The sequence below is a fragment of the Chenopodium quinoa genome, unplaced genomic scaffold (assembly GCF_001683475.1).
Source record: "Chenopodium quinoa cultivar QQ74 unplaced genomic scaffold, ASM168347v1, whole genome shotgun sequence".
Classification (NCBI taxonomy): domain Eukaryota; kingdom Viridiplantae; phylum Streptophyta; class Magnoliopsida; order Caryophyllales; family Amaranthaceae; genus Chenopodium; species Chenopodium quinoa.
Window position 1 is genome coordinate 13,472,880 of NW_018742204.1, and position 72,089 is coordinate 13,544,968.

The 72,089-nt window shown below is 37.0% G+C and overlaps 4 protein-coding genes and 1 pseudogene across 7 annotated transcripts; 4 read left to right on the forward strand and 1 right to left on the reverse strand.

Moving 5' to 3' along the window:
- The first annotated feature begins 21,642 nt into the window (after nt 1-21,642).
- Nucleotides 21,643-25,102, forward strand: LOC110729971 (universal stress protein PHOS32-like). Its single transcript, XM_021909788.1, has 6 exons — nt 21,643-21,793; nt 23,322-23,413; nt 23,840-23,958; nt 24,736-24,808; nt 24,906-24,965; nt 25,073-25,102. Exons 1-6 carry the CDS (start codon nt 21,643-21,645, stop codon nt 25,100-25,102), a joined length of 525 nt encoding a protein of 174 aa, XP_021765480.1.
- Nucleotides 24,830-29,329, forward strand: LOC110719029 (annotated as a pseudogene).
- A 7,374-nt stretch (nt 29,330-36,703) lies between these two features.
- LOC110719037 lies at nt 36,704-38,365 on the forward strand. The gene is made up of 6 exons (XM_021897953.1): nt 36,704-37,061; nt 37,149-37,308; nt 37,411-37,539; nt 37,615-37,758; nt 37,873-38,073; nt 38,173-38,365. The coding sequence occupies exons 1-6, from the start codon at nt 37,015-37,017 to the stop codon at nt 38,284-38,286; spliced, it is 795 nt and encodes a 264-aa protein (XP_021753645.1). The 5' UTR covers nt 36,704-37,014; the 3' UTR covers nt 38,287-38,365.
- Nucleotides 38,366-38,493: 128 nt separating this feature from the next.
- Nucleotides 38,494-42,890, reverse strand: LOC110719046 (protein FAR1-RELATED SEQUENCE 7-like). Of its 4 annotated transcripts, XM_021897963.1 has the most exons (7): nt 42,442-42,890; nt 40,810-41,917; nt 39,563-40,565; nt 39,395-39,484; nt 39,236-39,319; nt 39,087-39,152; nt 38,494-38,999 (listed from the first exon to the last, which is right to left on the reverse strand). In XM_021897963.1, the coding sequence occupies exons 1-7, from the start codon at nt 42,674-42,676 to the stop codon at nt 38,517-38,519; spliced, it is 3,069 nt and encodes a 1,022-aa protein (XP_021753655.1). In that variant the 5' UTR covers nt 42,677-42,890; the 3' UTR covers nt 38,494-38,516. The 4 variants fall into 4 exon arrangements, with proteins under 4 accessions (XP_021753655.1, XP_021753662.1, XP_021753658.1 ...); XM_021897970.1 differs by lacking the exon at nt 39,395-39,484; XM_021897966.1 differs by lacking the exon at nt 39,087-39,152.
- Nucleotides 42,891-46,395: 3,505 nt separating this feature from the next.
- Nucleotides 46,396-47,127, forward strand: LOC110730065 (uncharacterized mitochondrial protein AtMg00810-like). Its single transcript, XM_021909869.1, has 2 exons — nt 46,396-46,819; nt 46,931-47,127. Exons 1-2 carry the CDS (start codon nt 46,396-46,398, stop codon nt 47,125-47,127), a joined length of 621 nt encoding a protein of 206 aa, XP_021765561.1.
- Nucleotides 47,128-72,089: the final 24,962 nt, after the last annotated feature.

The following is a 72,089-nucleotide window of genomic DNA, read 5'->3' on the forward strand; positions in this document are numbered from 1 at the left end:
CAAACCTATCTGGAAACTCTTACCGATTAATTAGACAAGGTATAATATACATATCTACCTAGAGAGGAAAACCAATTTGTTGATGCCTTGGCAAGATTAGCCTCAATGGTTAGGATTCCCACGGAAATCGAGCAAATGCCTCTAACTATAGAAAAAAGGCACAAACCAGCATACGTCCAGGCTATAGAAGACGATGAAGTAGTCCAAGACGAAGAACAAGAAGAAGAAGAAGAAGAACCGTGGTACACGGACATACTCAATTATGTCACCAATGGAGAATACCCTCCTCATGCTGACTAAAGAGCAAAACGAGCATTAAGGCTTTTGGCGTCCCAATATGTACTCATAGACAACGAGTTACATAAAAGGGTACCTAAGGGTCGAGCTCTCTTAAGTGTAGGAAAAAAGGATTCGCAAAGAGAAATGAGGATAGTCCACGAAGGAATCTGTGGCACTCATATAAATGGAAAAATGTTAGTCCAAAAGATAATGCGAGAAGGATATTTTTGGACTATAATAGGGATTGCCATCAATACGTAAAAAGATGCCCTAAGTGCCAAATTTATGCCAATTTACAACATGTCCCTCCATCCTTGCTCTACACCTACACATCGCAATGGCCATTCTCTACATGGGGAATTGACATCATTGGAAAAATCACTCCCCGAGGAACAAGAGGCCACGAATATATTCTAGTAGCAATTGATTACTTCACAAAGTGGGTCGAAGCGCAATCGTACGCTAAACTCACTGCAAAACATGTAGCACTCTTTATCGAGAGAAATATTATTTGTCGATACGGAGTCCCACATGAAATGATAAGTGACAATGCAACTCACTTTCAAGCCGAATGTGAAGACTTGCTACAAAAATACGGAATTCAACATCATCATTCTTCCCCTTACAGACCTCAAGCAAACGAAGCAGTCGAAGCAGCTAATAAAAATTTAAAGACTATCATCGAGAAAATGATGGAAAATTATAAGGATTGGCCTGACAAACTTCACTTCGCATTGTGGGGTTACCGCACATCAATCCGTACATCAACAGGAAATACGCCATTTTCCTTGGTATATGGAATGGATGCCGTACAACCTGTCAAACTAGATATACCATCTCTACACATTGCGTTAGAGAGTAAACTCTATGAAGTTGAATGGACTAGGGCAAGATATGAAGAATTGATTCTACTCGGCGAGAAACGACTAGAAGCTCTTCATCACACTCAGTGTTACCAGGTTCGTATGGCTAGGCATTTTAATAAGAAGGTCAAGACAAGAAGTATCAAAGTAGGAGACTTGGTGTTAAAAGCACTAAGGAAAAATGTCTTAGATCCAAGGGGTAAATTTAGACCTAATTGGTCTGGACCCTACATTGTCAAAACAATCCTGTCAGGAGGTGCAGCAAAACTAACTGATATGGACGGCAATGAATTCTCAAACATGACAAATCTTGACAAACTTAAGAAATACTACCCATAATTACTTGAGTAGGATACTCAAGAGAGCTACGTTCGGCCTGATTCCTTAAGAAAGGATACGTAGGCAACCCTTTACGGGTGCGACCACTTTATTTTTCGACATCTCCGCGTTCCAGAATTAATTAAAAATTCAACAAAATATCGGCGAATTATCGGCGTTGCAGAGAAGAGCTTGGCGCCAGCCAATAATCATCAGCGCCAGACGATGAAATTGGCGCCCGGCACCAGAATTCAATGACAGGCGCCAATTGCAAATAACTGGAGCCAATTTGAAAATAAATTCTGGGCAAATCTCGGTGTTTTTCGAAAAATTTTCGACTTCCATACTCGAAGGATTTCTGGAAAAATCATTTTTTCGGTTTTCATTGCTTTAATAAAATAAATTTAAAGTAAATAATTTAATTAAAAGCTGAAATTTCATTAATAAAATAAAATTACATTATTGACGGAATTTAAATAAAGCTGAAATAAATTAACTTTAAATAAAAATAATAATCTAAGTCTAATAAATTGAAAGTTAAGCAATGCTCCTAATCTTTCTTTTCCTTTTTAGCCCTTTTCCAATTCTTGTCTGCTTCCTCCTCCTCATCCATAACTTTAGCTAGTAGGCACCCTTTAAAGGACCTACATTTAATCTTAGAGTAGATAGTCTCCCCTTCAGCTAATACTCCATGTCTCTTCTCCACCCAAGCTTTTTTATCTGTAGTGTTAGCTTTCCTTTTTCCTTTATCTTTAGTAGCACTTTTGCAGGTGTTTTGAATTCAACTCTTGCACCTAAGCGTTCCTTGGCAGGAATTACCCTGTCACCTAGACGACTCTTCACATCAGTTTTACCCTGATCTTCTTTTGAATCCTTTGAAGGTTTCTTCAGCAACCACTTCTTCACATCATTGGGCAAAGAAGGAGGAACCTTTTGGGTAACCTCTTCCCATAAAGGTTTAGCACTCCAGTAAGCATCAAATCTGTCCACTTCTTGAGAAACAGGGTACTCATAGGGAGGACGAAGATCCCCGGAAGGAATATTCTGAAGCAAGCCGTATTGTCTTTTTACCCTGCAGGGGTAATAATAAGTCACACGAGACAAGCTTGGAAGACGGCATAAAGGTTGCTTGTTAACACCAACCATCCTTTCTATTTTCCATCATGGGACGACCCACTTGATAGAAAAATCACGAGATTCGAAGACTTTTCTCCACCCATGGCGCCCAATCTTAGGGAAGCGTTTCTTCCTCCTCACGAAGCAATTAGGAGTATACTTCTCAATATCGTCCGGAGGGCTAATTAATCCTAGCCTTTCCATTAGCCACATCTGTAAAAAAAATTGCAATGCATGTAAATTATTATTACAATACAAAAATATATTTTTTGATTTATGTAATTAAAAATATTATTTTTCTACCTGTAATAAAATTGGAGAACCGCGAAAAGGTGCTTTTGGGTCCCTTTTCAATTCATCAAGACTAATCATAGTCTCTCCAACTATCAATGGCATTGGATTCCTCCCTGATTCAATTTGTTCTAGTATGGTGGTTATAATTGATTGACCTTCATTATTTTTACCACTACTAAGAAAAAATTGATTAAGCATGCAAAATAGGAAAGCCCTTCTTCTATATATATGAAAAGATTCAGAAAGAGGCTTATCAAAATAATGGCGTGCAAATTCTTTTAAATTAACTATGTTGCCATCTACTATTTTTGATAAATCCCTTTCTTTTAAATTAAAGAAGCGCTCAAAATCCTTATAATAATATGCATCTACTCTAGGGATTACTATGAGGTCTATTGCAGGGAAGCCTAAAATAGCACCAAATTCCTCTGGCAAAGGGCTAATCTCATCATACCTATTCTGAAGCAATGAGTATCAACATTCCAAAATTCTAGAGCGGTATGTATGAAATCTAAGTCAAGATCTACCCCTTTGATGCCATAAAATCCCCCAAGTGAAATAAATCTAGTTCTTTTCTCTCCCTAGCATTAAGAGATCGACACCATTCATGAGTATATTGGGTGAAGGTTTTGGTGACTAAAGACATGATTATTATTTTTTCTAAAGCAAAGAATTATTTTATTCGCTGGAATTATGAGAAGAATCGGCTGGGAAGAGGGCTATTTATACACAAATTGCGAGAAGTTTTAATCAGAATGAAATACGGTATCAGCGTCAATTGGCGCCACACGCCGAGTGTAGCGCCTGGCACCACGCGCCATATTGTGGCGCCAGCTGGCGCCAAGTTGCCACAACAGACGCGCGTGCTTAACTTGCGTTTTTAGTCCTATACTCGAGTCCACTAATGACTTTATGGCTGTGTTTATATTTTCTAAACATTTTTTTTATCCTATTTCTTAATTAATTAAAAAAGCTATTTTATTAATTATATTATTCTTTTTTTGGATTTTATCTAGATTAATTCCAAGTTTTTTCTTATATATACCCGACATTTTATTTGATTTTTTCCTTTTTTATTTTTTTCTTTTGGGGGAGAGAGTCGGATACCCTCCATCAATAATAAAAATGACGGAATTTTTGCGCAAAATTGTCACACTTCTCTTGCACACACAAACACACACATAATAATAGCAAACAAGATAAACTCATAATAGCATAAATATACAAAATGTGTCTAAAAATAATGAGTCTAAGGCAAAGTTCTATGAAAAGTCAAAATAAAATATACATAGGAACAAACTACGGCGCCGGAGGACGTATACCCATAATATCATAAAATTGCGTCGTACGAGGAGTCACCTCTCCAGCTCCAGCTCCAGTCTCCGCAGGAGGAGGAAAACACAATGTAGGACCACTCCACTCAGGATCAACCTGAGGCCGAGGCTACGGAGGCTGCTGCGATGGCGAGCCTACCTCGTACATCCCACCACCTCTGAAAGCCAAGGTAGCCTCTCCTACTGGTGCAACATGAGCACCCTCAGAAGAAGATCCCGATCCCTCAGCAACATCAACACGAGCAGCCTCAGAGCGACCACCTCTACATCCTGACGTAGTACGACGACGTCTCGAGCTAGATCTCGTCGGATCCCTCCGCCCCTCATGTCTCGTGCGGGTGTGAGAAGCAATAGGTTGGCCCTGTAAAAAGAATTAAATCATAAACAAGGCAAAATCGAAGCGGTAATGCAAAAAATATATAAAGAAAGACTACCTCTCGGATGACGTCGTCCTGACGGCAGGTGGCTTCATTCCTCATCCGGACGAGCTGGCTCCGGAAGGCATCTATACATCGTGCCATCGCCGAAACCACCTCGCGCGAAAACTGTCAGAGAAATAAGTCAGTAAACATGCATGATATATGGACAAATATTGCAAATAAACCAAGCTTACTCGAGTCTGGTGGCGAGGAATCGACCGCTCCACGAAGCGCTCGCCCTCGGGAGCCGGAGGAATCATCTCCTCGATCGGCCCATATGTCCCCTGGTAATGAATGGACATACGGGGTGGCACAAACTCAGCAACACTGTCCTGAAAAAGCAAAAGTCAGTAAGACATTACTTGGGGGCTACTTCATGGAAAGTAAAAGATGAAAAATCTTACCCTCACATCCTCAGCCGGTACGAGGGCTGGAGCTAACAACGGCAATAGCTCCTCAGCATAGCACTGCCCAGGGATCGCGTAGGACCGCCAAGGGGTACCAGCTCCCTCGGACATGCTCAACAACCGCGCGTCGTCGAACATATGACGCGGTGGAGCAGCAAGAACGACGAAGACATCAGAGGAATGCTGTCTAGCAACCCTCTCTCCTATGTACACGATCGCTCCATAAGTCCCCAAGAAATAGCGACGCTCATCAAAATACTGAGCGAATAACCCAGGGACTGTCCAACCGCCCCACGGCAGGTATTCTACCTCAGGCCCCTACAAAGAATATCAATCAGGCGAGAGTATACCTAAAGCATCGCGAAAAAGCAAATAAATAATAAAATTCGTACCGCAATGATCCAAATCCGGACATGTGTAGTAGACGTATCCACATGGCACCGCCCCAAGAGGCGCTCACTGGAAATCCGCGCCGCGATGGACTCGCCGGCGCAGCAGAAGGAAAGTGCTCGTAGAACCAGATCTACAAGGAATAAAAGTGTGAGTAAATATGCTAACTAATATGTAGTGCTAAACTTTATAGGGAATAATGTTTAACTCTACGACCTTCCAAAAGGCAGACAAAGCAACATTCGTCCCAAAGGACCGGTGTCGACACGAGTCCCTCAGTGCACGAACAAAGTCAGCGTAGGCCCAGCTGGCCCAGTCATAAGTCCCAATCCGGTGAAGATCGCGGACAACAGGAATATAGTAAAGCAATGCCCTACTACCTTTGTCAGGGGAGAATGTCCCTGACAACAACATCAGTGCAAAGATGCGCACCCGCTGCTCTCGGGTAGTCGCATCGTCATCAAAAGCCGCTGCCAGCGTCGAGCGGCGAATTCCCCTAGCACTAAACTGAGTCGTCTCGACCTCAGCTCGGGCCCGAACAGCGATCGACCCCAACAGCTCCTCGACCTCCGCAGAAAAGACGTCGATTCCACTATTGAACGGCAGTGGCACAGAGGTGAACTCCAGTCCTGTAATGAGACTGAAGTCTGTAGGAGTGACCATCTTCTCGCCCCAGGGGAAATAGAAAGTGTTGGTGGTGTCCCAAAAGAACTCCACCAAAGCGCGCACTACATGGTGACCATCACTGGAGGCAACCATAGCCTCGGAGGTCTCGAACAGGGTAGCCAGTCCACAAGACTCCCATAAGAGTCTCGTATCTCGATCCCAGGCGATGTACATCTTGTACCAATCGCCCAAACCATCACAGCCGGAACTGTGATAGCGCGTCTTCCCGACCGTGATGCCCCCTCTCACCCTCTCAGAAATGTGGTGGACGAGGGCGAAGAACAGGGTCCACTCATCCCACTCCGGAAGTCGACCAAGCGAAGTGGAAGGTGTGACGTCGTCCTCTACGGGCTCACGCTCCCGTCGGGTATTTTGGGGCCGTGAACCCGAGCCTCGCTGTCTAGCCATGCTACATTGTGCAAAATCATCATAAATTAAGGTTCTATAGTATCTAAGGTTTGCCTAGCAGCATGATACTATGTTCGCAAAAAACAGAGTACGTAGTACTAAAACAGAGCAGAAATTCAAATTGAGCATATACGGCATTTTTCAAGCAATCACACAATTTCTTGCAACACTATAGTAATTATTGTGACAAATTGGACAAGAATTGCTAGTAAAAACATCAAGAATAAGTCACATTGTTCTTCACGACCTCAAGAGGTCCAACAATGTCAAATTGCTCATTTCTTCACCAAATTGAGTCAAACAAGTCTCAAATTACTCCCAAGGCAATATATAAACATAATCAAGCAATTTCATGGCATAAAACTTGACAAACAAAGCAAATTGAGCATTATAAATTTCGAATTTACATGAAATTCGTGAATAAACATGCTAAAAATTCATGAAAACCGATGTGAGTTTGAAGAAAACTTACATAGATCGAGAAAATAGATGAAAAGAGCTTTAATTTGCAACAAATTTGAGCGAATTCGGTTGAGAAACGAGCAAGAACCGAGCAATTGAAGTTTTCGGATTTTTTCGAGCAATTTCGCGACGAGCAGCCAGCAAAATGAAGAGGAAAGGGGTATTTAAGGAAATTCCCGTGTTGGCGCCAAGCCCAATGCATTGGCGGCAAAAGTTAGTCTTGGCGCCAATCTCAGCGCCTGGCGCTAAGGCTAATTGTGTGGCGCTGATAGCTTTTTAGTGGTGCAGAGCACCCAGCCACTTGGTGAGGTCGTTCTACCTTTCTGCAACATATTTTTGGGTTCCTTGGTACGCCAGTTAGCCCCTCTAAGCAATTTGACGTGATTTAGTAATTGGCTTGATTACATAAAGTGATCGACCTGATAAAAGATCGTCTCACTTAGCTTAAAGCGCCTAAGCATTGGCTCATTAACGAAAAGCACCGGCATATAGGTTCAAAAGAAAAGGGTACCAACATAATGGTTCATTCACAAAAGGCACCGATATACAGGTTCAAAGCAGCAGAAGCGCCGACGTACAGGCATAGCGGAAGCAATGTTCAGGCGAACTTTTAAAGATCGACAGGCGTGGGTCTTCGGTAATTTCCTTTGGAAAATTATCGCATCAAATGAGGATGACTTCAAGTAAGGATATCTTCGACGAAATTCCCTAGCTTGCGGAGAGTTGTCACAAACAACTGGAGGTAATTTCAGGCGAAGTTGTCTTCGATCATGTTCCCTTAGGCATGGAAGATGGTCATAATGCAGATGGAGATTGTTTCAAGAGAAATAATCTTCGATAGTATTCCCTTGGACGTAAAATATTATCAATGCGGATGAGGATTTGTTTCAAGAGAAGCAATCTTCGATGGTATTCCCTTGGACGTGGAATATTATCAATGCGGAGGAGGATCGTTTCAGGCGAAGCAATCTTCTATATTGGAAGCAGTTACGGGCGTAGCGGCTTTCAAGCGGGATGACATTCTCTAGCTTGTAGGAGGTCATCAAAACAACAGTAAAGCGGCAACAATCGGTTACTTTACTTAGAACATGGATTACAGAATGGTGTATAATAATGAACTTTACTTTTTGTAGGACTTTACCTTATAAACTCATTTCCTACTCCTAATGATAAGTTATTTGCAAACTACATTAAGTTTTCTTGGTTCCAACAATATATTTTCAGATGAGTTAGTTTAGGGTATCAGCTTAGCAAATGTCATTTACTAGAAACTCAAACATAGTGTTTAAATATCAAAATTGTCAAAAAAAGAGTTATTTTAACACATCACTTAATAATGTGGGAGTGTATACTGTATACTACTAAAGGATCCTCGTTGCAATCAGCAAAGAAGTGTAAAAAATACCAAGTATTACAGATGTACGAGCATTAGCTAGGGTTTAAATGCCCAATATTTAAAACAGTTGTTGCTTAGACTAGTGTGGAAAACACCATAATGGTGACTCTAACAAGGTTGAAAGCATACATTTAAAAAGATGTGGCTCCTAGAGAATTTGTACTAAAAAATATAGAGAATGTTGAATCGTGAAAATCCTTGATCGTACCTCAAGATAGTTAGAGAACGTACACCTTTTGAAGTCTTCATGGTTTGAAATGAGTAATATCCACTATCTAGCAAAGTGCATCCAAGAGTTTCACATGGTAAATGAGTAATATCCAGTCATCCACTAACGTTCTCCATATCATTTTTTAATACTTCACTTTTTTTTAGCAAGACACTTTATCTTTTCCCATAAATAATCCACAAATGTTTTTTTTTTTCCACTGATTTATTATTTTTTTAACCCACTTTATTAATAATTTAATGCGCAAATGCGCAATAATCCACAAATGTTTTTTTTTCTCTGATTTATTATTTTTGGGAAATTCTACATGGTAGCCTCCAGGATTCAATTTTTCTACGTGAAGGACAAACTTTTATAAAATTCTATCAAGTGGTACCTTGGTTTTGCAAAATTAGGCATAGTGACCTTTTTTATGTTTTGTGGCTAACCTTTTTGATAAAATGGTTAATCTTTGATTTTTTTATTAAATTTTTTTTTTTATAAAAATAAAAAAAAACCTAACTACCCCAGCCACCACCAACTCGCCGAAACCCTATTCCCACAACCCTGCCGCGCCGCCCTAGACATCTCCCTCCCCATTGTGTCGGCCGACCACTCCTTTTCCCTTCCCCGATTCAACCAAACTCCGCTTCCCCCTAATCGGAAAAAACGCCCTCCTCTTCCTCCACTATGATCTGCGCGACAACCCCAAACCTAAAACCTCTAACCCTAACCCGAAACCCCATAGCCCAAACCACTATTAGGATTTGGGTTTCGGGTTAGGGAGGAGGTTTTAGGGTTGGGGTTGTCGCGCGACTCTTAGTGGAAGAAGGGGAGGTGGTTCGTTCCGATTAGGGGGAAGCGGAGTTTGGTTGAATCGGGGAAGATAAAAGGAGTGGCCGGCCGGTACAAGGGGGAGGGAGATGTCTAAGGTGGCGCGACTGGGTTGTGGGCCTAGGGTTCCGGGGAGTCGTCATTCCGGTGAGGAATGTTGGTGGGAGATTTTTCGCAATTCTGGTGAGGGATGAGGTAAGGAAAAAATTTTCGCGGTTCCGGTTAAGGGAGGTTGTGTGGTTGGTCAAGGAAGGGAAATGGATTTTCTAGGCAGGGTGGTGTGGGAAATCTCAGCAGCGGCTGTGGGAGAATTCTAGGCAGCGGAGGCTGGGCTTTAGGGTTAGGGTTCCGGCATGGTGGTACGGTGGTGGCAGTGGGGTGGGCAGGTGTAGACACCCATTTGTGTCTCCCCAAAACCAAACCCAGTGATGAGTTCCTTTCACGTCGAATCGTAATCGAATGAAGCGAAAGTGTGGAAAGTCTAGTGTTGCGGAAAGTTTTATTCTTTTCTCTTCTCTCTGTTTTTGAAAACTTATTTTAAGAAAATAGCCAATCCAGTTTTGTTGGTCCATGATACGGGTCCAATAATAGTGTAGTTGGATGGGGCTTGCCAGGAGATTTCCAACGATATATTATAAGCCCAATTCCGATGAATATTGAGGAAGTTATGGTCAATTTACTAAACTGGGCCCGGTTTGAGCTTTATATACGGCCCGATGATCTAGGGGAGGGCCTAATATGATTTATCATTCCTAATGCAATTAGGAATGGTTTTAGTCTTCTAGATTCTTCTAGAAAGTTCTTTTCATTCCTAATTCAATTAGCATAGATAAATTGACTTTTGTTGACTTTTCAGAGTTTTAATTAAAATCAAATAGCATTTTCGAGGAAATTATATGATTTTATCCTCCAGTACGGCAAACTTATCTAATTTTCGAAAACGCTTTAAAACCAGGCTTGGCGCCTGACCCCAGGCTTTGGCGCCTAGAACCAGGCCTGGCGCCTAGCGCTAGCTATTGGCGCCTGGCGCTAGCCATTGGCGCCTGGCACCAGTGTTGGTGCCTTGCGCCAGTTAGCCAGGGTTTGCGCCAACTCTGTTTTTTTGTGCGTCAGACTCTGTTTTGTTAATTTTATCTTTTGGATGATTTTCTCTATAAATAACGTATTAAAAACTCTGTTTTCATTGACCAATTCACCAATTCTCACGAATAATCATCAACAATCAGTTTTCATTCGCAATCTTTAATTCTTTCTTAATTCATTCATCTCTTTCTTTTCTAAACCTTGTTTTCACATACAAAATTCCGCATTCACAAGATCTAGAAACACCTAGCCATATTCGAAGTTGCTTTCGCCCTAGACGTGAAAGGTTTAATTTATGAGGGTTTGGTCCCAAATCTCTCTTTCAATTATTTAATTTAGTTGTTTGTTTATTACTTTCCTTGAAGTTACTAACGTGTGTATTTTGTTATTAGAAAGAGGTACGAGGCATCAAAGTAAGTGTTTTAATGTTTATTGATGTTATGATGTAGAAATCATGTTTATATTGTTATTATGATATTCCTAGTATCATGTCTAGGGTAATTTTAATATTAATTATGATTCTTGCGATGCTTCCTATGTTCTTCCTAATATTTATGATTGTTAGTATCATGTTAGGGTTAAAGATTTGATTTTTATTGCTTAGTGACATTCTAGGGTTTGTTATTAATCTTGTTAGTATCATGCCTAGTATCTTGCTATTTTTGTTATGCTTTAATGTTGATATGATTATTTTAATTATGATTTATTTTAATTATGATTTATGATTTTATGATTATGATTGTTATAATTTATGATGATTATGATTATTGTTATTGTTATGATTATTATAATTATTCATGATATTGTTTATTATATATTGTTGCTTGATATTTTATATTTATTGCTTGATCACCTTTATGCATGTTTAAAGGGTAATTTGTACTTGTAATCACGCTTAATAAGATAATTAATAATCTTGTTAGGGTTAATTTGATTATAATTTCAAGTGATCGCCAATAATAGTTTATTTGTGCATTAAATTCAACCAACATAGATTAAACAGGTTTAGGGTAAATCTATTGATTGCATGTTAATCAAAAAGTGCACATGAATACGATCAGAATAAAGTAGAGGCCTATTATTAGGGCAGGTTCAATCTCTTTTAGGTTGGATTTGTACCTTCATCCCCGAACCCTTATTTTGTTCTAGACCTTATGGAGTTGACGATCTCTTGGATCGTTAAGGGGTGTAACCTTCACCTCGTGAACGGTTTACAAGTTCCTAAAAAACTTGTTGGCGACTCTTTTGCTCTATCTTCTTCCCTTTTGGACGCCACCGTACTTTAGTGTATGATCGCAGTGGGGTTCAAGTTAGTGGGATTAAAGCTTGAAAATATTCCCTACAACGGGGTTTTTTTAAAAAAAACATTTACGCAAATTTTTTTTTAATTTATTATGGTTACCAAAAACTAAAAAAGTTAACTATACACCTAAAAAGTTAGCTATAAACCTTAAAAAAGGCACTATGATTAGTTTTTCAAAACTTGGGTGTCACTAAAGAGAGTTGGAAAAAAGTTTGCCTTCCATGTAAAAAACTTGAAACCTAGAGGCCACCATGTAGAATTTTCCATTGTTTTTTAACCCACTTTAATAATAATTTAACGCAAAAATGTTATTGCCAAAGGCATGACAATATTGTGATGATGAGCCGTGCTTTCTCAAAAAAAAATGTCGTGATGAAATAAGCCCTATAACGTCAAAAAAATGCATGAATATATTACTAATTCTACTCACTAAATAATAAGGAAATAAAATTTTTGAACAAAATTTATAAAGAAAATTATAAAATATTTTTGTAATTAAAATATAAGTTATGCGGTCATATATAATAACCATATTGTAATGTGGTGAAAGGAGAATGTAAGGCTTGTAAGTTGTAAGCTCTTAATTAATATATATAGATTAAAGAACTTAAGGAAGATAGATTTCAATAGAATTCTTGGAAGAGTTCTCCAAAGCCAAAGTAAAACCTTGCAATTAATAAATAAAAAGGGAAATTCTCAATGGTAAATCTTAACTTGTTACTTTTCTTAATGGTAAAACTTACTTTTTTTAAATGTCTTTGGCAAACCGCAATTTATTATGTTAAGCTTATGGTAGCATTAATGACCTAATTAGGCAATTTAAACGCTAACCCTAGTTAATTATACACTTAATGACTAATTTAACCTTAATTCTCATTTCCCTCCAACTGTTAAATCCCATTTCCCTCTTAAATTGTTTCCCCCAATTTTCCCCTTTTATGAACCCTAATTTTTTCAATCTCAAATTCTATGTCAAATTTGCGCAATTCCCCAATTGAATGAGCATGTCAAATTCGCGTTCATCTTCATACTCTTTGAAGCCGGTAACCATGGAAGATAGGATAGGTTGGGCAAAGCTTGTTCGATGTCAGTGTGTTCCCCCCAAAATCGCTGCTGTGAAGATTTTAGAGACTGTGAAGAATCCTCAAAGATTATTCTTCAAGTGTAGGAGTAACTATTTCTTTGCTTGGGTGAAGGAAGAGGACATAATTAGACCTAGAGCTGTTGAATTTGGGGCTGAAGAAGGTGGTACTTTTGCTGTTATTGGGAGGCTTGATGAATTGGTTAATTTCATCAAAGCGATTGTGACAGTAGCTCTGATTATGTATTTTATTCTGTTTTATGTTGTTGCAATGTAATGTAGTTTGAAGGAATAGGGTATTATGGTGTTGTTTGATGATGGAATTCCAATGTAATGTACCCCTTTATTAATGGATAAAATGCAAATTTAATCCAATTTACATTTGATTTGTGTCAAGAAAAAAGGAATGCATAACAAGAAAGCACATATATTCCATATACTTCAAAGTCCATAATTTTCTAATATAAAACAAATTTGTCCAAAATAACCATTGCATTCAGATCAACACTTATACATGTCCAAAAAAAAAAAAAAAAAAAACAAGTCACTGTCATCTAATACATGTGCAATAAAAAAAAACCAAGCTACTATCAAATAGTGTCAAATTAAACAGATTGTAATGCTAACAAACCTGTTTTTGCCTTCTTAGTCCTTGGGGACACCCTTATGGGTTGTGAGGAAGTTACTGTTGGCTTGCTGAAACCCCTTTTGTTTTCCTTATTGATTGCTTCTTGGCTTGAGATTGTGATACACTACTTGATGCAGTCTTCTCTTTCCCATTTAAGCCACCTTGGCATGTTTGGGAGTTTTGACCAAACTGTTTGCATTTACCACATCTGAGAGTCCTGGATCTCTTGCCTTGCTTGCTCACCTTCTTCTCTTCTTCTGTTTCTAGCAGGCCTTCCAATCCCTATTTTCATAGCTGGTGGGGCTATTTTTGAATACTAATTGTCAAACCATTGTTCCACATTAGGTGCAGCCTTGATACAGTTGCCAGAAATGAGCTTATACCTCCTAACTCAGTACCACTCACTTATGTTCTTTCTGGGGTCATCATTAGCATGTAGTACGACCCTCATAGCATTTTTGCAGGGTAGGCCAGGCAATTGACATGCATTACAAGCTTAAGTCAATTCCTTAAGGCTAACAAGAAGAACTAACTTGCCATCTAAAACCTCGTACTCACCAACAAGAAGAACTAACTTGCATCCTTTTCATGATGTTAGGACAGATATCATCCACCTATCCCTCACAAACTTCCCTTCTTGTAGCCATCTTGACCATTGTCAACCTCCTAATCCCATCAATGTTAACATTATTAGCATGTATTCTCTTAGAAGTTCATTATTAAAAAAAAGCACATGTATGAACTGTAACAATTACCTTCAAGGAGAGTCAATACTGATCTGTACCTAACAACCCCTAAAGTGGAATTGAAGCTTTCCACAAATTTAGGCTTGTTTGTATCACACTTAATAGCTGGGTTGAAAGCATATGTTTTGACCAAGTTGAATGTGCTCCAACTTTTGACAGCCACACTAATGCTTTCCAATTGGCTTTTTGCATAGAATCCATTGTTTTTTTGAAGTTGAATGGGTTGTATGCCCTAGCTGCTTTCCAAAACATTTGGAACATCAAAAGACCAGGAAACTGCATCTTGAAATTCTTCATCAAATGCTTACAACAATACCTTCTTCCCACTTTTGGCCATAACTCAATCAAGGCAATATCAATACCCTTAACAATCACATAAACAAGTATTAGAAATGTAAAATAAGAATGAAATAATAAAAAAATTAAGACATTTAATTCAATCAAAAAGTCATACCTTTTTCCTATCAGACATTATGCACCATCATCACCCCTGCCAGAGTCTTTTAGAGCATTCTTCAAATGCCAAATGAAAAATATTTCCAGCTATTACCGTCTTCTGCTCCTACTATTGCCCATGAAAATTATTTTCATTTAAAGCAACTGCTGAGAGTAACACTCCCCCGTAATTACCCTTAAGATGAGTCCCATCTACACCAATGAGGCTTCTACATCCTGCTGTTAACCCATCTAAGCAAGCTTTGAAGCATATGAAAATGCTGCTGAACTATATTGGCCTCTCAAGACTTGGTTTTATCCAGGCAAAGTTAGAAAAAGAGCTTGTGTTTAATTCTTTAAGTACATCACAATACATAGGCAATTCCTTGTATGACACATCATGGCCACCATGAATTTCAATCAATGCTTGTGTTCTGACCTTGTACAAGGTGCTCTGAGCCATATGAATTCCATATATCTGAAATAACAGATCATTAAGGGACTTGGCAGGGATATCATTATTTGCCTTGATGTCATATAATGACACACTCTTAGCCCACCTAACATTCATCATGTTATTCCTTGAGTCAAGCCCTTGGCATGCATGTATGTTCTAGGTTGTGAATGGTTTTAATAGCCCATGTTGTACCATTTGCAAGAACTGATGCATGTAACTTTTAGCCACAATGAACAACTGAGCATATAGCACCATACCTTAATTTTCTAGCATAATCCACAATAACTGCAAACCCACACTTGATGCAATAATATCTTACAACATCCCTGAGATGTTGCTTGTCAGTAAACAATTGCCACTCCTTAAGCACAATTTTCCCAAAACCCTTATCTTTTTACACTTCATCATTGTTATATAACTTGGTTAGGTAATTATCTTATCCATTATCACACTCAAACTCAGGATCCTCAAATGGATCATAACTATCTACAATCATAGGCGTAACATCCTCTTTCTCAAATATCTCTTCTTCTTCAACACTCTCATCATCTGTCTCATCTTCCATGTACTCATCTGATCCCATATTTGGATTGTATATGTCATCTACCTCATCACCCTGGTCATTTTCATCATTAAACAACACCAAACTACCATTCTCAATGTCCTCTCCTAAAATAATATACACTTCTCTAGCAAAGTTATCCCCACCAACACCCACATTGTTAACATCACTCTCCCCTCCACTAGTACTAGTGCTAATGACAATAATGCCTCTCCGTCTAGAAATGATCCTAGGAAATCTAGTTCTGTTATCCCCACCAACACCCACATTGTTAACATGATTGTCCCCTCCACTACTACTAGTGCTAATCACAATGCCTCTCCTTTTTGTTGTGGTCCTTGGCATTCTTCTTTGAAAAAATGTTGAAACTCTAGAAGAGGTATAAGACTCATTTCTCCCTCCCACTCCAGTACCAAACTCTCCAATATTTTTCAAGGGTGGTATTAGTGTTTGAGTTGATTGTTGGGGTTATGAGTCTTGGATAATTACTTCTGTTGGAGCTTGGTACTCAGGGACTTGGGTATTAGATCAGCTTGGTCAGTTTGGTGAGGTTACCATGGGGTAGGGGAGATGTTAAACCAATTCTCTAGTGCATTCCCCCTTCTTCTCCCTATCCCTCTCCCTCTCCCAGTTTATGTCCCTCCACCTCTCCCTCTACCTCTACCTCTACCTCTACCTCTACCTCTACCTCTCCCAGTTTCAATCTATATCTCTCTCTCAATCACATTTTTTGTCCCTATCCTCCCTTAAGCCCAGCTTCTGTCGCTATCCCTCTCTCAATCCCAATTTCTGTTTCAGTTTCAAACCTTCTCTCAATAACAGTTTTTATTTCAATCCCTCTCTCAATCCTAAAATCTGTCCCATTTTCTTCCTCTTTATTAGCACCTCTTCCTTTACCAGACCCTCTCCCTCTCCCCCTTCCTCTACTAGACCCTCTCCCTTTACCCCTTCTTGTCCCTCTACCCCTTTCTTTCCCTCTTAATCTATCTATCTTCATCTCTTCCTCTAGTCTTTGTTCAGTTTCAGGCCAAGTTTCATCTGGATAATAACTTAGAACCTCAGGTTCAACTACAAGTTTTATACCTAACCCTGAACATGCTTATCAAATTCAGCCTTAGACACCACTTCAGCTTCAATCAAGTTAGGGACTTTCTTCTTCCTAGGGGTAATTTTTTTCCTAGCACTAGCTTGGTTAGCTTCAACAATTGGATGCTTTCCCTTAACAAGTAATCTAACTGTTGTAACAACCTCAGTGTCCTTAAGACCATCCCCAATCCATATATAAATCTTTTTCTTATCAGGTAAGTTCACAAACATTTTCATCAAATCACTATCACTCTCAAGACTCACATGTTTCATTTTATACACATAATTAAATGTGAGATTTTCGGGTGTTTCAACATTGCTTTCATGTGCTTTTTCCCAATACTCCACAGTAAGGTCTATCAAATTTACCTTATCTGTATCATCAAACAAGACAGGCACATCTTTACCCCTATATTGAAACTGTAGCACTATATTTTCATCCATTTTGCAAAAACCACACAAATAAACAACAAATAATAACTAGCTACTTGGGTAAGAAGAATTATACCCTGACCACAACAAACAAACAAAGCCAACAACTTTTACAACAAAATCATGCAATTCTAAGACATACACCAGTAACAATATGAACTCCAACAATTAAGGTTGTCAACATGAAACAATTCACAATTAAACATTCAAACATTGCATATTAAACCCAAAGATAGAGCACAACACAATGTAAAGCAAAATTCAAAACATACCTGACTTCAATTGGCACTATTAGTGGTGTTAAGCTTCAAAAGATCAAACTTTGCTCACAAACAAACAATGATCGACGAAATTTCACCCAAAAACTAATCGGTCAATTCCTCGCAAATTATCTCCCAGAATTTCGAGATCAATTCCCCGAAATTAAAAATACCCTCGTTTATACGCTTTAAGACAGAAGAATTTCTACAATAAAAATACCCAAAGCCAAAAAATTCTAGCCTTAATTTTTTCGCAATGATTTCAAGTTGCAGAATTCCTCACTCTCTCTCTTTTCATGTTAGAACTGAAGAAATGGAAGAAGATGGAACGACTTAACACCTAGACTTCAGTTTTGATTAGACATAAGTGGTTGGAGGGGATATAAATGGGGGTAATTTCGGCATTTCAGGTTTTTTAAAACATTCTTAACCATGGTTAGAGCGAGGATTAAGTGTTTACCATTAGCTTAACATAATAAATTGAGGTTTATCAAAGACATTTAAAAAATTAAGTGTTTACCATTAAGAAAAGTAATAAGTTAAGGTTTACCATTGAGAATTTCCCTTAAAAAATAAAAATAAATTACATTTACATATTTTTTGAAGCAAAAATTATTGTAGGGGGATGATAAGTACTAAAGTTTTGGGTTCAAATTTTGTTCACATCACTTGTTGCCCTTAGAGTATTTCTAATTGCAAAAGGGACTTGCTTGCAAATTAATTAAAATTGCAAACTTGTAGCTTATGATTGGAGTGAAAAAGTTGATGTAGCTTAATTAAACAACCCTACTCTTGCTTAATCAAGCTACGTTGCTAGATTTTTCAAAGATTTCATCACCCACTTTAATTATGGCTTGTGTATAATAAAAACCTAATTTATTAATGGAAAATTTAACAAGAATAATCCAACTAACCTTTCGTCGGTTCTTCCAAAATAATCCACCTTTCAATTAACCCTGAATAATCACACCTTTACTACTTATTCTTTCATACCACCCCTAGCAGGTCACCATACCCCTTATGACCGGTTGCCAAGCCACGTGGCACTCTCTTATTGGTTAAAATTTTATTTTATTTTAATTAATATTCTTTGAATTTTCATACTTAAAATAAAAATAAATAAAATAAAATAAAATTCTTTTCTTCTTCTTCCTCATCCCTTCATGCTCCAATCTCTCTCATCCCCTTTCATGGCCACTATTAAGCCCAACCACCACTGCCACTTTTATGACCGCCATTAACACCATCATGCCATCTGCCATACCCTACTTCCTCCACCTAGATATAAAAAGCACCACCCCACAACCATCGTGGTGCTGCCAGCGATGGTAATCAGCTTTTCTAGCACCAGCTCCGCGTGACAATTGCCTCTCCTCACCCACCGTTGAAATCTATCCATATCCAACCTTCAATCAAAAAATCGGATTGTGAGGGTGGCGTTTGGGATTCGTGGTGGTGGGTTTGTCAAGAGAGTGAAAAGGATAAGGTGGTGGCGAGGTTAATGGCGGAATGGTGGCCATGGATGGCTTGGGGTTCGTAGTGGGGTGGGTGGGTAGCAGTTCAATTCGTGGTGGGGTGTAGGGGTTTAAATGACGATGGATTGAGGTCGTGAGGGTGGAGCTTAGTGGTGGTGATTTTGGATCATGGTGAGGTGAAGTGGTAATGGTGAGTTGAGATGTTGAAGAAGGTGGATGAAACATGAAGGGGAGAAAGGAGAAAGAAGGGTTTTTTTTTTTTTTTTTTTTTTTTTTTTTTTTTTTTTTTTTTATGTTTCTTCTTCATCTTTCTCTCCTTTCTCCTAACGTGTTGGGGTCGGAATTAGGTGGTGGCCTAGGGAGGTGGTCGGAATTAGGTGGTGGTTAGGGTTTTAGAATTGCAAAATTTGGTGGTGGCTTTGGGTTTAGGAGTGGTCGAAATTCGGAGTGGGATTTATAAGTGGTCAGAATTTAGTGGCTAGGATTTTGAGGTCGGAATTTGATGGAAAGGGGATCGGAATCCGGTGGGAAAGGGTCGAAATCCGAGGTTGTGGTGGTGCATTGTGCGGTGCGATGGTTGTGGTTGTGTGGTGTAGTGTAGTGGTGTCGGCTGTGCGGTGGTTGCTGTGTGGTGAGTTGGTGGTGGAGTTGGTAGCAAGTCCGATGGTGGTGTTTGTAGCAGGATTTCGGCGGTGAAGCTGATAGCCGGTCCGATGGTGGCTGGGAGGTGGTTGAGTTTTTATTTATTTTTTATTTTTTAAAAAAAATTTACTCAATGATATGGTGACATGTGTACATAGTAGGACCCACTACGAATTTATGGATGGAATCCGTTAGCTGGAGGTGATTGGTGGTAAAAGCCAACTTTCATTTTTTTTTATGTGGTGGTAAAATATAACTTTTTTTTTATGTTGGTGTTAAAAGCAAATAAGTGGTTTTTTTTTGAGGTGGTAAAAGTCAAAATAACCTAAAAATAATAACCAAAATAAAAAAGAAAAATAAAAAATTACCGATTGTATAGGTCACAGGTAAAATAGGATTGGTAAGGGAGAGTAAGTAGTAAAGGTGGGATTATTCAAGATTAATTGAAAGGTTGAATTATTTTGGGAGAACTGACGAAAGGTTGGATTATTCTTGGTAAATTTTCCTTTATTTATATATTTTTCTTCCAAACTACCAGTATGCTACCAGTCCTACTATTGACTACAAGAGCACTTCGTAGCTACAAAATGCAATAGCTTAAATATGTGATGTGAGTGTGACAAGCCGACAAGGTAAGATATAAGGTAGTCTTTCAAAAAAAAGGTAAGCTATAAGGTATTGTAACTTACCATTAGAGATCTCTTAAGACTCATACTCTCTTTCCCAAAAGATATCAATAATTAAGTCCATATAAAAAATTAAAGTCTTAAAAAATAGAAAAGATTAACAAAAATAATCCGAACTATTCACTATCTTCTCATTTTACTCCGAACTATCTTTAACTTAGAATAAACCAAAGTATAGGGGGTAGTTCCCAACAACCCCGTTCCTAGAAATTTATGGGCCATAGGCATAATGTAAGAAAATGGCCCCTTACGTAAACAAATTTTTTTACACGCAATAGCTTTAAATATAAGACAATGAAAATAACTTAAATTATTTGAATAGTAAGTCTTCATACACAATATTGGAGTAATAACTTTGCATAATATTTCGATAATTGAATAAATATGAAACGGTGTAATTGAAAAGATTAATATTTTGAAACAGATACTCATAAAAATCGGAAGATTAGAAGAAGAAGAAGAAGAAGAAGAAGAAGAAGAAGAAGAAGAGGTTATATTGCATAATTATCTCCACCTAATTGACATCTAAGTAATTTAATATTAATTGCTAACTAAATGCATTTATTATCTTTTTTAAAAGTAGCTTATTTTTTAACGAGTAAAAACTACAGTTTAGACAATTTAAATTCTACATCTATGCAAATTGTTTTTTTTTTTTGAATTTTTGGGCCCCTTTCTGGTGTGGGCCCTAGGCGGTCTGACTCGAGGCCTACCCCTCCGAGCCGGCCCTGGTTCCCAAACAGGTTCTTTGATGAAGACACTTCCATGGAGAAAATGTAATTAAAAAATTTAGAGTGGGGCCCACATATATTATTTAACTTATTTAACAGGTTGCTAACTTGCTTAAACTAATATGAGCTATTACCCCTATACTTTGGTTTATTCTAAATTAAACACTAGTTCGGATTAAAATGAGAAGATAGTGAATACTTCGAATTATTTTTGTTAATTTTTCTTTAAAAAAATATGTCAAATACATGGACTTCCAAATTCCAAATAAAATGTGTAATGAACAGTATTAATCCATTGATTGGGTCATTTCATAATTAATTTAAGAGTGGGTAGGGTAAGGACTAGGAGGACATCACTCGTGGCAACGTAGGATTTAAGGTAAGTGGGAAATAGTAGTACTGATAATTGATAGCCGGGAAAACAAACCAGGTGTAAACATCTTACTCATTTAAACATCACTCTACTCAAATACAAGCAATTATAAATGTCAACAAAAACATTACCAATTTGGATCATCTTTCTCTCACAACAAAATCATACCTAAATTCTGACTATTACGTCCAAATCTAGAGAGAGAAAAAAATAGTGGCAGTATAATGGAGGAGGAAATAGCAGGGGTTCGAAGCAAAATGGGAAGGTTATGATAGCAATTGATGGGAGTGAGAGTAGCAGTTATGCGCTTAAATGGGCAGTGGAAAATCTTGATCATAAGCTGAAATCCGGTGTCATTATTTTTAATGCTACTTCTGCTGATTATACTGGTGTTTTTTCTGGCAGTTATGGCTCTGTTCGTAAGTTCTTTCTCTCCTCTTCACTTACTATTTTTGGGTTTTCGGTTTAAGTGACTAGATTATTAAAAAAAATTCCTGTTACCGAAAATTAGAACCGGAACCGATTAGGAACTGGCGGGTCTGGTCGGGAAAGTTGGCCTGATCAGACCAGTAAAAGGGAAGGGTCGGGTTACTGATGTTTGAATTAATGTACAATGACTAATTATTTTTGCTTAGAATGAGGGGTAGCTCAAGTGGTTAGAGCTTCCCTCCCGATTTTACGAAATCCTGGCATCAATTCTCATCACCCTTTTGGCCAATTATTGTTATTTTGATACTCTTTTAAAATTGCCCCATTTGATCCAAAATGCTCTCATTAAAAGATGGTTGAATGATCTTAATAAGACGGAGGGAGTACAAAAAGTCGAGTTTAAAATATGTACCACTTCTCAAGGTGTCATTGAAGTTTATACCTTTTAGGCTAAGATTGAGCTATAATAAATTAAAGCTAAAAACAAAATTGATGGTAGAAGTCATTCTTATGTATGATCTTTGTGCAAGATGGTTGTGTTTTGCTGCAAAGTAACTAGACGGTGTTTGGTGAGATTATTAAGCCTTCTGAAGCTAAAGTACTAAATCAGATAGAAAATGTTGCCTAGTATGTAGCTGCTTAATGAATCTTGTGTGCTAGTGCTGTGTTTCTTGTGCTTTCTGGTCTAGGTTGTCGTAGCCTGCTGTCTTTTAAGTTACTTTTGGTCCTGGTCTTCTGATTCTGCTGTCCTGCTGATAGTTGCTGTAGTCGTGTTCTGCTTCTTTTGGTCTTTTAAGCCCGTGGTAGGGTGTTTTTATTGCTAACTAGTTTTGGTGGTGGAATGAGTGTATTAGTTTTATGTTAGTTTATATTCCTAATTTCTTTAACTAATCGGGGATCAAGCTTATGGGGTTTAACTCTTTAACTTATGCCCTCCGTTCACTCGAAGTTGTTAGTCATGTTACAGTATTTCATCTTCAGCCATATAGGAGAATTATGAGAGTTTTTTCTGATACATATTGAGTTATGGATAAGTGACTTTATATAACTAAATTTCTTTCTTGCTATCATGCTATGTAGTGCATAAGATCAAAAAGATGTTGCTTCTTTTGTGACAGTCTTATCCTCTTTCTCATGGAATGAAACTTAATCAGTTTCAAGGAAAACATTTAAAGCAAATACAAAATGTTGGGGGTTACAATTTCTGTTCTTCCTATTATTGGATTGGGAATCAAGCAATGGTTTAAACTTTTAAGTTTTGTTTCTAATCTTAGAGCTGAATTTTTCATACTACCTAGAAAATGATAGATTACAATTATCAGATTCCTAATGTTTAATTTAGATTCAGTGCAGAACTTGTGCTGTAATATTTAATGAATGTTCATTGTCTAAGTAAAATTAGTAAGACTTGAGAGTAGCTATTCGACGTATATATATGACTGCATGCAGTATAATACTCAACAAGTCATTTATCCGTACCACATTCATGTTGTGAGTCTTTTACCTCTATTTATGCAGCTCTTGACCTGGTAACATCACTCCAAGGTGATCAGAAGGACTTTACTGTTTCTCTCCTGACAAAAGCAAAGGAACTCTGTGAAAAGCATGGGGTAAGAACTTTGAAATCTTCACTATTTCTCTGACAGTATAGTATACTGCATTTCATAATCTTTTTGGAAATGCAATCACTTGGCTGATGCACATTTTAAAGGAGAGGAACAGGTTGATAAGAGTGACCAATGTGATGAAGAGAGAGTGATAGACATTAGACAACATTATTATCCAAATTGCGTAATGTTGCAATAATTTTGCGACTTCCCAAAAAGGAATGCATTACTATTAAAAGAGAATGTAGTAACAATCATCATGGAAGATTTAAAGTTCTTAGAGGCAACCTTGTTCAATTATTTGAATACAGTTTTACGGAATTTGGAAGCCATATTTTTATTGCTAGGTCTTAAATAAATATATATATACATCTCATAATGTGAACTTAGCTTGTTGGTACTCGGTACTTAGTATCTTACTGGATACAGATTGATGCTGAGACAGTTGCTTTGATGGGCAATCCAAAAGAAGCCATATGTGATGCAGTACAGAAATTTAATTGTCAGCTACTGATTATTGGCAGCCGTAGTAGGGGACGAATAAGGAGGTTAGTCTGAAGTTCTAATGTTCTATAATCTACTCTAGTAAAATTGTAAGCTATAATAGTGTTCGTACTATGTATGCTCATTTTTACCCTTCTCTTTGAACTGTCTGACGAGTTTTATTGGAGAAATGCATTATTATGCCTAGTGATTGAAAATTGTGTAATAGAGTGAATTGAACTAAAATAGTTTGGTACAGCAAAGAAGTCTTTAAGACCAATGAAGTATAATTTGGTTCAATCTCATGCAATAATTAGGCCAATGAGTCACAAATTGACATGTTTAGCTTAAGATAGTTAATTGTTAAAGCATGCTGAAAATGAGTGATGAAGTTACTGAATCCTCCCCTGGAACCACTTGTTCGCTTTCAGAAAAATGCAAGTAAAGCTGTTGTCTATATTAGTTGGATTACCGTACCAAAATTATAGTATGCATTTGTTAGTCATTTTTTTTTAATAAAGCAATTATACAAAGCCTATTCCAAGCTATGTACTTCATATTATGAATAGTAGTGATTCTCCCTAGCTTCCTTTCTTATGTCCTTGGGCGATCCATTGCAGATTAAAATTGGAGATGTTTAATGCAAGACTAAACAACATTTCTCATATTTTGTGCTGTAACACCAATAGATTGGTTACTTTATTCCATGAGGAATGTTTAGTTTGATTTTCTGCTATAACCGTCCTGGGAAATACATTATGGATTAACCAGATAGTGAATTATGCATGACCCCCCTACCTTTTTTCAGTTTTCTTTCCCTCTTATTTATATCTTTCTTGCAGGACTGTCCTTGGAAGTGTGAGCGACTACTGTGTTCACCATGCAAAGTGTCCTGTCCTCGTTGTAAAGCCATCTGTTTGAAGGAAATATCAATTTGCAGCTATGTAAAGGCATGATATCTTTGTTTTCCAGCATATTGTGCTAAATATTGCTGATATTTGTATATATGCAGCTTTTATACCAGCTCGATATGATACATATTACTGTTGTTCCACTAGTAAAAATATGCAGGGTTTGTTATATCAAAGAGCTAAAATTTTGTGACATTTTTTTATAGCTGTTTGTACGAAGTTTAATCAAGTTCAGTTGCTGTAAGAAAATTCTGTGTGATTCCTGCAGGTTGGGTTAGCCAACGAGGGATATCACTAGGTGGACATGAGATTTGTGTATTTAGGTTATCTTTATGTTAGATGTCACTTACTAACATATCAAAGTATTGCAGGAAATTACATGGTGATGTTGGCAGCTAAACCAGTTACCATGTATTAAGTAGATCAAGTGGTAGATTGATCCCATTTCAAGTTAGAATATGCTGTGTTGCTTGCTTTAGATTTGGGATTTAGATTTTCATTGTAGTAACATATTGGCAGCCCTAACACTTAGCTGTTCCTGCATGGCTTCCTTGACCATTAAAGCTGAGAACGCAGGAACAACTACTTTCTTGCAGGTCCATTTTTCCGATGGAAGATAGAATGTGTAGGATTAATAATTAAAAATAAAACTAAAAATTTGTGAATAACGTAAAGTTAAAGACGAATCTAATGAAATCTTTAAGGACTGTGTTTTCGTTTATGTATAAATGACCAAAAATAGAGATAACTGAGTATATAAGTAGTGTAAAATCAATGTGTTTTAACTAAAAAAAACGGAGAAAGTCCATAACACAAATTATTAACTGCAGATCTGACTATAAAGATAACACAAAGGCACAAATGATACAACAGCAAGGGTCCAATAATGAATTATTGTACAAACAGAAGACTTGTTGTAGTTGGTTGACGAAGACTTACTTTAATTAGTGTCCATTTACTGAACAAATTGTCTATTCCATTAATAATTGTTTACCTGCTCAAGATGTTGATAAAGGAGAAGATAAACATATTATTCCATCTTTTTACAAATATTGCAATTTATAATCTGAATTGGTATCTATTCTTATTCTTGTTGGATCATTAGAGAGAGAGAGAGAGAGAGAGAGAGAGAAAAAAAAAAAAAAAAAAACTAAATGGCTAGTACTATACTACAAATCATAATTACCCCTATCACTGAAGTTGCAAAACTTTTGGTTATTCCCCTGAAACATGAAGTTGGTTATCTTGTGAAATTCCGCAGAAACATCGAAGATCTTAGAAGTAAAACAACTGAGCTTGAGATAACCCAGGAGACAGCAAGATATACCACAGATGCAGCTCGCCGCAGAGGAGAATTCACAACTAAAGAAATGGAACAATGGCTGATAAAGACAGAGATGATTGTGACTGATGTGCAGAAGCTTTTGGGTGGATTAAGAGAGGAAGATAAGGGAAAGTTCAATTTCTGCTGCACAAATTTACGCAGTCATTATTCATCAAGCAAAAGAGCAGCAAAGTTGCTCAAAGTTGTCAATGAGCTGAAAGGTAGTTTACAACAGATTCCAGTGTCTCAACCAGCACCACCGCCTAGCATTGAAATGATGCCTACAGGTGATTTTGATGCTTTTGAATCTACTAAAGTCGCTATGGGGAAAATCATTGAGGCATTAAAGCATGATGATAACCAGATTATTGGGGTGTATGGAATGGGTGGAGTGGGGAAGACCTCATTGATTAGAGAAGTAGCAAAGTATGCCAAGATCACGGGTATGTTTGATGAGGTTGTTATTGCTACTGTGTCTCGGAATCCTGTTATGCTGAAAATCCAGAGAGAGATTGCAGAAGGCTTAGGTTTGCAGTTGAAAGAGGAAACTGAGCATGTGAGATCTTTGAGACTGGCTGAAAGGCTGAAGCAAGAAAGACGACTTTTTTAATTTTGGATGATGTGTGGGAGAGATTGGACTTGTCCTGGGTAGGCATTTCTTCAGGGAAGGATAGAAGTAATTGTAAAATTGCGATAACTACTAGAAACCTTGATGTGTGCAGTGAGATGTATTGCAATGTTAGTGTAGTAGTTGAACCCCTCTCTCAGCAAGATTCATGGGATCTTTTCAAGAAGTTTGCATGAGATGTTGTGGAATCACCTGACTTGAACAGTTTGGCAAATGAAGTTGCTAAGAAATGTGGAGGTTTGCCAATAGCTTTGGTGACACTGGGAAGGGTCTTAAGGAATAAAGAACCACGATTTTGGGAAGATGCAGCATTTCAACTGCGAGAATCAAGCCCCGTGAACATCAAAGGGATGCATAAAATGGTCTTTTCATGTCTCAAGCTAAGTTTTGATGAGTTTCGGGATGAAGAGTCTAAAATGTGCTTTCTATATTGTGCCCTCTTTCCTGAAGATTATGATGTTCGCATTGAAGATCTTTTGAGATATGGAATTGGTGAAAGACTGTTTTCTGATGATTTAACTCTCGAACAGGCAAGAAACAAGGTACATTCTATAATCAGTAACCTTAAAGCTTCTTGCCTTCTGCTGAGTGGTAAGAATGAAGAATCTGTAAAAATGCATGATGTATTTCGTGATTTGGCCATATCAATTGCTTCCAGCAATGATTACAGTTTCATGGTAAAGGCAGGCTCAGGATTGAAGGAGTGGCCCAGCAAATTGCATTATGTTATGAGGATGTCTTTGATCAACAACGAGTTTAATATGTTTAGTGGACAAGATGAATATCCAGAGCTCATGCTACTTCTGCTTCAAAATAACACATCACTAAAGGCTATATCAGATGGCTTCTTTGCTGGGATGAAAGCACTCCAAGTACTTGATCTCAGCAATATGCCAAGTCTGGTGGCGTTACCCACCTCACTCTCTTTTCTCACAAACTTAAAGACTCTTTGTGTGGAAAACAATAATCTGAAAGATGGATCTGCACTTGGAGAGCTGAAATCAATCGAAATTCTTAGCCTGCGAAAGTCTTCATTTGCCAGGTTTCCAGAAGAAATCAAAAGATTGACTAATCTCCGGCTACTGGACTTGAGTGAGATGCCCCTAGTTTGACAGCTTTATGGAGAGGTGTAGCTCCATCTACAAGTTTTCAGAGCTTGAAACGTGTGAAAGTTGAGGACTGTAAACTGGTAAAGATTCTCTTCCCCTTAGCTATTGCTAAAATGCTAAATCAGCTGCAATACTTGGAGATATCAAATTGCGAAGTTATGGAAGCTGTAATTGGTTACATTGGAGATCATGAGATTCAGATGGGTGCGCCATCAGGTCAGCTAAATGATACCTGCACAGGGGTAGAGTATACCCATACCATCTTTCCTTGGCTGCAGGAATTAAAGCTGCAACATTTGAAGAACATCAGAAGCCTTACTCAACCATGGTTCCTTCTTGTTTTTCCAACTTTAGAACATCTAACGGTGTTCTCATGTCCATGCCTCAAGCTTCCCATAGGGCCTGAAGGCTTGGAAAGATTGATTGAGGTAAGAGTAGAAAGAAAGTGGTTTGAAGAGTTGGAATTTGAGAACAATGAAACAAAAATATCACTGCGAAAATGCTTTACAGGTAAATTAACTAGTGCAGGCCTTTTCACTGCCTACTTTACTTGCTATCAATAGTATATCTGCAGCAATGTATAGCAATAGTCTTAATAATCAAACATGACATATTTGCAGATACAAGCTCATCGACTCAATGAAGCATCACCCATACTAGGAACTAGGAAGGAAAGGGGTCATCAAGGGAGCTCACTATTTATGGTGGTTAGTCAAAGGAAATTTTGTCAAATAGATGAATTTGTGTTAGAGATGGATCATTTAGCTAATGACATAGTGGTTTCTAGGAAGTGATGAGTATAAAAAAGAAAAAACTTCTCAAGCAAACTTCAATTTTCCTCTTTTTTACTACACCGCCTTTGAAAACAATGATAAAGTTGAACTGTAAGTTGTAACACATGCAATGGAGGGGTTAAAGAAAAGGAAAGTAAGCAAGTAGCTACAAATCTACAATACCTCAATGGTATTATTATTATTATTAGGTAAAATTGCTAAAAATAATACAACCTTTGTCCCATTCTTTTTTAATAATATAACCTTTTGATTATTTTGTAATAATACAACCTTTACGGGTGTTATTTTAAACAAGATAAAAATCGAATTTTCGGTGAGTTTTGAGGTGGGAAAAGGGGAGGGGATATTCCATCCTTCCTCATCCCCACCACCAAAAACTCATCCTTTTCCTTTCCTAACCTCAAAGTCCACCAAAAATTTGATTTTATCTTGTTTAAAATGAACACCCCTAAAGGTTGTATTATTACAAAATAAGCCAAAGGTTGTATTATTAAAAAAGAATGGGCCAAATGTTGTATTATTTTTAGCAATTTTTCCTTTTTTTTTTTAATGTATTTTGTTCTGTAATAACATATTAGTTGTTAGTACTGAAACCAGTCCGTGTAAATGCTATTAATTGTAAATTCTCCTGTCAATGAAGTCTTAGAATGGAAACTTGTGTTTTTATTAATATTGGAGGTAGTCTAGTTATCCTAGGATATTATTGTGATATATTTTAGGAAACATATCTTGTGTAAAGATATGATAGAATATTGTGGAATATTAGGGGTGTTACCTTAGTGATATATGTATATATACTCTTGTATTGAGCCGTGGAGTTGAATGAGAATCGAGGTGAATATTTCATAAATTGTCTCTAATTTAACATGGTATCAAGAGCCTAGTTTCGATCTCAATTTTTTTTTTCGATTGATCAATTTACATAATTGACGATTGTTTTCCTGCCTTTGAGTACCGATTAATTTTTTTTTTAAAAAAAAATTTCCCTTCATTGAATTGTGAGTGATGACTGGAGGTTCTGGTGATGGAGGAAAAACAAAGGTAGACATGATCTATCACCTAGGGCCGAGTGACAGCCCGGAAATATCATAACTCCGAATCAACTTTGAAGAGATAATTATGATGAGTGGGCGAGAGCTATTCGTACCTCCTTGAAGGCCAAGAGAAAATACGGCTTTATTGAGGGTTCAATCCCGAAGCCAATTGATGCTGACAAACTGGAGGATTGGGCAGCAGTTCATTCAATGTTGGTAGCGTGGATCACAAACACTTTAGATCGTTCGGTGCGGGCTACAATTGGTGAATATATAATTAGTATACACTAGACCCTAGTGTAGGTACCATAACCTACACCCCCTACAAAACGCAGCGTTTTGCGTTTTTCCCCTACCCCCACAAACTACAGTAACTACCCCCACTAACCACAGTAAAAAAAAAAACTATCCATATCAAATTATTCTCTCTCTAAAAACCATCTTCTTCATTTTTGTAGAATTTCTCTCTCATCAACACCGTCGAATCGGAACGAAATTCTCTTCAAATTATTGCAAAATTGCTTCAAAACACTTCATAATTACTTCAAATGTCTGATATTCGAGATGAAATTAAACAATCGCAGCAGCATTTTGATAAAGAGTAAGTAATTTTGTTCATTTGATTACGATTTTAGTACAATTTTTGTATGAAGCATAATTTTGGTTCTTTTCCTTGTGATTGTAGAGTGATTTTGCAAAAAAAACGCTTTAGAGAAGAACATGGAAGATAAAACTGGAAAATCAGAGCAAAATGTTACCAAAGAGTAAGTAATTTTGTTCATATTCTTGCGATGACAATTATAGTGCGATTTTATGTGTGAAACCTAATTTTTGTTCAATTTTTTGCAATTGTAGTATGATTTTGGAGAAAAATACTTCACAGACGAGTAATTTGTTGAAAATTTCTGAAGAAATGTATGAACCCTAACTTTTGTAAAACCTAATTTTTGTTAAAATTTTTTGCGATTGTAGTAATTGTTCTAAGATTTTACTGAAAATAACTAAAACATTAACAATTTATTAAATAAAACAGAGACGATGATGATGATGTACCTCTTCAGTCAAGAGTAGACAAATTGAAAAAAAAACCGCCAAAATGATCCAATTGTAGATCCGGAACTTTTAAAAGATATTGACAAGTCAATTGGTACGGATTTAACAATGTCTCCACTACCAAGGTAATTAGTCATTTACAGAATATATTATGTTCATGTCTAATATGCTAGTTGTATTTGATAAAATTGGTTTTATCTTTGTTTAATATGTTATTTGTATATGATCATATTTGATACTCATAATGTTCATTTATAGATATAGTTATGATCATATATTTATATTTGTTCATATGAGTATTTATTGAGATTTAAAAACAAAAGTACATTTCATTGAAACATCATTGTATATGATCATATTTGATACTCATAATGTTCATTTATAGATATAATTATGATCATATATGTATATTTGTTCATTTGAGTAGTCATTGAGATTTAAATAACAAATATACATTTCATTAAATCATCATGCACATATATAAATATGATAATAATCATTTCAGTGATATGCATTCAAACTAATGTCATGTAATTAATTTATAATGTAGTGATGTGCCATTTAGAGTGATACACTTGCTTCAATTTAGAGATGGGAAATCTGAACCATTAACTCTAAAGAAGGTTATACAACAAAATGAATATGGTAATAGTTATGAAAGATACACTTTAAACAAGTAAGTTTATATGTATAAAATAATTGTTTTTACATTAAATTATTGTACATTGTATATATATACCAAACTTATTAGGTAATTCTTAAAATTTTAGTGAAAAAAAAAAGGTTCGAGTGAAATTTGTTATGTCAAAATCAAGACCACCAGAGACAAATCAAACAATAAGGTATAAAAGCTTTATACAAAATAACTAATTATCTTCTTCATTGTATAAATTAGTTCATACTTTAATATCATATTATATAAAATAATTCTGTTTTTTTTAAGTGAACAAAGTGAGAACATTCCTGCTACTAATGCAACAACTAAGAGTGTGTCTGCTACACATAACACAACTGACAAAGAGAGCAGGGATGAAAGGTATACTAATGATCAATTTTATATAAACAAATGTTCATTTTTATAACAGTATATTTTATGTACAATTTATGTGCATTTTTTATTTAAAGTATTTCTTAATATTGATTTCAGCAAGCAAGAAGAAGTTCAACCAAAAGTGCAAAGCAATCCAGTAAAGAATAGTCTTGGCCAAAAGTAAGAAAACTTAAATGTTCAATTTAGATAGACTATATGTTCATTTGAAAATCAGTACAAAAAAGTTTGCTCATGGCCAATAGTAATATAAGTTATATGTTCATTTTTTTATTTACTAATCAAAATTGTAAATTCAAACATATTTTTAATGAAATATCAGAAAACCCAAAGATGATTCAAGAATAACAACATTAAAGGACAAGATGCAAGAAATACATTTAGACATAGAGAGAAACCCAAAGTATGTTTAAATTTAAATAATTGAATTAATTTAATCAATTAATGAATATATTTCAAAGTTAATATCATACATTTACAGAAAGTACAAAGAATCGACAATCAGAATTATGAGAAATCTCAAAAGAATGGAAAAGGCAAGCAAGGAAATCAGGAAAGGTAAATGATCATATTTATTGAATATTTTTGTTTAATAGTCATAAATATCAATTTTAACAATACTATTACTTTTGAAGGTGAAGCAAAAAAGAAAGAAAAAGGGCCAATAGAAGAGAAAACTGTGGAAAAAGGTAAAAATTTTAAAATGTACATTTTTATTACAAAAAATGTTCATATTGGAAAAGCATAATATTAAATATTCAATAAGATTAAAAAAATTAAATTTTAACTAAATAAATTTTAATAGAAGTACAAGAAGGAAAAAAAGGGACTGAAAAAGAGAAAAGCCCTAAAGACAAAACTGTGGAAGATGTCTTTCCAAAGACAACAAATGTAGAAGGTAAAAATTTATAAATGTACATTTTTATTACATAAAATGTTCATATTGGATCTACATAATATTGAATGTTCAATAAGATTAAAAAAATATATAAATATTAACTAATTAAATTTTCATAGAAGGACAAGAGGGAAAAAAAGAGCCTGAAAAGGAGAAAATCCCTAAAGAGAAAACAGTGGAAGATGAGTCTACAAAGACAACAGATCCGAAAGGTAAATAGTGGAAAATGTACATATTCATTACCTGAAATGTTCATTTATATTGTATATAGTAAACTTTTGTCATCCAATTTAATAATGTTTATTTAATCTTTTATATTTGATCATTTCATATGCAGCACAAATTGCACCTGATTTTGTTCAAATTGAGGATGAAACTTATCTTCTAGATCAAGATGATGATAAAGTTTCCACAAAACTTAGTGAGGAGACAGCTCCATCATCACAAAAAAGTGATCAGTCAACCAAAATGAAAACAAGATACAAAATGGTTGCAAGGAAAAACAAAAACAAAAGCCTTGTTGTTGTGCCAAGTGGTAGAATTACAAGGAGCCAAGGTAATCATAATACTTTTCTGTTACACAATAAATATTACACTTTCAAATATACTAACATAAATTTTTTTAAAAACAATAGATGTTCTGTTAGATGAATCTAAAAAGGGAAGCCTGAAGAAGGATGTTGAGCCTGCTAAAGAAACCGCAAAAATAGGACAGAAGAGAAGAATGTCTACAAGGAATTTTCCTATTCAAAAGGAAGCTGATGCACCACCTCCAGCACCTACTCCAATAAAAAAAATGGCAGGTGCTCCTGCTGAATATCCTCCAGACCAAGGCAAAAAGGGTAAATGTTCAATCTTAATGTATAGAATGATCATTTATGATGGTATATCATTAATGTTCAATTTCAATATATAGGTGGGAAAAAGAAAACTCTAGAAGTGAAGAAAACTTCTAAGGTTGCTGGCAAAAGAAAAGCAGGTATATAATGATATATTATAAATGTTCAATTTCTATATATAGAATGATCATTTGAGAAAACAATTTTGTTCATTTTATCATTTGCTTACTGTACATTTTCAATACTTAAACAAAATTATATATTTAATTTTCAGATGTCAGTCCTGCCAAGAGAAATGCTGGAAAGAGAAAAAAAATACAAGAAGTACCATCAGATGAACCCTCTCAAGATCCTGACAGTGATGATGATAGTGAAGAGTCAGTTTATAGAGCAGAAGAAGAGCCTGTCAGTGAGGATGATTATGAGGTGGAGGAAGAGGAGGAAGAGGAAGAAGTAAAGCCAAGGAAGAAACAGGCAAAGAAAGGGAATTCAGTGAAGGCAAAGGTTGAAAAGGAGGAGCAAAAGATGGTACTGTATGATGAAGGAAAGATTGAAGGTAGGAGAAAAAAGAAAATGAAAACTGAAATGGTTCAAGCAATAGAAACTGATGAAGTTGAGGAAATTCAGGAAGATGAATTTGAGGAAGAGAAATCTTCAAAGAGAGGAGGACATGTGAAGTTCATTGCATGGATAAAAAAGATGACACCTACCCAAAAACAACAAATTATTGATATAGGGTTAGGATCACTTCTTGACATTAGTTTACCTCAACTTGATCAAAAGTTCTGTAACTGGTTATTGGGAAGTTTTGAAGAAAATAGCCAGTATTTTGAACTACCAAAGAATGAAAAAATAGAAATTGAGGTAGAGGATGTTAGGGTAGTTTATGGCTTGCCTACAGGAGAAATTCCAATTGTTGAGCCAAAGTCTGATAAAATTAGTGAGGAGTATGCAGAATTTCTGAAGAAATGGAGAAAATCATGGTCAGGAAAAACTCCATCAGTGAGTCAGGTATGATCAGTTTTAAATGTTCATTTTAAATACATTAAATGATCAAAAGTATAAATGTTTTGTTCATTTTGTTTGCAGATTGTGAATGGATACATAAATGATAAATTCACCAACAACAGACCACCAAGTGAACATTTCATTACTAACTTTTTAGCAGTGGCTGTGAACTGCTTGATGAAATGTGTATCAAACAATCAATGCCATTTCAAATTTCTTTATTCTATGATGGACAAAGAAAACATAAAAAATTTGAACTGGTGTCAGTTTGTATATGACTCACTTATCAAATGTCATGTTGATTGGAGAAAGCAGCAAGGCAAGGGGTTCTACAAAGGCCCTCTTCAATTTCTGATGGTATATTCTTAGATACAAGATGTTCATTTAAATTTAAATAAATGCACTTTTTTTTATTGTTTATGTTCTGTTCCATGTTTTCTTTTTTCTTGTAGTTGTTCTATTTTGATAGAGTTCAGAGGTTAGACAAAAGGCCTCCAAGAACAATTCCTATCATATCTGCATGGAATAGAGACATGGTTCTTGAGAGGTTGAAGATTGAATTAGAATTGGGATTTGGGAGAGGGAAAATTCTACCAAGGATTGCTGCAGAAGTTGAAGAAAGTCCTAAGGTTATAAAATGATCACTTTTGTTAACATAAATGTTCATTTGTATAATCTGAAATGTTCAACTGCATAATTTTTAATATTCATTCATATAGGTTTTTATGGATGATTTTGTTTCCCTGGTAAAAACAACTTGTTCAAACCTGTCAAAGCTTTCTTCAAAATTGGTGAAGGCAAAGGATATCTTCCCTGGAAATGACTTGGTGAAAAAAGTTGATGAAGTTTTAGGAAAGGTGGTAGCTAGGGAACCATCAATTCTAAGCCAAGATGAAGAATTCTTTGGCAGTGAGGATTTCCTAAATGCACTTGCACAAGCTGAGAAGAATCTGATGCAAGGGTCTGAAAAGCAAACAACTGAGAAGCAAATGACTGGGAAGAAATTAACCAAAAAGGGAAAGGAAAAAGAACAAGAATATGACATCAGAAAAGCTTTCAGCTTGGGGTTGACTCCACCTTCTCCAGCCATTGGTAAATTCTAACTAAAAGAGACTATATATCCTAATTTTTATATGAAAAATTCTAAATTTGTGGTCTAAATTGTCCTAAACAGAAACAGGGCCCACCTTTTCAACACTTGGTGATATAATTGAACAACCAATAATTTCAACAAATGGTAATATGTTCATATATTTAATAATAATGTACATAAACTTAAGTAGAAATGTTCATTTCTAATTATTATGTGTAAATACTATTAACTTAGTGTATCTCCAAAATGATGATTTATAATACAGCTGGAGAAAAGGATGTGGGTAAAACTTCAGCAGCTTCAGAACAAAGAATTGAAGAATTTTCTAGAACTGGTATAATGTTCAATTAAAAAGTGTAAAATGTTCATTTACAAACAAGAAATATTCATTATTAATTGTATTATTTTGTTAGACGCAGCAACTGGTTCAAAACTTGATGCTGACACTAGGTCAGATAATGAAGGATTGCCTAGAACAGGTATAATGTTCAATTATAAATACTCAAATGTTCATTTACAAAGAAATTATATTATATCTAATTAAATTTTTTCTTAGATGCAGGATCTGGTTCAGTGGTTGATGCTGACCCTAGGTCAGATGGTGGTGAAAAAAGTGATGATCCAAAAAACACAGTTGGAGGTGGAAAACAAAACAAGGAAGATGTTTTTGAAAAAACAAAAAATGATGAAAAAGTGGAGGGGTAAAATCCTGAAGACATGTCTTACTATTAGGGTTATGTAATGGTGTAGGATAAAATATCTAGATGGAACAATTTAACTTATGTTACTATCGTGTTGTAACTTGAAACTGGTGTTTCTCAAACTATTGTATGTGTGAACATTATTTTGTTGAATATGTAATATGAATGTGTGGTTTATGTTAAATCAATAGGTTTATGTTAAATCAATATCTTTCATTTTATGAATTGAAAATGATTCAGGGTGTTACATAAGAAGCTTTTATTTTATTAATATGTACTGACATTGTTTCACTTTTCAGTGAAAACAAGAAGATTGTTGCTTCATCCTCAAAAGTCACAAAAAGGTACATTATTTATATTAAGTAAATGTTCAAAAATAATAATGAACATTTTCATATACCTAAATGTACATTTGTGTTATGTAATATGACCAGGAATGATGATAAGAAAAAGTCAATTGCAGAAAAGAAGAAAAAAACTGAAAAGGAAAAGGTTGAAAGGTATAATTTCAAATTTATTTATATACACTCAAATGTTCATTTATGTTCCTCATAATTTTCTTAATTTAACAATATTTTATATTGAACAACAAGACCAAAACGCGAAAAGAAAACACTTCCTCCTGCTTTCCGATCTCCTTACTTGGTCAAGTACAAGGATCTGTTTAAAGATGAGAAAGCCATGAACCAAATTGCAGTAGACTTTTCTCTTGGTGGAAAAGATGAAAGGTAATTACTTACACTAATTAAACTTAAGGTTTAATATCTTTTATAAAAATATGTTCACATTCATATTATTAAATGTTCATAATGCAGTGCACTCTTATACTATGATGGCTTGAATCTCATCAATAGAAATGAAATGAAAACTCTTGGAGATGATGTTGAAGTGACAAATTGTGTCATAGATGGATGGGCAAGGTTTCTTAATCATAAAAAGCCGAGAAACAAGATTTATTTCTCAACAGTGCTTCATGTTAGTCTTTCTTCTTTTTTTATATTATTGATTCTATTTTCCTATGATAAATAATTGCTAAAAATTCATTTAACTTCTATATGTTTGTTTGTATTTCAACAGCACATTATGTGCACAAATAAAGTTTGTCAAGAAGGATCATCAATGAAGACAAGAATTAATGCCTTCATAGAAAGAATTGACAATGAACTGAAGTTGAATAAAATTGACAGCATTGTTGGATATAAACAGGTATTAATTCTTGTTTAATACAAATGTTCAATTACCTTCAATATATTGTCCAATAACATTATATAATTTGTTCAGGTCTTCTTCCCAGTATCAACTTCTCAACATTTTTTTCTGTTGTGCGTCAATCATATAGAAGACAAAATTCATATAATTGACAATAGAAAACTACCAAAAAAGGTATCAGTCCAAGCAAAATATGAAGAACAACCAAAAATGATGGTGAGATAATATGTTCATTTATAGTTGACTACATGATCAATTATATTTTATTAATTGTTCATGTCTTCATCACAATACAAACTTCTAAACAATTTTTACTCTTTTTTCTATCAGTTAAAAGGATTGGCAGAGTACATGAAACACCTTGGATATCAAGATGCAAAAAGAATTGAAGACTACACAGTTGTTTTGGAAAAGATGAAATGGCGTAGCAACAATGACTATACAAACTGTGGAGTTTACATTATGAAGCATATGGAAACCTTCACTGCTGATCCTAATGAGAGCTGGATTTGTGATTTAAAACCAAACAATGTAAGAGTTATAAATGATCAATTATTTAAGATATAATATTCATTTATGAAACAGTAAAGATTGTTTAATTAAAATTTGACAATTCATTTTGTTCAACAGGTGGAACAAATTAGAAATCTAAGGCTCCAATACACAGCAGAACTGATGTTATTTGAAGAAAACACTGAATCAAGAGCAAATAGAAGGAAAGCTAGAAAATTTGCAACTTTGTAGTTTCAAATGTTCATTTACAACTATGTATATGTTCATTTCTTATATATGACTATTTTTTTTTTTTAGAAGTAGACTTATGGATTTTATTTTAATATTATTGTAATTGATATTTCATTTTAATCTTTGAATGAAAGTTTTTTATATAATAGATCGAAAATTCAAAATTACAAAATAGTAATTAAATCAACATTACAAAAAAGTCTAATGTTTATAAAGTTCTGGAATACTAATTATTTATCTTTATTAGCCAAACGTTTAGCTACACTTGTATCAAAAAAGGCTAACAACCTATCATATTTAGAAGAAATCTTTTTAGAACCTAATTGAACATTTCTTGATTGAAGAATTGGAACACGAGCACCTTGATCATTTCTTTGAACTGTGGGAGGAGTAACTTGAACATTCTGAACAGGAAATCCTTGATCATTTATTTGAACCGTAGGAGAAATAACTTGAACATTTGTTGATTGAACATTCCTGGAGTTGGATATGATCATTTCTGGATTGGTGTTTGAACAATTCTGAGTTTGATTTTGAACATTCCTGGGAACAGTAGGTTGAATAACAACAGGAGATTTTGTTGACGCACTAGTATGAATTGGAACTCTTGGATTAATTTGAGAGTAAGTTTTAACACCAGAAGCACCTTCATTTGCACCAAAATTAGAACAAGGTTGAACAGCAGAAACACCTTCAAGATTTAAATCCTTCGCCTTTAAAAAAATTAAATTGATCATTAATAAACCAGTATATGATCAGTTACAAACACTTATACAAACAAATATGGAAAAAAAAAAAACCTTAGCAATAGATGAAATATCAACATCAATAGATATGATAGATGAAAGAGAGCTTTCACCAGTAGCCTACAAAAAAACCAAAAAAAAATATAAAAAATAAAAAATTAAATAAAAAAAAATTATAATATAGATCATAAATGTTCATATACCTGATCAAAATCATTGGAAATACTATGATTTGATTCCTTAGAACTAGAAGGAATTTCTTCTACAACAGCTGATTTTAAGCCGACCTATATTTTTAAATTATAAAAATCAATATTAATAAAATATAAATAAAATGTTTTTTTTGGCACATTTGAATTTACCTGAGCCCGTTTATTGCTCAAAACAATCAATTCAATGGGATCACTAATAGAATTAGCATAAGTAACAGCACAACCGTTCTCATCAAGTTCCTATTTAAAAAAAAAAACATAAATGATCATTTACGAAAACTGAAATGATCAATTTGAAAATATGAAATGATCATATACCTGTACAACTGCTTGCCCTATACCCCTTTTGTAAGGAGTGTACAGAGACTTTTTCCTCTTGAAATTACCCTTTGCCTTGTTACACTGCTTCTCCAAGGTACTCTTAGGCCTTACATTCCTCTCACCTTTAGGCCTAGCTTTTGGAGGATTCTTGATCTCAAGATCAACAATTTCAACCTCTTTAACAGGTTCACTAAAGTCAATTACACCTGATACACTCTCAACCTTTTCTTTTAACAGATTGAAATAACACTCAACCTCTGCCCTTGCATTCAAAGAATTCTGACAACTTGTTATCAACTTAACAAACTTTCTGATTGTTTGTGACCTCCAAACACTAGTAGCCACAACATTTGTCCTCAAAGTAGGTTCTTCAATACCATGACTACACATGGCAGCCTTTGTCCATCGTTTCATTATATACTCTTGTGGAATATTACGCACACAATGCAAATGATATACTCGAAGAGAATGAGAACAAAGTAAACCAGTCTCACTAAAGTACATGCATGTGCAACAAATTGCATGTGTTTCCTTATTAAAAACAACTTCATGCTTAATTATATCCTTCCCAGGCCTCCAAAGAAGATATGAATATTCTGGAAAACGCAAACCATTATCAACATGATCATAAGCTGTCCCCCTAATGAACTCCTCTTCAAAAAGAACATAAGCTTGAATAGTGTACAATGATCTTGCATGAACTAATATACCAATATTAGCAAAAGCTAGGTGCCTATTACCCCTCAGAGTATTGTAATCTCTTGCACCTTCCTTACTTCTCCACTCAGAAATGACATCAAGAAAAACATGATAAAAATCACATAAACCTTGAGTCTTATTAAGACGTTGTGAAACTGACTTATTAGTAGTTTCACTACGTTGAGAAGACAATATACCACCAGACCAATACTTCTTAGAATAAGCAGGACACCACATTTCCTTTATTTTATACAAATCACATAACCAATCATCATTTTCACATTTGTATTTATCACACATCCTGTATAACAGAAATGATCATATATTAATTTAAAAATGAACAAAATATAAATTAAAATATGTACATTTGTGTAAAGAATAATGATCATAAACAATATGGACACTAATAATATTATGATAACATACATAACAAAGTAAATTGTATGATCATATGTAAAACACTAAATGTTCATATATATATCACATAATAATCAAATATATCACATAATAAAAATAAAAAATAAATATAAAAAACAATAATTTACCTTTTCCAGAAATATTCAAATTCAGCAGGAGTTTCACAATACTTCAAAAGATATCCAAACAAATCTGTAAAGCCTTCCAAAGCTCTCAATGCTCCAATGTGTTTCTTAGAATTTTGTTCAAGATGCCATACACATAAACGATGATGAACAGTTGAAGGAAAAATGTTTCTTATACCCGCTGCAATCGCTTGTGCTTGATCAGTCATAATTGTAATGGGACTTTTCCTCCCCATTGAGTGCAAAAATGTATCAAACAACCAATCAAAAGACTCGGTGCGCTCATTAAGAATAAAACCCATACCAAACATGACATTGTTACCATGATGGTTCATCCCAACAAATGGAGCACATATCATTCCATATTTATTAGTTCTATAAGTTGTATCAAAAACCAACAAATCTCCAAAGTAATGATAATCTCTCATCATCCTACCATCACGCCAAAAAAAACTAACTAAAGCACCACTATCATCTTGTTCAAAATCATAATAAAAATCTGTCTCATCCACATGTCTCTTGGCAAAATATTTAATCAATTGGTTACCATCACATCCTTCAATTTGGGCAGCTTTTTCAGATGACAATGCATTATAAGCATCAGAAGCAGTAAAACAAAGATTAGGAGATCCCCCAACCTCCTTCTTTAGAACCCTCAAAGAATCAGTAACTTTGACTCCACTCAATTTCATTGTTGAAATGAAAAGAAGCTGCTCTTTATTCACATCTCTTTGAGACCTTATCAAATGCCTTTTTTCAGGAGGAATCATAGCATGATTATGAACCATTTCATGTCTTGTACATGTATAGACCCCTAAATGATCAATATGAAACTGCACAAAAGCTAAACAACCAGTTCGATGATCCAACTTCTCATAAATCCTTTTATTCTTACACTTATTATCTTTGAATCCCTCATTACAACAAACAAATCTTTTCATCAAAAAAGAATCATCTCTTCTTCTCTTACTCTTCCCAATTCGAATTCCAAAACCTTTCCTAAAAGCATATTCATTATACGCTTCGAAAGCTTCATCTTCAGATTTAAATTCTTTATCCTTTAATTCAGACTGTTCTGCTTCTAAATACATAATATCATCATTTTTTTCCACTGCACAATATACAATTATAAATGATCATAAAGAGTTTCATGAATGAACAATAACAAATAAGTAAAATGTTCAATATCAAAACAGCACATGATCAATTGCAAAAAGAATTTCAGCACATAATATTTTGAACAATATTTTCATTATTTACCACTACACATAATATCGATATAAAAATGTAAAAATAAATGATCAAAAATGACTTTAAGACTGAACATAAACACATTAGTAACAATGAATAAGAAAACATAAACGATTAATTGAAAGTATAATCTACAAAATATACGACAAAAACACACAATTCTAAAACACAGAGAAAACAACAAATGAAACAACAAATGAAGCAACAAAATGTTCATACAAAGTACAACAATCCAAAAACGTTCATCATAATGTAATCAAAGTAGTAAATTCAAAAATCGAAAGTGAATAATAATACATCAATTAAGTTCAAATTAACAGAGCATTATAACAGAACAAATTAGGGATAATTAAAAATTGAAAAATTATGATCACAATTACTCACATTGTTGCACAAACGAATCAACGAAACGAAGTCCAGAAGGAAACACACGCTCGCAATCGCGATCAAAATCAACGCAATCTCCAGATGCAGAATTCGCCATTGATGATCGGTAACAATTAACGAATTCGTTCAAAAAATCAAATGAAGAAGATGAATTAGCGAGAGAAAAATGTAGATCAAAAATGGAGGTTGGTTGATCAATTGAAGAGAGAGAAAAAATAGGGTTTAAAATCATATATATACATAAATTGAATAATAAGAATCAAAGGAAAAAGGAAAAAAGAGGAAGAAAAGAAAAAAAGAAAAAAAGGAAAAAAAAAAAAAAAAAAAAAAAGGAAAGAATCGCAAAAGGAAAGAAGCTGCACATGAGAACTCAATACCAGCTACAAAACGACGTAGCATAGGGGGGGTGTAGGGAACACACCCTACACTAGGGTGTAGGGTAAAATTTTCAGTGAATATAAGGATGCTCAATTGTTGTAGAAAAATCTTAAAAGCCGATTTTGTGTAGTTAGTGGTACACGGATTTGCCAATTAAAATTGTCCTTGGGAGAATGCAAACAAGGCCAATCAGATTATGTGGCAACTTATTTTGGCCGAATCTCAAAAATATGGGATGAATTGAATACCCGTATTACTGTCCCTGTATGTAAGTGTGGGGAGTGTAAGTGCAACATCGTGGCACAGGTAAAGCCGTTGCGGTAGGAAGATTTCGTGCACCATTTTTTATCGGTTTGGAGGATGTCTATGCTTCGATAAAGGGACAACTCTTCGCTCCAGATCCCCTACCTACTATTGACAAGGCATATCAACAACTCTTTCAAGTGGAACGCTTGCGGGGAGGCTATGTAACCATGAATGGTACCTCCGTAGCTCGGGATAGTCCTATGGCCTTTAAACTTCAACATGATACTAACTTTAAACCGCAACGTTCGAGTGATGATGCTGACAAACTTTGTAATCATTGCAATCGTGTTGGCCATGACGAATCAGAGTGGTTCCAAATTCACGACTATCCGCCTTGGTGGGGGAATCGTGGTCGTGGGGGTCGAGGTTGGGGTCGTGGTGGAGTAGGTCGTACAGGGGGGCCGAGGTGCTGCTGTTGCCCCTGTACGTACAAACAAGACAAGGAGGTAGTCCGTCTCTTAGTCTATGCAAAGTGGAGCAGCCACCGCATCTGATGGTGCGGCTCTTTTGGGTGTGACTTCCGCACAGATTCAACAGATTATTGATCACTTAGCCACTATGAAACCCAAGATTCATGGTAAGGATCAATTGGGTTGGATTGTTGATACAGGTGCTTCCAACCATGTGACTTGTGATTTATCTCTCTTGACGAATGTTTCAAATGTTCAGCATTGTCCGGTGGGCTTGCCGGATGGGAAGAGTGCTAATGCATCCAAAATTGGCACTGTAATTTTGCAAGGGGGATTGAGAATTGATAATGTTTTTTTTGTTCCTCAATTAAATTGCAATTTAATCTCTGCGACACAATTATGTGATGAATCTAATTGCACCTTGCAATTTACTAACAAGCTTTGTGTTATACAGGACCTAACGACGAGGAAGGTGATTGGAGCGGGTGAACGAGTGGATGGACTTTATTATTTCCGAGGTGTTCCTGAGGTGAAGTCTTTGAAGCTAGATGGTCATCGATCGACATAGTTTTGGCATCAACGAATGGGGCATCCTTCGCAAAAAGTTCTGCATCATCTTCCCGTTGTAAGTAGTTCTAGTAGAAGTAGTAAAAATAAACCTTGTGATGTATGCCCTCGAGCAAAACAACATAGGAGTAGCTTTCCCAATAGCAATAATAGAGCAAGTTGTCTTTTTGAACTCATTCATGTTGATTCATGGGAACTCATTCATGTTGATTCATGGGGTCCTTACAAAGTTGAGTCAACTTGTGGTTCTCGTTATTTCTTGACTATAGTAGATGATTTTTCGAGAGGAGTGTGGACGTATTTATTGCGTAATAAAACAGAAGTTGAATTAATGTTTCTTAATTTTGTTGCTTTGGTGAAAAGACAATTTGGTTGTGAGATTAAAGTTGTTCGTAGTGACAATGGCATAGAATTCAATTCCTTGCGAAATTATTTTTTTGCTAATGGGATTTTATTTGAGACCTCTTGTGTTGGGATGCCTCAACAAAATGGGCGGGTTGAGCGTAAACATCAACATATTTTGAATGTGGCACATGCTTTGAGATTTCAAGCTCATTTGCCACTTAAGTTTGTGGGAGAGTGTGTGCAAGCAACTTGTCATTTGATCAACCGTACACCCTCTAGATTGATCAACTTTAAGACTCCGTTTGAGAAGTTATTCGGTAAACTACCTTCATATGATTATATTCGTGTTTTTGGGTGTTTATGCTATGCTCACAATCAACGAAGCAAGGGTGACAAGTTTGCTAGTAGGAGTAGAAAATGTGTGTTCTTAGGATACCTGTTTGGAAAAAAAGGATGAAGAGTGTTTGATTTGGAGACTAAGGAGAGTTTTGTATCTCGTGATGTGAAATTCTTTGAGTTCGAATTTCCTTTTGCCATGCCTCAAACTAATGAAGTTTGTCGACCTATATGTGTGGATCCTTCGAGTGAGGGAGTTAGTGATGATGAATGGCCTTTTTTGGAGAATAATGGTGGTGAGGCCTGTGGGTATGAGGGTGATGAAATCCCTCTCACAGCAGATACCACGGGCAGCTTGTGGCGCGAGGATAGCAGCCACATCCAGCCCGTGGCCAGCACTGCCAGCAACACAGAGCTGGCTGGTGCATCTCCATCGCACGCTGGTACAGCAGTAGAGGAGTTTAGCAGCCCCACTGCCCGAGGCGATGACTTTCTAGCGGCTAACAGTCAGCCTCACCATAGTACCAAGGACGTACAGGAGGTAGTGCCTCAGTCTTCGAGTGTTGGTGAGAGGATCGAACATGTAGATAATCTTGATAGTATGGGTAAAGGCAAGCGTCCCAAGTTTCCTTCGGTCAAGCTCCGAGATTATGTGACCCACACTATCAGAAATAAAAGTCCATTCACGCATCAAATTTCATCCGCGACATCTTCCTCAGGTACTGGTTATCCCATAACACATTTTGTTGATTCTCACCGGTTTTCAGTGAAACATAGAAAATACATTGCAGCAATTACAGGTGGAAATGAGCCTAAAAATTTTAAAGAAGCAATTCGGCATGAAGGTTGGAGAAAGGCGATGGCTGATGAGATTCAAGCACTCGAGGAACAAGGCACGTGGGTGCTAGAGACTTTACCACCTGGTAAAAAGGCGTTAGGGAGTAAATGGGTCTATAAAGAGAAGTATGACAAACATGGCAATTTGCAAAGGTTGAAAGCTAGACTTGTGATATTTGGCCATCATCAGGTTGAAGGTTTAGATTATAATGAGACATTTGATCCCGTGGCAAAGATGGTGACTGTTAGAACATTTCTTGCATTTGTAGCATGAAGAATTGGGAAGTCCATCAAATGGACGTCCATAATGCCTTTTTACATGGTGACTTGGAGGAAGAGGTATACATGAAAATTCCCCCTGGCTTTGATAAAATAATTCCGAAAAAGTATGCAGGATGAAGAAGTCATTGTATGGCTTGAAGCAAGCTCCTCGGTGTTGGTTTGCAAAATTGACAACGACTTTGAAGAATTATGGCTTTAAACAGTCATATTATGATTACTCTCTTTTTACTATGACAAGAGGGAAAATGCAACTTAATGTGCTAGTATACGTTGATGATTAATTGTTGTAGGGAATGATAAATCGGCATTGTTGTCATTCAAAACATATTTAGGGAACTTCTTCAAGATGAAAGACTTGGTTGTTTTGAAATATTTTTTGGGGCTAGAGATAGCCCGAAACAAGCAGGGAATTTTCATGAGTTAGAGAAAGTATGCCTTAGACATTATTACAGAAACAGGTTTGCTTGGCGCAAAACCTACAGATTTTCCCATGGAGCAGAACCACGGGCTAGCTCTGGCAGATGGGGATCTATTTGGTGATGTAGAGAGGTATAGACGTCTTATAGGACGTTTGATTTATTTAGTTGTCACTAGGCCGGACTTTGCCTATTATGTGCATATTTTGTCTCAATTTATGCAGAGTCCGAGGGTAGAGCACTGGGATGCGGCCCTACGAGTTGTGAGATATCTGAAGAAAAGTCCAGGTCAGGGGATCCTGCTAAGGTCTGATAGTTCTCTACAGTTGGAGGGATGGTGTGATTCGGATTGGGTGAGTTGTCCATTATCTTGGCGTTCGTTGACGGGTTGGTTTATGTTTCTTGGTCTATCTCCCGTGTCATGGAAGACCAAGAAACAACCCACAATAGCTATGAGTTTCGCCGAGGCAGAATACAAATCTATGTCTGCTTGTACTCGTGAGCTGAAATGATTAAAGCGAGTTCTAAGAGATTTAGGTGTGCGACATGACAGTGGCATGCACCTATATTTTGACAGTCAGTCGACATTGTACATTGCTAAAAACCCAGTGTTTCATGAGAGAACGAAACACATTGAAGCCGATTGTCATTTTGTGAGGGATGCTATTACAGATGGTCTCATCAACCCTTCGTATGTTCCTACCACAGTACAATTGGCTGACATTTTCACAAAGGCTTTAGGGAAAGTCAAATTTGAGTTTTTACTCCGCAAGTTGGGCATCTGTGATCCTTATGCTCCAACTTGAGGGGGTATTGGAAGTATTCTAGTTATCCTAGGATATTATTGTGATATATTTTAGGAAACATATCTTGTGTAAAGATATGATAGAATATTAGGGGTGTTACCCTAGTGATATATGTATATATACTGTTGTATTGAGCCGTGGAGTTGAATGAGAATTGAGGTGAATATTTCATAAATTGTCTCTAATTTAACAATTAACAATGTGACTTGATATTCTCTCTTACTGTTTAACACATTACAGAAAAAATCAATATGATAACGATGAATCAATATTACTAACTACTGGGCAAACTTTTCTGTCAGTAATTCTATAAACAACATTAGTATGATTTCATTCTCAAAGCTAATTTTCATAGAGTTGATAATGAATAGCATACTGAAAAGTTTAAAGCACCAAAAGTTTGAAGCTGTTTCACCAAAGTCACAAAAAGTAGTCATTCCACAACCAGCAGTTCAATCAACTAGGCATCATTAGTAATAGCAACACCGCTCTGTCTCTACATAAAAGTCTCAATTCATCTACCAAACTCGAATTTCTTATATATATATATATATATATATATATATATATATATATATATATATATCCTCATCATCTTCATCTTTCTAAAAACGTGTGCAAAAGGCAAATGAAACTATTATATGGTGATAGAGTGAGTACAAAATAAGCTATGAAATTAGGGAGAAATATAATATTGCACAAACTATCGGCAGCAAAGATTATTCTTAGAAGTGTACATTTCAATAATCTGCTATTGACTCACGGTATGGCAGCAATGCTGTAATTCACTTTTAGTTGTAAAAGGAGAATACAGAAATATCCGTTTGCAAAAGCAAACAAGTAGTAATCAAAATAAAAGCATGTCAAAACATTGTTAATACTTATGAGATTTATTTAGACATTACCTGGATTCATTTATCAGTAGATGAAATTCCAAAATAATAAATAACAGCAAAATGATGTTATAGTATATCATCAACCTGAAGTAATCATAGAGCAACTCTCCTTTGGCAAGTGAATGGCAATCAAACATGCATAATGAAAGGAATAGTGTCCTTCGAACAAGTGTATTATTCTGATAGCGGGTTCAGAATTATTAGAAAGCTAATATATTCAGTATGGTCAAGTGATCGGAATGCCTGGGTGGAGGCCGCTTCCGATCAGTAATATTAATATAATTAATATTACAGCTTAATCTTGACTGACCCCTTCGGGTCACACCCAAGCAAAAATATATGCGAACCAACTCGACGAATTACTTCGAAAGAAATTAATTCGTCGCCCGAGTGTTAAATAATTAGACGTCGGTAATTCGAGCTTAGAGCGTCGAAACCGATCGTTGGAAGTCGAGTCTAAATAATAAAAGACGAGACACGCAAAATAATAATAAATCAACAATATTCCCGAAAATACCCTAGCATCGGAGTGCCCCGAGCATCCGAATGCTAGGGGCAAGACGAGCCGGCGCACCGTGCTGCAGCCACGGCCAGCCGCGGCTAGGCACAGCAGCAGCCGCGCCGCACTACGGCAGCAGCCGCAACCGCACCATGCCATAGCAGCAGCCGTGCCACAGCAGCAGCTGGTGCGGGCTGGGTCGGTGCGGGCCGGGCCGGGCTCGGGCCGGGCTCGGGCTTGGCTCGTGGCTTGGCTCGGGCCATAGGGCCGTGTATAAGGGGAAGGTTGGGAGCAAGTGGGTTGCCATGTGGCACAAGGTGAGGGAGAGAGTGGGGAGCAAGTTTGGTCCCCATCTCCAAGTGGTCCTCACCTACTCTCTCATGTATGCTTGACACTTGTTGATTTATTACTAGTTTGCTTAATAATTTTATTTTAGCTTTAAAATAAAATGAGAAAATCTCATTGTCCCACATTGATGGGAGAGATTTTCATACTCCATCATTCCCTATAAATACCCAACTTTGGGCATAGGAAATGATGCTTGAGTGGGAGTTAAAAAGAGCATTCCATAATATTGGGAAAACTCTTAAACTCATATAACACTCGGGTTTTGGTCAGACCTCGCTAACCCCCAGGTAGTAGACCTTAAAGTTGTGTTCGCCTTTTTGTGGGTGGATACCGTTGGAGGCGCGGCGCTTGACGTGCTCGTAGCTTTCAAGTAAGAGCCCCGGCTTTTGGGCGAAGCTCGCTTCGAGGGTAAGATTCGTTATCTTTTCTTAGTGATTATTTATTTATGCTTTATGATTTTAATTATTGCGAGTGGTTCCTTGGGTCGGGGTTTGTTTCCGCGGTGAGTCGGACTCACCAAACCCCAACAGCGGTATAGGAGCCCCGCTCGTTTATTTTTATAATCATGTTTTTCAAGGTTTATTTTGGCTTAATTTTCTGGTTTAAGTTGCTAATTAGATTAGTAGCTCGGTTTTATTTATTTTAATCCCGTTTTTAATGTCGATTTTGGCCCAGAACCCAGATTTTCGCCCAAGACTAGTGAATTTTGGGTGGAAAACGTGTTCTGGAAAGGTTTTTTTCCCCAAAGGGATCTGTGATTTTAGCCAAATTCTGACCAGAAATGCCTTTTTCGAGGGGTTTTTTTGTTTTTGACGAAAAATTTTAAGTCTTTTCTAACCTTGAAATTAATGGCATAAATTGTTGATTATATGGTTGATTATTTGCATTATTTTCTGCAATTTTATGTCCCCTTAAAGCACACTTACTTGGTAGTATTTGATGCTTAAAGGTTGATTTATTTTCACATAATTGCAAACTAATTGCTTTTTAGTGTGAAAGTTTTAATTTTGAGGCTTCCATAAGTGTTAAAGATTCAATCTTTATTTGTGATAAGTGATTAAAACTTTAAAAACCACTAAATTCCATGTTATTTTTGTTAAACTTTGATGTTTTAATCATTTTGAGTTGATTGGAAACATAAAGTTTCGATTTTTGTGATAAAAATTTGGTTATCTTCATGTTGGAAGATATAATTTTCAAGGATTCACAAAATTTAGATGTTGGAATTTTCATTTGAACATTAAAGTTCATATTTTTCCAACTTCCCTTTACTTTGTCAAATTCTCAAGTTTAATTTAAATTGATTAAATTGAAAGTGAGAAATTGCCTCAATTTTATGTTGCACCAAGCTAAACCAATTTAATTAAGAATGGTTCTTGGAATTATTTTGGTTATTTGCACTTTGAAAATTTTATTAAGTTAGACTTGTTTAAAATTTTATTTTGCTCTCTAAATTAGTTCTAAAATTAATTTAGAATTAATTATTGTTGTCTCGCGAAAAGGGATCAAATCCCGAGGTCGTGGCACGCAAAACGAGGCATTGCATCACCTTGGCGAGCCGGGCTGCATAGCAACCCATATGTGGCTGCCAAGGTGGCATCACCGCCTTACTTGCGGCCACACGCGCAGCAGCAGCCACGCAAGGCAGCAACACACGCGCGGCAGCAGGTGCGGGCTGCAGCAGCTCGCGGCCGTGTGCCGTGGGCCGTGTGTTCGTGGTCTTGGCGTGTGTGTATGCTTGGTGCGGTGAGGTGGCTAGCCATAGTAGGCTTGATGTTGCTTATTTTGCCGTTTTACTTATTTTAATTAACTTTGTTTATTTTAATTAAAATTTTGGGAGGCTAGGCCTCGGTTTTGAGCGGCATTGGAAAAATTTAATTTTGACAAGTTTGGGTGCTACCGACTTAATTAATTGGATTAATTAAGGAAATGCGGAATTTAGTGGGAGCTTCAATTATTAATGACGTACTTTATATAATCGGTTAAACAACTTTGACTAGTTTTAATTAGGCGTGTTAATCGGATTAACCACCTAGATTAGTTACTAGTGCGCGCGTTGTTCAAATGCATTTTACTTTGTTTTAATTTGTAAATTGCATGGGCCATTCACAAATAGTGAATGGATGAATGGAATATATGTATATATTCTCTCTCACAGGTTTTATGAAATGGCAACTAGTGGGACCCGACTAGGATAGAAAATACGGACTACGTGCCGTTATGTATTTTTTGTAAATCTAAATACGGTCTACGCACCGTTAAGTATTTTTGTACTTTAATATTTAGATTATTCCTAGTTGTAGACACTAGTTTTTGCATAGTTTGATTAAGTCTTGAAGACGGCGTATCTTGGAAGACAAAGCCTCGAATTGCAAATGAAGACCTTTTGAAGATATGAAGATCTCAAGGGGTCATGCTAGTTGCCAATATGCATCTATAATTTCGCTTTATATTTTATGCTTATATATATGTGTGAATTATTTGTTAGATGCATGTTTAGGTTTTCTTGATGTTGCGATGATTAGTTAAGTTCACTTAAATCAACCAACATAGAAATCGTAAGTCCCTAATAATATTGAGTCAAACTTGCCTTTCCAAACAACACTTATTAACCGAACGAGAGTGATGGTAGGCTACGCCAAAGCGAGGTGCCATCACTTCTCCAAGGGGCATAAGGCACACCGGGTGTGCACGTTGGTTTTGGTTTTGGTTTAACTCATCGGTATGGGTGAGGAGTCCTCACATACCGTGGCAAAAGAGATACATCGTCGAAGATGCATTAGATGCGACGATTATCTAACCAAGAGTGGCTTAGAGCCATTAGCAAGGCAATGCTTACCCAAGAAGATTGAGTGTTTAAGACAAGCCAAAGCATGCTTAACCAGTCTTTGTTTCTTCGGATCTTGGAATCGCCTTATTTTCGCCAAATAGGGACAATTATTATGCGTAAATAAGACATTTAATAAGATTGAAGTTTGCATGAATGCTATTAAATTTCAAACTTATTATGTTCTTGATAAATGGTTATACTTAGAACTTATATTTATAGTATTCTAAATCAAATAATATTGTTTCCATGATTGGTAAAGGAAATCCTTGAGAATAGTTCTCAAAGAAAGGAAAAGCATTTCTAAAATACAATTCTCATGAATGACTTTTATAATTAAGTCCGAAAGGACGGTTAGACATCATCATGAATGCCTTCGATAGATTCTTATCTGATACACATTTTGCTGGAGCCTGAGGTGTTGTACTGGCCGTGGGTCGACTTGGCAGTCCCTGGGCTAGCCACGCAATATTCTACTAAGCGTCGCTATTTCTTAGGGACCTACGGAGTGGTCGCATATCTTGGGGAGAGGGTTGCTATACAGCATACCTCAGATACCTTTGTCGTTCCTGCTCCTTCACCACGTCACATGTTTAATGCCACGAGGTTGGTGAGCATGTCAGAGTGAGCCGGCACCCCTTGGCAATCTTTCATGATCCCTGGACGATGCTATGAGGAGGAGCTACTACCATTGTTAGCTCTAGTTCCTGTACCTGCTGAGGATGTGGAGGTACGATTTTCAGCTTTTACCTTTCGTTAAGTAGCCCCCAAGTGATGCTTCACTGATTTTGTTTTGCTTTGTCAAGGTGATCCTGTTGAGTTCGTGCCACCCCGTATGTCCATCCACTATCAGGGGAATATGGGCCGATTGAAGAGATGATTCCTCTGACTCCTGAGGGCGAGCGCTTTGTGGAGCGGTCGATTCCTCGTCACCAGACTCGGGTAAACTTATTTATTTGCAACTTTTTGTCCATATATGTTATGCATGTTTACTGACTTATTTCTTTGACAGTTCTCACGCGAGGTGGTCTCGGCGATGGCACGATGCATAGATGCCTTCCGTAGCCAGCTCGTCTGGATGAGTTCAGGAGGTAGCTTCCCTTCTTATGTTTTTGCATTACCGCTTCTACTTTGCATGTTTCTGATCTTAGTTTCTTTTGCAGGGCCAGCCCATCCTTCTCGTACCCGCACGAGACCTAAGGTGCAGAGGGATCCGGCGAGGTCTAGCTCAAGACGTCGCCGCACTGGTTCAGGTGGTCGGGGCGGTCGTTCTGAGGCTGCCCATACCGAGGCGTTAGAGGGCTCAGGCTCTTCATCTTAGGGTGCACATGTTGCGCCGGTAGGCCAGGGAAAGGCTACCTTGGCTCTTAGAGGTGGTGGGATGTACGAGGTCGGCTCGTCATCGCAGCAGCCTCCGCAGCCTCAGCCTTAGGTTGATCTTGGGTGGACAGGTCCTGTGTTGAGTTTTCCTCCTCCCGAGGAGACTAGAGCTGGCGCTGGAGCTAGTGGAGAGGTTACTTCTCGTACAACGCAATTTTATGAGATGATGGGTGTACGTCCCCCGGCGCCGTAGTTTGTTCCTATGCTTTTTTATTATTTTATTTTGACTTTGTATAGAACTTTGCCTTTAATTAGACTCAATATTTAGACATATTTGTATATACATACTATTATGATTTTATTCTTTATTTATCGTGTTTTTTCTTTTTTTATTTATTATTATTATTATAATGTGCATGTTTGTGTGTGCAAAGAAATTGTGAAAATTAATTTTGCGCAAAAATTCCGTCATTTTTTATTATTGATGGAGGGTATCCGACTTTCTCCCCTAAAAAAGAAAAATGAAAAATAAGAGTCACATAAAAATATTGGATTTATAAAAAACTTGGAAGTTAGTCTAAATAAAATCCGAAAAAATATAATTAATATAATAGTTATATTAATTAAGAAGAAGGAATAAATTAATTTTTTGAAAAAGATATAAAAGAAGAATAAGGAAACCGTAAAGTCATTAGCAGACTCGAATCAGGTCAAAAACGCGGTTTTTAAAAAGCTTGTACGATGAGATATACATTAACGCAAGCTGGCGCCACGCGTTTTGGTGTAGTGCCAGGCGCTACACTTAGCGTTTGGCGTTAAGCTCTGGCGTCAGGCGCAAATATTTGGCGTCTGGCGCTAATGAACGCTGACTCCGAATCCTTCCTGGATTAAAACTACGCCGATTTTTTGTATAAATAGCCCCTTGCCCAGCCACGCCGATTTTGTGTATAAATAGCCCCTTGCCCAGCCAATTTTCTTCATAATTTCAGCAAATAAAATTTTTCTTAGCTTTTAGAAAGATAACATCATGTCTCTAGTCTCCAAAAGTTTTACCAACTACACTCATGAATGGTGTCGGTCTCTTAATGCCAAGGAGAGAAGAGAGTTAGATGTGTTTCATTTGGTGGGTATTCATGGTGTCAAAGGGGTAGATCTTGATTCAGATTTTATTCATATCGCTTTAGAATATTGGGATGTAGATACTCATTGCTTTAAAATAGTGTATGATGAAATTAGCCCTTTGTCGGAATAATTCGGTGCTATTTTAGGCTTCCCTACGCTAGATCTTGTAGTAATCCCTAGAAGAAATATTATTATAAGGATTTTGAACACTTCTTCAATTTAAAAGACAGAGATCTATCAAAAAAAGTATATGGTAGCATAGTTAATTTGAAAGAATTTGCTCGCCATTATTTTGATAGACCTTATTCTGAATCTTTCCATATTTATAGAAGAAGAGCTTTCCTCTTTTGCATGCTTAACCAATTTTTTCTTACTAGTGGTAAAAAAAATGAGGGTCAATCAATTATATCCACTGTTTTAGAACAAATTGAATCTGGGAGAAATCAAATGCCCTTAATAGTTGGAGAGACTATGCTTAGCCTTGATGAATTAAAGAAAAATCCAAAAGCACCTTTTCGGGGCTCTCCAATTTTATTACAGGTAGAAAAATAATATTTTTAATTATAGAAATCAAAAATATATTTTTGTATAGTAATAATAATTTATTTGCATTGCAATTTTTACAGATGTGGCTGATGGAAAGACTGGAATTAATTAGCCCTCCGGACAACATTGAGAAGTACACTCCAAATTGCTTCGTGAGAAGGAAGAAACACTTCTCTAAGATGGGGCGCCATGAATGGAAGAAGGTTTTCGAGTCTTGTAATTTTGCCATCAAGTGGGTCATCCCTTGGTGGAAAATAGAAAAGATGGTTGGTGTCAACAAGCAGCCTTTCTGCTGTCTTCCAAGCTTGTCCCGCATGACTTTTTATTATCCCTGCAGGGTAAAAAGATAGTACGGCCTACTTCAAATTATTCCTTCCGGTGATCTTCGTCGTCCCTACGAGTTCCCTGTCTCCTAGGAAGTAGACAAATTTGATGCTTATTGGAGCGCTAGATCTTTATGGGAAATAATTATCCAAAAGGTTCCTCCTTTGCCCAATGATGTGAAAAAGTGGCTTCTGAAGAAACCCTCAAAGGACGTGAAGAAAAATCAGAGTAAAACTGATGTGAAGAGCCGTCTAGGTGACAAGGTGATTCCTATTAAGGAACGCTTTGGTGAAAGAATTGAGTTCAAAACACCTATAATGCCTAAGAAGAAGAGTACTGCGAAAGATAAAGGAAAAAGGAAAGCTGACACCACAGAAAAGAAAGCTTGGGTAGAAAAGAAGCATGGGGTCCTAGCTAAGGGGGAAACTATTTACTCCAAGATTGAATGTAGGTCTTCTAAAGGATGCCTACTAGCTAAGGTTATGGATGTGGAAGAAGATGCAGACAAGAATTGGAAAAGGGCTAAGAAAGAGAAAAAAGATTAAGAGCATTGCTTAATTAATTATTAGACTTAGTTTTTAAATTTAAAGTTAATTTATTTAAGCTTTTATTTAAATTCCATCAATAATGTAATTTATTTTATTAATGAAATTCCAGCTCTTTAAATTTATTTTATTAAAGCAATGAAAACCGAAGAATTAATTTTCTAGAAACTTTTTCGAGTACGGAAGTCGAAAATTTTCCGAAAAACACCGAAATATTCCCAGAAATTTTACAGTAAATTGGCGCCACCATTCTGCGACTAGCGCCAGCTGAGGCAGTCTGGCGTCAAGCCACGGAAGTTGTCGTCTGGCGCTAATGTTCATCGACTGGCGCCAGAATTTTTTCTGTGACGCCGATGTTTTATCGATCTTCTGTTGAAATTTTTTTTATTAAGTCTGGGATGCGAGATTTGAAAAAAAAAATAAAGTGGCCGCACCCGTAAAGGGTTGCCTACGTATCCTTTCTTAAGGAATCAGGCCAAACGTAGCTCTCTTGAGTATCCTACTCAAGTAATTATGGGTAGTATTTCTTAATTTGGTCAAGATTTGTCATGTTCAATAACTCATTGCCATCCATATCAGTTAATTTTGTTGCACCCCCTGACAGGATTGTTTTGACAATGTAGGGTCTAGACCAATTAGGTCTGAATTTTTCCCTTGGATCTAAAACATTTTTCCTTAATGCTTTTAACACCAAGTCTCTTACTTTGATGTTTCTTGTCTTGACCTTCTTATTAAAATGCCTAGCCATACGAGTTTGGTAACATTGAGTGTGATGTAGAGCTTCTAGTCGTTTTTCATCGAGTAGAATTAGCTCTTCATATCTTGCCCTAGTCCATTCAACTTCATCGAGTTTGCTTTCTAATGCGATGCATAGAGATGGAATCTCTAGTTTGACAGGTTGTACGACATCCATTCCATAAACCAAGGAAAATGGCGTATTTCCTGTTGATGTGCTAATTGACGTGCGATAACCCCACAATGAGAAGTGAAGTTTGTTAGGCCAATCCTTGTAATTTTCCGTCATTTTCTCGATGATAGTCTTTAGATTTTTATTAGGTTCTTTGACTGCTCCATTTTCCTGAGGTCTATAAGGGGAAGAATGATGATGTTGAATGCCATACTTTTGTACCAATTCTTCACATTCGGCTTGAAAGTGAGTTCCATTGTCACTTATCATTTCATGTTTTTCCATTCTTTATATTCTTCACATGTTTTGCGGTGAGTTTAACGTATGATTGTGCTTCGACCCACTTTGTGAAGTAATCAATTGCCACTTGGATATATTCGTGGCCTCGTGTTCCTGGAGGAGTGATTTTGCCGATGATGTCAATTACCCATGTAGAGAACGGCCATGGTGACGTGTAGGTGTAGAGCAAGGATGGAGGAACGTGTTGTAAATTGGCATAGATTTGGCACTTAGGACATCTTTTTACGTATTGATGGCAATCCCTATTCATTGTAGTCCAATAGTATCCTTCTCGCATTATCTTTTTGACTAACATTTTTCCATTTATGTGAGTTCCACAAATTCCTTCGTGGACTATCCTCATTATTCTTTGGGCATCCTTTTTTCCTACACAAAAGAGAGCTCGACCCTTAGGTACCCTTTTATGTAGCTCGTTGTCTATGAGTAAGTATTGGGAAGCCAAGAGTCTTAATGCTCGTTTTGCTCTTTTGTCAGCATGGGGAGGGTATTCGCCTTTGGTGGCATAATTAAGTATATCCATATACCACAGTTCCTTTTCTTCTTTTTCTTTGTCTTGGATTACTTCATCATCTTCTATAGCTTGAATATATGCTGGTTTGTGCCTTTTTTTCTATAGTTAGAGGCATTTGCTCGATTTCCGTAGGAATCCTAACCATTGAGGCTAGTCTTGCCAAGGCATCAGCAAATTGATTTTCTTCTCTAGGTAGATATGTGTATTCTACCTTCTCTGACTGATTAGTAAGGGTTTCCAGATAGGTTTGGTAAGGGGCCAGACTTTCACTCCGTACTTTCCACCTTTTGGAGATCTGATTGATAATCAATGAAGAGTCTCCGAATATCTGTAACTTTTTTACTCCCAATGCCAAAGTTGTTTCAAGGCCTACCACGCATGCTTCGTATTCAGTAGCATTGTTGGTTACGTTGAAATCAAGCTTTATGGAGATTGGAATATGCCCTTCTTTAGGTGATACTAGTAATACTCCAACGCCACATCGTTTTTGGTTTGAGGCTCCGTCGAAGTACAAGGTCCAAGTATCATCTTCAGTGACCATTAAGTCTTCATCTGGAAATTCATTGTCGTGTATTGGCGTCGAGTCTTCTGTTGGAAAATCCGCTAGAAAATCTGACACCACAGATACTTTGATAGCTTTTCGCGGCATGAACCTTACATGAAACTGGGCTAAATCGACTATCCATCTCGATATGCGTCCATTGAGTTTAGATTTCTCGAATAGATACTTGAGTGGATCTAATCGGGAGACTACAAAGACTGTATGCACGAGCATGTAATGTCTTAACTTGGTTGTGGCCCACACCAAGGCGAGGCACAACTTCTAAAGTGGTGTATAACGTGCTTCATATTCGAGAATTTTCTTGCTTAGATAGTAGATCGCGTTTTCTTTGCCTTCTACTTCTTGTGCTAGCATAGCTCCCACTGTCTCTTTGGTAACTGTTAAATACAGCCTAAGAGGTATTCCCGGAAGTGCTGGTGCTAATACGGGAGGATTTGCGAGATAGGCTTTGATCTTTTCAAAGGCTTTTTAACACTCGTCATCCCATATTACTGGTACATTTTTCTTAAGCTTTTTAAAGATTGGTTCACATATCGTCGTTAATTTTGATATGAACCTACTTATGTATTGCAACCGGCCAATAAATCCTTGAGTCTGCTTCTCGGTTTTGGGCGGTGGCATTGACATGATTGCTTTTATCTTGGTTGGGTCTATCTCTATTCCTCTAGAGCTTATGACATAACCCAAAAGCTTACCTGAGGTGACTCCAAAAGCACACTTAGATGGGTTCAACTTCATATTGTATTTTCTTAGCCTTTCGAAAAATTTTCTTAAGGCTACTTGATGGCCTGGGCGGTCTTTTGACTTTACAATCATGTCATCCACATATACTTTGACTTCTTTATGCATCATGTCATGGAGTAAGGCAGTCGCTGCACGTTGGTAAGTGGCACCCGCGCTTTTCAACCCGAATGGCATTACCGTATAGCAGTAAGTACCCCATGGTGTTATGAAGGTTGTTTTCTCCATGTCTTCTTCTACCATGAGGATCTGATTATAGCCCGCGTATCCATCCATGAACGAGAGAAGTGCGTGATTTTCTGTGTTATCCACCAGAATATTGATGTGTGGTAAAGGGAAGTCGTCCTTTGGACTTGCCTTATTTAGATCTCGATAGTCTACACACATTCTTACCCTTCCATCTTTTTTTGGAACTGGGACGACGTTGGCGACCCATTCGGGGTATTTGGATACCTTGATGAAACTTGCAGTTATTTGTTTTTGAACTTCTTCTTTTATAATAAGAGCTACGTCGAGTTTAATTCAACGTAACTTTTGTTTTACAGGTTTCATTCCTGGAATTAGTGGTATAGTGTCTTGAGCTATTTCTCTATTAATGCCTGGCATATCTTCGTATGACCAAGCAAATACATCGATGAATTAATTAAGCAAGTTGATTAAATCGGTTCTTTCTTGTTCATGAAGTGTTAGTCCGATTTTAACTTCTCTTTTATTGGTTTAATCATTTGAGATATCAACCGTCTCAGTTTCTTCAATTATTGGTGTTTTCTTTTCAAGTGTTTCCATTGCTTTAATAAGTTCTTTGTCTTTTTCATTGTTAGTTAAGAAATGCTCGTCATCTTGGGTTAAAGAAGAACACAAGGAGTAAGTGGAAGAAGTCATATTATTATACTCTGAGATCATTACATCAAAGAGTGATATGTCCTCAGGGACTTGATCACTAACTATTCTAGGGGAAGGGATAGAGGGAGGAGGTGCCACAACTAAAGACCTAGATGACTCTATAGGGAGAGACTCTGACTCTGACTCTGACTCAGATGACTCTTCAAACATCGGTCCTTGCCCTGTCGTGATGGAGATCTTTCTTCCACTTAGAGTAGTCACCTTGACGGTCTTGCGCCACCCTTGTAGTGATCCTTCCGCTGGAGTTATTAGCTTTGAGGGATCGAAGTTTTCACTTTGTAGGACTGTCTGAATGAGCGAGGAAATTATCCCCTTTGTATGTCGGCTCATCCTTTTCTCGCCCAAATAATAATCCCATGACATTAAAGTCAAAGCATGGGGGTGCTTTCTCCCTATGGACAGGAGTTGGGATTTCGTCTATGAAATAGCAATCTAAGAAAATTTCGAATCCCGGTTGCCTTATGCCATTTACGACAAATGGTTCGGGAAATTCATAGCATCGATAGTCCTCTCCTTCTTTTATGAATTGACCATTAAGGGTAAGAGGATACTAATCCATTGGGATTGCTTTTTTTTTTTTTAATGCGAGCGTCCCTACGTGCCTTCGACTTTTCCTGGGCTCGCTTAAGATCTTTCTGAGTCGGTTCGAAAACAAGTCCGAAAGTGTCTAACTTAGGGAGGCTAGGTGATTCTAGCGGTTTTGCTATTCCTTTCTTCTTTCCTAAAGTCATCCCAGGAAATTGTCCTTGCTTCTTCGGAATAGCATTCACGATCATGTTGGAATGGGGGTCATGGCAGAGAGGGGTCCTTTCATACTCCTGGATTAAGGAGACCTCTTCGTTAAAGCCCCACAAATCTTCATCATCTTCATCGTGCTCCACGTTAATTATTGGATTCTCTATAGACTTGATTCTCATAGGCGAAGCATCAATGGTAATAGGAATTCCTCCAACTATAGCTTTCACTTGTTGGTGGAGAGATGAGGGGACGACCTTTAGGTCATGAAGCCAAGGGCTTCCCAACAATAGATTGAATAAAGCTTTAATATGTACTACTTGGAAAGTAGTAGCGTGTTCTATCACTCCCAACGTTACATTCATGGTAATATTACCAAGAGCTTGACGACGAGTGTTGTCATAGGCTCTTATTCCTTGCATTGACGGGGTTAAGTCTTCATCCCTTATGCCTAACATCCTCGCAGTTCTAAGTGGACAGCCATTAATGGTTGATCCATTGTCTACAAGAGTCATAGGGACGTTGATTCTCTTGCAAACCACTGTGAGGTTTAATGCCTTATAGTGTTTGTCACCTTCTGGGGGTAAATCCTTGTCGGAAAAGGTGATCAAATTGATGGGACTAGGTAGATCACTCGTGAGGAAGTTAGCCAACCCCTCAGGAGTGGTGTCAGAATCTATCCCTATTTTGTCCAAGGCATTCATTACAGCTAACATGTGTTCTCGAGACGTTGCCAGAAGCTTCCATACGTTCATTTCAACTTTTGTTTTCTCGAACTGTTTGACGATGTCATTATCTTCTATGATAGGTATGGGAACTTGCTGTGTGGTCGGCATGGGTTGTGTTGAAACAGGAGGTTTCATTCTCCCGGATCTTGTGAGGACGTCTATTGATGAATCTTCTTTAACCCAAAAGTCATCCAAGGCATATGACACTGAAGGTGGAGGTCCTACCATGTCTTTTAAATAGACGTTGTCTTCGTCGCTGTCCCACACTTCATTAATATTTACATCCTCTTCTTGTGGAACTTGGACTAGCTTCTTTTCATCAATCATTTTCTGAATTGAATCCTTGAATTTAAAACAGTTTTCGATAGTATGCCCCCCCCTGATTGATGATACTGACAGTAATATGTATCTGTCCTTTTTAATGATTCAAATGGTCTCGGTTCGAGAGGTTTGATATCGCCATTCTCGGAGAGCATTTTGAACATTTGTACGTATGGGATCCCAATTGGAGTGTAGGATCTATTACTCTTCTTGGGTTTTTCGGTGACTTGTAAAGGAAAACGTTTCGCCTCATAAGTCGTTCCCATGGGTGTAAACTCTTTCTTGGGTTTACTTTTCGAGGGTGGAACCTCGTCATATTTCTGCTGAAGTTCTTTTATAACTTTGATGCCTTCACGTAGCAAGTGTGAACCTTCCATCATAGTCAGTGTAAGTGTAGACACCCATTTGTGTCTCCCCAAAACCAAACCCAGTGATGAGTACCTTTCACGTCGAATCATAATTAAATGAAACGAAAGTGTGGAAAGGTCTAGTGTTGCGGAAAGTTTTATTTCTTTTCTTTTCTTTTCTCTTCTCCCTGATTTTGAAAACTTTATTTTAAGAAAACAGACAATCCAGTTTGGTTGGTCCATGGTATGGGTCCAATAGTGGTGTAGTTGGATGGGGCTTGCAAAGACCTTTCCAACGATATATTATAAGCCCAATTCCGATGAATATTGAGGAAGTTATGGCCAATTTACTAAACTGGGCTCGGTTTGAGTTTTAAGTACGGCCCAATGATCTAGGGGAGGGCCTAATATGATTTATCATTCCTAATGTAATTAGGAATGATTTTGGTCTTCTAGAACATTCTAGAAGGTCTTATCATTCTTAATTCAATTAGGATTCTTCAGGGTTTTAATCAAGATCAAATAGCATTTTCGACTAAAATTATATTGTTTTATCTTTCAGTACGGGAAATTTATCAGATTTTCGAAAACGCGTTGAAATCCAATTTGGCGTCCAACCCCAGGCCTTGGCGCTAGACGCCAGCCATTGGCGCCTGGCGCTAGCCACTGGTCCTGGCGCCAATGAGCCAGGGCTGGCGCCAAGGTGGTTTTGCGATCTTCAGACTCTGTTTTGATAAATTATCTTTTTTGGATGTTTTTCTCTATAAATATCGTATCAAAAACTCCGGTTTCAGGGATCGACAATCACCAACATTCACCAATTCTCCTTATTCTTAAGTCTTCATCATTCACCAATTATCATTCATCTAATTCTTCGCAATTTATTCATTCATCATCTTTCTTTCATCAATTCTCGATAACATTAATCTTTTAGCATTCTTTCTTTCTTGCTTTTTCATACAAAATTCCGCATTCACAAGATCTTGAAACACCTAGCCATATTCGAAGTTGCCTTCGCCCTAGACGTGAAAGGTTTTAATTTCTGAGGGTTTGGTCCCAAATCTCTATTTCAATTATTTAATTTAATTGCTTTGTTTATTATTTTCCTTGAAGTTACTAACGTGTGTATTTTGTAATTAGAAAGAGGTACGAGGCATCCAAGTAAGTACTTTAATGGTTTAATTGATTTCATGATGTAGATATCATGCTTAAATTGTTATTTTTATGATTCCTAGTATCATGTCTAGGGTATTTCTAATATTAAGCGTGATTAAAAGTATGATGCTTCCTATGTTCTTCCTAATATTTATGATTATGATTAATTGATGATTATTATTATGTTGCTTGATATGCATATTTATATTGTTATTGCTTGATCACCTTTTATGTATGTTTAAAGGGAATTGGTATTTGCAATCACGTTTAATAAGATAATTGATAATCTTGTTTAGGGTTAATTGTGATTATAAATTCAAGTGATCACCAATAATAGTTTGTTTGTGCATTAAATTCAACCAACATAGATTAAACAGGTTTAGGGTTAATCCTATTGATTGTATGTTAGTCAGAAAGCGCATATGAATACAATCAGAATGAAGTAGAGGCCTATTATTAGGGCAGGTTCAATCTCTTTTAGGTTAGATTTGTACCATCATCCCCGAACCCTTATTTGGTTCATGACCTTATGGAGTTGACGATCTCTTGGATCGTTAAGGGGTGTAACCTTCACCTCGTGAACGGTTTACAAGTTCCTTAAAAACTTGTTTGCGACTCTTTTGCTCTATCTTCTTCCCTTTTTGACGCCACCGTACTTTAGTGTATGATCACAGTGGGGTTCAAGCTAGTGGGATTTTTAAGGCTTGAAATTATTCCCTACAGTTTTTTGGCGACTCCACTGGGGAGGATTTCTACTTTAATTCCTGAATTTGTTTCGGCAATGATTTAGAATGAGTGGACGAGACTTGAAAAGTTCTAAGTATTTCATGTGTGTAATTTTGATTAACATTATGGCATATGCATAAAAAGGTTCTCATTGGAAAGACCATCCGTAATGAGTAAAAAACATAGGATTTTACACGTAGGAAATTTGAGAAATGTCTTTCACAACTAGGACTGAAATAACACCGCGTGAAACTGGATGATTTTATTGAGCACAGAAAGCTGCTGAGGCATGTGGGAAGTAGCGCCAGACGCCAGTATTGGCGCCAGGCGCTACAGTTAAAAGTTGGCGCTAGTCTTTGTTTGCTGGCGCCAATTTCCCCCAATACCGAGCCAGAAATATGCGTTCTAATTTCGACCGGTTTTTCGTATTGTTTGCTCGATCCTACTTCCTGATTGAATTTTTTTTCACTTTTCTAAAACCCATATGTGTTCTACATATGGACATAACCCTCTGGGAATTCATGCTCTATCTACCTGATTGAACGCTCCTGGCAACAAAGGGTACATCTTAGAGGTTGAATTCACCAAACCATGGAAGTGAGTTTTTTCTAAAAAACTCGCGGTGTTCTATCCACACGCGTTAACCCTTCACGGTTAGGCTTCTACGCGGTGCATCTGGACAATTAACCATGGACCCTATTTGACTAAACCATATCCCGAACTTTAGAGAACTAGAGCCATGGTTAGTTTGCGAACTCATTGCATCATATTGTGCCTACTTGACTAATTGTGCATTATTTGTTGTGCATATATATTCTATGCTTAACCGTTTGTTGATTTGTGTTGAGATTATAATTAATGACTTAAAGAACTTTGCCTAATTAATTAATTAATTAATTAATTAATTCGAGTCAATAAATTTTTTTCTTCTTTTAATCGGATTTGACCTAGTACGACTTTAGGCATACCCCATTTGACTAATAATATCGAAAACAGTCCCAGACCGAGGCTCCAATATTGGTGCCAAAATTTGGGCTGTAGCGCCACTGTATGGTGTGTAGCGCCAGACATTTACTAAAAAGTCTGGCGCCAACCACCATAGTGTGACGCCAGTTCTGTCGCTTGGCCGACAGTTCGGATTATTTGTCGAGTCATCACCTAATGTCTAATTAACCAGTTTTCTAATTAATTCGGTTATTTCCGCTGTCAATAACACCTTGTCAGGTCATTAATCGAGTCTTGGTCACATAGTCTAGCCACATGGTCATGACACGAGTCTTAACATGTCACCTACACTCACTAGTCTTAGCACACACTTTGAGTACACGTCACCATGGCCATGCCTTAGGTTCATGCATGAGTCGGTCTTTTCCGTCATTTGAGTTGGGGTACATTCTACTCCTAATCCTTCATATCCCTCCATATAAATCCTCTTCACATTCTTCCATCTTTCTTCACCTCCTCCATCCATTGCATGTTGAATAAAGTTTGAGTCAAATAATTAACAATAAGTATCCCCAAATTCCTTTTCCACAGTACTTGGTCGAGGAGAGAAGGGTGATTAATCAAGGACAACCTCTTTATTCAAGTCTCGCTTTTTGATAAATCGATTCATCAAAAGAGGAAGGCTAAGAAGATAATGGCAACTCAAGAAGAAGTCAATGAGCTTAGGAACCAATTGGTTACCATGACTGAAACACTGAAGCTACTCACCCTCAAGGTTGATGATCCCGTGAAGCTACAACAGATGGACCTCATGCAAGAGAGCCTAAGCAAGTTGTCTAGCGATTACAAGTTTCAAGAGCTTACATCACAAGGGGTCTCGGTGGACAAAGATCTTCTTCCGCAGAAGTTCAATGCCAACGACATCCCAAAATTCAAGGCAACAGATAACCCTTACTTCCATCTAAGAGCTTTTGAAACTATAATGACCATTAAGGGTATCGATAAGAAGGTTTTCCCCTCTCTGTTCGAGGGTATCGATAAGAAGGTTTTCCCCTCTCTGTTCCCACTATCTCTTGAAACCGTTTGCCAACAATGGTTCTTCTCCCTTGACAAGGAGAAAACCTCTACCTGGGAATCGATAGCCAACGCTTTCGTTGATAGGTACAAGTGCAATATCCAAGTTGAAACCGTTCATAGACAACTTGATATGCTAAGACAAAAAGAAAATGAAGGCTTTACTTCTTTCTTTAATAAGTGGAGGGAAACTTCCGCTAAGATGATTGAAGTCCCCACCGAAAAGGAATCCGTGAGGATGTTTATCAAGAATCTCCAAGAAAAATATTCAAAGCACTTAAAATATCAACACAATTTGAATACTTTCAAGGCCGTTTATGACATCGGAATTGAAATCGAAGATGACCTTGCAAAGCAAAAAGCTACTAACAATAGTAACCACGGTGGCTGGAAATGAAAGAGGAACGACAATCCTTCTTCTTCCTAAAACGCCCACTCTAGTGACAATGTTAGTACCTTTGATCTCAGTGAAGTTTTAGCCATGGATAACCAAGGATCTAAGAAGCAACTAAGGAAAGACTTCACCCCCATTGGGATGAGCTACGATACTGCCTTCGATCGACTCCATGCCAGGACTCATTACTCCCATTGGACCTATTCAAGATCCCACACCTGAAAAAAGATTGCCTAGTTGGAATCCAGACGAACACTGCAAGTATCATCAAGATAGGGGTCATACTACTGAGAGCTGTTGGAAGCTAAAAGAGGCTACCCAACATTTGATTGATAATAACAAGCTTCCCATGCCTCCAGTTAACAAGAAGACTGGGTGATGATGAAGCAAATGACACAAGACAAGAGGCGAGCTGCAACGACAAGATTTCGTGACCTCTTTTTCTATTTCTTTTTCATCTTTCCTTTCCCCAATAAGTCTAGCATTACCTTTTTCCTTTTTCCCTTTTTAATAAAATGAGCATTTATTTCCTTACATATGATCTTTTCATTACATTGCATTTAATAAAAAAAAAATGTCGAATCAAGCACAAGGTATACCAATGATTTAAGGCACCCCTTGCAGCCACATCATATCTCCTTTCGCCTTTCTAATTTACAAATCCTTTCTTCATAAACCACTTTGAGCCTCGTCTAACGATAGACCTTTCTTTTTTTGACCTACATCTATCTAACCTTGGAATGGGATGGTGTGCAACTTTTGCAATTATAAAAAAAAAGCTTGAGTGATTTCAAAAGATCAAAATAAATAGCAAAAAAAAGCATAAGCAAAAAAATAAATAAAAGTGTACAAAAGGGCAAGTGTTCCAATGTCTTTGATATGAAAATATCTTCGATAAGAACACGTCTCAAATTGCGTCTCTTATCGAGTGCTCGGTACCGTGCCTGAGAAACATGAATGCCAAGTGAGTGATAGACCGCATGATTGAGATTGCCCACACTTATAAAAATAAAATAAAAGCTAAAGCAAAAAGAGCTAAAAAGAGTAGAAACCAAAAGCATAAAAATACAAATATTCAAAAGCAAGGATGCACACCTTGGGGGGCTTATCTAGGGTCTTGAGCCTTTATCCCCTTCTTCTTCAGCCTTTAGCCTAACCACGTTACAACCCTTAAAAGACCTTTTTGAGGTATACACACACTTGTGCGAGGTTTGGCTAGAGCTACGTTCGGCCTGATTCTTAATAGATACGTGGGCAACCTCACATCGAGGTGCGGCCGTAATAAACATGCATTCATATTCACATTCACACACTTACACCATGATCATATCAAGGGATCCCCTGTGCTCATCCCTATTCATTTAGAGCTAGACTTGGGGGCTTGATCCCTACATCATTAGCTTACCTAGCCTAAGAGTCACCATTATTTGGCTCTTCTAACAATAATATTTTCCCACACACTTAGCTCTTGCGGCTTAGCTTTAGTGTCACTATCACACACTGCACACATACATGACCAAATATATTTCCCTTAGGAACCCTTTGTCATGAAATCTTAACGCTGAAGCATGCTTCGTCGAAATCACTCATAATTCATCATTGCATCACGAAGTATGAAGTGCTTAGCCTCCGTGCCTAAGTTACCCAAATACTTTCATCATGGAGTCAACCATTGCGATAGCTTAGGATGGATTAATCCTTGCACCTTGAGAGATAGTATCGAATGACATTTGACTAAGCCCATTCAACATGCATCTTCAAACTTCGATTCTTTTTTCACGTCTTTCTTTTTCGGGAGAAAGTCGATACCCTCAACACAATTGACGGAACGGAAAATTTTTGCTTTTTTGCATTTTCAAGTCGTACGATCACATTACAATGCACGCACGAGTCATGTACACATTGAGTCATGTCGTGCCATATCACTTTGATTTGAGCCTAACACATGTGTCAAACTATTTGAGTCGAGTCAACCTCGAGTCAGCCAAACATATCGAGTCAAGTTTATGCCTTGAGTCGTGTTAAGTCAATGATTCAAGCAACGTTAAGCCTTAGGTCAACCCTAAGTTGATTAAAGAGATTGGCAAAGTTCTATAGTCAAAATAAATATAGGTGCAGCAGAACAGGGAAGACCCTATCGCAGCGTTCGTGACGAACAGAGCAAGAAATAAAACGGAAAACTGAATTTAAAGAAGAATCTGTGATGACGCCAGTCCCTAGGCATTGGCGTCACTTTCTGTGCTTGGCGCCAGACGCCAATTCCAGCGCCTGGCGCTAATGCCATATGTTTGGCGCTGATTGATTTTCAGCGACGCCAAAGCAGCCAGCCACCGGTTGGGGTTGTGCTAGCCTTCTGCAATATATTTTTGGGTTCCTTGGTACGCCAGTTAGCCCCTATAAGCAATATTGACATGATTGAGTAGTCGATTTGATTACAACAGCAAATAAGTGATCGACCTGATGAAAGATCGTCTCACTTAGCTTAAGGCGCCTAAGAATTGGCTCATTAACAAAAAGCACCGACATACTGGTTCATTCGCAAAAGGAAACCGACGTATAGGTTCAAAGCAACGAAAGCGCTGACGTACAGGCATAGCGGAAGCAAAGTTTGAGTGAGCTTTAAAGATCGACAAGTGTTGGTCTTCGGTAATTTTCTTTGGAAAATTATCGCAACAACTGAGGATGACTTCAAGTAAAGTTATTTTCGACGGAATTTGTTAAGATTGTGGAGGTTGTCACCAAAGATATGAGAAGATAGCACGAGATGGGCGGTCTTCGACGGCATACGCTAAGATTGTGGAGGTTGTCACCAAAGATTTGAGAAGATAGCACGAGATGGACGGTCTTCGACAGCGTTCGCTAAGATTATGAAGGTTGTCACCCAAGATTTGAGAAGATAGCACGAGATGGGCGGTCTTCGACGGCATTCGCTAAGATTGTGGAGGTTGTCACCCGAGATTTGAGAAGATAGCACGAGATGGGCAGTCTTCGACGACTTTTGCTATGATTGGAAAAGTTTTCACTATGATTCAAGAAAAGGCTCAAGATGTAGCAACATTGATCGACGGCGTTCCCTAGATTGCGGAAGATCGTCAAAACAAACAGCAAGATGGCGTTCCCTAGATTGTGGAGGGTTGTCACAAAAAACTAAGGATTGTTTCAAGGGAAGCAATTTTCGATAGTATTCCCTTGGACGTGGAATATTATCAATGCGGATGAGGATTGTTTCAAGAGAAATAATCTTTGATGGTATTCCCTTGGACGTGGAATATTATCACGGCGGAGAAGGTAGTTTCAGGCGAAGCAATCTTCTAATTGGAAGCAGTTACAAGGTTAAGTCATAGGGACAGACATTAATGGTTGATCCATTGTCTACAAGAGTCATAGGGACGTTGATTCTCTTGCAAACCACTGTGAGGTTTAATGCCTTATAGTGTTTGTCACCTTCTGGGGGTAAATCCTTGTCGGAAAAGGTGATCAAATTGATGGGACTAGGTAGATCACTCGTGAGGAAGTTAGCCAACCCCTCAGGAGTGGTGTCAGAATCTATCCCTATTTTGTCCAAGGCATTCATTACAGCTAACATGTATTCTCGAGACGTTGCCAGAAGCTTCCAAACGTTCATTTCAACTTTTGTTTTCTCGAACTGTTTGACGATGTCATTATCTTCTATGATAGGTATGGGAACTTGCTGTGTGGTCGGCATGGATTGTGTTGAAACAGGAGGTTTCATTCTCCCGGATCTTGTGAGGACGTCTATTGATGAATCTTCTTTAACCCAAAAGTCATCCAAGGCATATGACACTGAAGGTGGAGGTCCTACCATGTCTTTTAAATAGACGTTGTCTTCGTCGCTGTCCCACACTTCATTAATATTTACATCCTCTTCTTGTGGAACTTGGACTAGCTTCTTTTCATCAATCATTTTCTGAATTGAATCCTTGAATTTAAAACAGTTTTCGATAGTATGCCCCCCCTGATTGATGATACTGACAGTAATATGTATCTGTTCTTTTTAATGATTCAAATGGTCTCGGTTCGAGAGGTTTGATATCGCCACTCTCGGAGAGCATTTTGAACATTTGTACGTATGGGATCCCAATTGGAGTGTAGGATCTATTACTCTTCTTGGGTTTTTCGGTGACTTGTAAAGGAAAACGTTTCGCCTCATAAGTCGTTCCCATGGGTGTAAACTCTTTCTTGGGTTTACTTTTCGAGGGTGGAACCTCGTCATATTTCTGCTGAAGTTCTTTTATAACTTTGATGCCTTCACGTAGCAAGTGTGAACCTTCCATCATAGTCAGTGTAAGTGTAGACACCCATTTATGTCTCCCCAAAACCAAACCCAGTGATGAGTACCTTTCACGTCGAATCATAATCGAATGAAACGAAAGTGTGGAAAGGTCTAGTGTTGCGGAAAGTTTTATTTCTTTTCTTTTCTTTTCTCTTCTCCCTGATTTTGAAAACTTTATTTTAAGAAAACAGCCAATCCAGTTTGGTTGGTCCATGGTAGGGGTCCAATAGTGGTGTAGTTGGATGGGGCTTGCAAAGACCTTTCCAACGATATATTATAAGCCCAATTCCGATGAATATTGAGGAAGTTATGGCCAATTTACTAAACTGGGCTCGGTTTGAGTTTTAAGTACGGCCCAATGATCTAGGGGAGGGCCTAATATGATTTATGTAATTAGGAATGGTTTTGGTCTTCTAGAACATTCTAGAAGGTCTTATTATTCTTAATTCAATTAGGATTCTTCAGAGTTTTAATCAAGATCAAATAGCATTTTCGACTAAAATTATATTATTTTATCTTTCAGTACGGGAAATTTATCAGATTTTCGAAAACGCGTTGAAATCCAATTTGGTGTCCAACCCCAGGCCTTGGCGCCAGACGCCAGCCATTGGCGCCTGGCGCTAGCCACTGGTCCTGGCGCCAATGAGCCAGGGCTGGCGCCAAGGTGGTTTTGCGATCTTCAGACTCTGTTTTGATAAATTATCTTTTTTGGATGTTTTTCTCTATAAATATCGTATCAAAAACTCCGGTTTCAGGGATCGACAATCACCAACATTCACCAATTCTCCTTATTCTTAAGTCTTCATCATTCACCAATTATCATTCATCTAATTCTTCACAATTCATTCATTCATCATCTTTCTTTCATCAATTCTCGATAACATTAATCTTTTAGCATTCTTTCTTTCTTGCTTTTTCATACAAAATTCCGCATTCACAAGATCTTGAAACACCTAGCCATATTCGAAGTTGCCTTCGCCCTAGACGTGAAAGGTTTTAATTTCTGAGGGTTTGGTCCCAAATCTCTATTTCAATTATTTAATTTAATTGCTTTGTTTATTATTTTCCTTGAAGTTACTAACGTGTGTATTTTGTAATTAGAAAGAGGTACGAGGCATCCAAGTAAGTACTTTAATGGTTTAATTGATTTCATGATGTAGATATCATGCTTAAATTGTTATTTTTATGATTCCTAGTATCATGTCTAGGGTATTTCTAATATTAAGCGTGATTAAAAGTATGATGCTTCCTATGTTCTTCCTAATATTTATGATTATGATTAATTGATGATTATTATTATGTTGCTTGATATGCATATTTATATTGTTATTGCTTGATCACCTTTTATGTATGTTTAAAGGGAATTGGTATTTGCAATCACGTTTAATAAGATAATTGATAATCTTGTTTAGGGTTAATTGTGATTATAAATTCAAGTGATCACCAATAATAGTTTGTTTGTGCATTAAATTCAACCAACATAGATTAAACAGGTTTAGGGTTAATCATATTGATTGTATGTTAGTCAGAAAGCGCACATGAATACAATCAGAATGAAGTAGAGGCCTATTATTAGGGCAGGTTCAATCTCTTTTAGGTTGGATTTGTACCATCATCCCCGAACCCTTATTTGGTTCATGACCTTATGGAGTTGACGATCTCTTGGATCGTTAAGGGGTGTAACCTTCACCTCGTAAACGGTTTACAAGTTCCTTAAAAACTTGTTGGCAACTCTTTTGCTCTATCTTCTTCCCTTGTGGACGCCACCGTACTTTAGTGTATGATCACAATGGGGTTCAAGCTAGTGGGATTTTTAAGGCTTGAAATTATTCCCTACAATAAGCAATTGTAATTCCTCTTTACTTGCTAATTCTGGAAGGTTATCCATGGAT

Bases quoted from the DNA above. Each gene is read 5' to 3' on its own strand.
- LOC110719046 (XM_021897963.1), bottom strand. From the start codon at position 42,676: ATGATTTTAAACCCTATTTTTTCTCTCTCTTCAATTGATCAACCAACC. The intron at 39,485-39,562 runs GTATATGATCAT...TTTTTTAAATAG, and splicing joins TAGGGCAAGCAGTTGTACAG to GAACTTGATGAGAACGGTTG. The intron at 39,153-39,235 runs GTATATGAACAT...GTTTTTTTGTAG, and splicing joins TTTCCAATGATTTTGATCAG to GCTACTGGTGAAAGCTCTCT.
- LOC110729971 (XM_021909788.1), top strand. From the start codon at position 21,643: ATGATAGCAATTGATGGGAGTGAGAGTAGCAGTTATGCGCTTAAATGG. The intron at 21,794-23,321 runs GTAAGTTCTTTC...CTATTTATGCAG, and splicing joins TGGCAGTTATGGCTCTGTTC to CTCTTGACCTGGTAACATCA. The intron at 23,959-24,735 runs GTTAGTCTGAAG...TCTTTCTTGCAG, and splicing joins AGTAGGGGACGAATAAGGAG to GACTGTCCTTGGAAGTGTGA.
- LOC110719037 (XM_021897953.1), top strand. From the start codon at position 37,015: ATGAACCAAATTGCAGTAGACTTTTCTCTTGGTGGAAAAGATGAAAG. The intron at 37,540-37,614 runs GTATTAATTCTT...TAATTTGTTCAG, and splicing joins GCATTGTTGGATATAAACAG to GTCTTCTTCCCAGTATCAAC. The intron at 38,074-38,172 runs GTAAGAGTTATA...TTTGTTCAACAG, and splicing joins GTGATTTAAAACCAAACAAT to GTGGAACAAATTAGAAATCT.
- LOC110730065 (XM_021909869.1), top strand. From the start codon at position 46,396: ATGGAGCAGAACCACGGGCTAGCTCTGGCAGATGGGGATCTATTTGGT. The intron at 46,820-46,930 runs GTGAGCTGAAAT...CTAAAAACCCAG, and splicing joins ATCTATGTCTGCTTGTACTC to TGTTTCATGAGAGAACGAAA.